The sequence below is a fragment of the Callospermophilus lateralis genome, chromosome 1, assembly GCF_048772815.1.
Source record: "Callospermophilus lateralis isolate mCalLat2 chromosome 1, mCalLat2.hap1, whole genome shotgun sequence".
NCBI classification, from domain to species: domain Eukaryota; kingdom Metazoa; phylum Chordata; class Mammalia; order Rodentia; family Sciuridae; genus Callospermophilus; species Callospermophilus lateralis.
Window position 1 is genome coordinate 218719089 of NC_135305.1, and position 71238 is coordinate 218790326.

The following is a 71238-nucleotide window of genomic DNA, read 5'->3' on the forward strand; positions in this document are numbered from 1 at the left end:
GTGCCCACCTCCCTTTTCCTTCTTGCTGCACCAGCCACACTGGACACACCGACTCTCTCCAAGGGCTACCACTGGAAATGTCCCTTCTGCACAGCCAGCTCCAGGGAGCCCACTTGGGTTTTCACAGAGGCCTGGAACAAAGAAGTCAGGAGAGGGGAGCAGGGGCTTGCTTCAAATTTCTAGCAGCTCAAGGGTTGAATTCTCTGTGCTCCTCACTGAGTCAGTCTTTGTGTTGTATTCTCACTCCAAACAATTCAGCTCCCCTGGGCACAGAGCAGAGGGCACAGTGGAAAAATTTCAGTCTATATTGTGTGTATGTAGGCAGCAAGAGGGTGAGATGCACTCATTTCCTCCAAGGAAAACATCTGTTTTCTTTGCTTTGATTTAAGTATACAAAGTGTCCTCTAAGGAATGTTTAATTTCTATGAGGGACTAATCAGAAGAATCATTCCTCTGTGAGGGGCCTGCCCCAAGCAATCTTTGAGGATTTAATAAATCTCTTGGTGTCCACAATGTTGAATTCATGATAATTAATGGTGTAGATAATTAAGGTAGATAGTGAGGTACATAAGTAGAGACTGAGGCCAAGGTGACTTCATCCCTATAGGTCTAACAGTTCTAAAAATTAGAAACATACAGTATATGTACATTATGCCAATACACCAGCAATGTAATTTTCAAAATGTTTCTTTAAGCTTTCACCATGTTCTTTATTTTCAAAAATTATTTAATTTGTTTTATATATTTTGTTTATCTTTTCAAGGGATAAGGAGTAAATAGCTACAAGTGTGAGAGTCTGTTTTTGTGGCGATGAAGATGTTCTAATTTGCCCTCACGATGCCCCCACATGTGTATGAATAGACTAGAAGCCATTGAGTTGTACACTTTCAGAGGGTGAATGACATGGCACATGAATTATATGGTAACAAAACTGTTGAGGAAAGTTTATCAAACTAATATCAGATATCAAAATATATATTATTGTGGTTCAGGGTGCAAGAGTGATATTGTACACAATGGATTGTAGGTTCTAGAAAGACATAGAGAAGAATGTTACTTTGTTTCTGTAAAGGGAATGACATCACTTGGGAGGTATTGAGGGCTGGCTGGTTGGTTTACAGTGCTGGGATGGAACCCAGGGCCTCCTGTGTTGTTATGCTTGAATTTGGGACCCCCAAAAGACCACCAGAGACCAAGATCGATGTAAGCAGCAAAGAGGTGTTTATTGCGAGCTAGCTCGGTCCTCCATGCACACACACAGCAAATGGTGATGCTGAGAGGCCAGAGCCCAGGGTTTGCAGTAGTTTTATGCACTCTTTGGGGAAGGCAGGGACTTCACATACATCATAGCATCTCTTAGCAAATCATCACACACCATGGGAAAATCATAAAACAACACTAAAACATGATTAGCACATTCACTGGCAGGAACAAGTTGGGTAGGGGTGATTGGCTAGTACAAGAGGGGGATTTGTTTGAACTGATTGGCTTAAGCCATGAGATCAAACACCATAAACTACTGGGAGGGTCATCCGGCATCCCAGGTATTTTCCCTGTCTCATGCTGATTGGTGGTTGCTAGGGAGTTGCTATGGGTCCTCACCTAGCCTGACTGAGTCAGGGACACCTGGCTCTCCTGTTATTTGTAGATAAACAACTCAGCAGAGTGGTTATGTGCCTAGGAGTGCTCTGTGGGTCTTTTCAAGGACAAGGGTCCCGCCCCCTTCCTTGGACAGTCTTTGCTCTGAGGTAGAGGCTGGTTGTTCACCTGCACACCAGGCAGGTGCTCTACCTCTTAGCTACACCCATGGCCCTGGGAGGTACTTTGTGACTCTGCTAAAGGAAGGAGTTTTACACTCCAGTGCCAGCTACCTGTAGAGTGCATCAGGAATTCACCCACCCTCCATGTTTGCAGGCAGCGGTGTAAGGAACATGCCTGCAAGAGGAAATCAGTTCTAAAGTTCATTTCCAAATTTTTTTCCTTCCTCATATTGAATCTCATAAAATCCTAGAAAACATTCCATCTTCCATAGAATATAGATAATACCATAAAAACAGGATAATATATTAGCTATTGTAATACATGTAATTAACATAGTTAATAATTATTAGATAATAAATTCCTTCATTATGTGGTACACTATATATTGATGTTTAAATATACTTAATTGTAATGTATAACATATATTATACTATAATATCCTACAAGATATTGTATTTAAAAGAAATACAAAATTCCATAAAGTAGCATCAGTATAATTGAACACAGGTACTCAAGTCCACAAAGCTCAAACTTTTTTTTTTCTTTTTAGTAGTTGCTCCAAAAAGCTCAAACTTTTCTTAAATTTCAATGCTACATTAATTCAACTTACTTTTTAAATTCTGTTTGTCTGTTTTTAGACTCAACTTTATCTTCATCTATTCAACAGATTTTCCTTGGGCCAGAGACTGTGCTCAGTTCTACGAACACAAATATAAAACAGAGAAAAAAATGTCTTGAAATTGACAGTGTAGATTTTAGAAACATAGCAGTAGTGATGCTAGACATAAAAACAGAGTGTGGGCCAGGCTTGGTGTTACACACCTGCAATCAGGAAAATGAAGCAGGAGGATTGCAAGTTTCAGGCCAGTGTGGGCAGCTTAGCAAAACCTTGTCTCAAAGTATACAGGAGACCCGAGTCCCCTGTGCTTCTCCTTTGCTAGCAAAGGAAAGGGGCTGAGGATGTGGCTCTGGGGTAAAGTACTGGGTTCAATCTCCAATATTCAAAAGTAAATAAAGAAATGAGTGTGGGCTGGGAATGGAGTGTTGGTGAGCCTGATTCTGGACCCTCAGGGAGGAATGCTTGTCCTGCTCACTGCAGCAGGGAAGTCCTAACACAGAACACTGTTTGGGGACAAAGTTCTGTCAGAACACTGGCAAGTGCCATTTCCTTGCTCCTTTGACAAGAAGTTATTCCCCTGTTGGTCCAAGATCAGCCTGAGTGGCAGTTTCTGAACTCTTGGTGTCTGGACTTCAGTAATATGACCTGTAGTGTATCACCTCTGGCCTGCTGTGACCGTTATATTGGCACATACCCACTGTAAAAGCTATTTTTGCTGTGCAATAAATCAGACGCAGTTCTCTGAAACTGTCTCCAGGGGGGTTTCTCTGCACCCCCAAAGGGCAGGCCCTTTATTACCGCTGCTGACCGGTGACGAGTCCTTGCTTCCCCAATGTTGAAGTATAACACCAGAGAAGCATGCCGAGGCAAGGTCAGAATGGAAAATAGAAGTTTATTAAAAGACAGCAGAAAAGACTTCTCCCGGAGGAAGAAGGGGACCCAAGAGATGGAATCCATTGAAGGGAGAATGTGTTCCCCTTTTGATAGTTTTTTCAGTGATGGAATGTAGGTGGGAAGGCCCGAAGGGTGGGACACAGGTGGGCCAAAGAAGTAATCTGGGCAGGAAGGACTTTTGAGTCAGCATCTTCAAGTTTGCTGGGAGCTGTTCATTAACAGTTCTTTGGGATGGGTTCTGGGCCTTGGGCTTTTCCCGGACTTCATTAACATTCCAAGAGTTGTTCAACTTTTCCCGGAATTCATTCTCAACATGGCCTCCATTTTGGATCTTACTCGATATTAGACCCAATTTACCTAACTACACTGACTACCTAACTTTAAATCTGGCTTCACCTTCAGCAATGGAGCTCAGTGATAGAGACTTGCCCAGCGTACACATGGTCCTTGGTTTCTTTCCCTAGCACTGAAAGAAAAGTAATTAAAAATGGAAATCGATATCTCAAGATGTCCAGCAATACATGTCTCAAAAGGAAAAATTCCCATTATCCCACCACTCTTTATTTCTCTCATATAAAGTGGAAATTCTTCTGGGGATAGAACATTCCTGAAGATAAATGTTCTGTGAGTTCATCTCTCAGGACACCCTCTCCTGGGGTCCTGCTTCAGCCCACTGGATTCAATGCAGTCTTTCCATTCCTAGAAGTGTTTGGAGTAAATGAAGTAATGATCGCCTGTCCAGGGGCCACCACTCTCATTCTGGTCATGAGGATCATGTCATGTTGTAAGGGTAAAAGAAATTGAAGTTAAAGTGTAAAAGACCGGGCATTGTAAAGTTTCTAAGCTGCAAGGCCTGAGTTAAAAAGTAAAGGACCAGGTATTGTTAAGTTCCTCTGCTACCCCCAAAACCTGAAATTCCTGTAGCTGTTAGGACAATACCTGAACTGCCTAGTAAATATTCCCACTGACCCTCTGGTTGTTCAATAACCTAGGACCCTGGGTAGCCTGGCACGTAGGCATTCAGGGCCCAAAACCAATCAGTTTGAATGTGTACCCCGCTGTAGAAATGACCAATCACCCCCGCCTGACCTGTTCCCGCTAATGAATGTGCTAATCATGTCTCAGAGTTGTTGTTCAATTTTCCCGCGCCTCATGATGATTTGTTCTGATGTATGCAAAGCCCCCGCCCTCCTCAAAAAGTGTACTTCAGCACTGCTTAACCTTGGCTCTGGGCTCTGGGCTGCTCTCCCTTCTTGAGTGAGCACGGAGCCTCAGCGCGCTGGATTGAATCCTCAATAAACCCCTTTTGCTATTGCATGAGTTGGTCACTTGGTGGTCTCTTCCTCCGATGTTCGCCAGACCCTTACAATGTAATGTCACAGATACCCCATATTATGGTAAAAGTAGTGAAAACTAATGACAGAAACAGAATGGGATTTCACCTTTTAAAAATCCTGTTCAGGTTATAATTTTATAAATCACATCAATATTTCTAAAAGATCCTTTTGGCAATGTGATCCCTGAGATAATCTTCTAATGTCCTGCAAGTGACAATGACAACTTTCCTTGAAGACAGTGGGGACTCTGAGGATACTCCAGGAATTTTAACAGTGCTCCACTTCACCTTTTCCTCTTCTCCCTCTCCCCCTCCCTAACCTGGGGCAGGGAACAAGATTACCTTGAGTTATTTGTGTTCCCCAGGAAGGAATTATCTCCCAAATTAACAAGTGAATCCCAACACACCATCAGGGGGCCCTGGGACCCCCTGTCAGGGCACACCTGAAAGGAAGCCTTTGAATAGCTTCTTAAAATCTCCCTAATGGACAGAATTGCTGCATCTGGGACAGGAGCCCCCTGTGTTTTCTCCTTTGCTAGCACAACAATAAAACTTCTTTTTCCTTTTTCTCAAAACCATGTCCTTGTTATTGAATTGGAATCCAGGACAAGGACCAAACTTTCACTTACAGATGATTAAGACTTCTAAGGGATTCATCAGCCAACCTGATAATACACTCCTGCAAATCCAGCTGCTCAGAAAGCTGAGGCAGGATTGCAAGGTCAAAGCCAGCCTGGTCAACTTAGTGAGAGGCACTGTCTCAAAATTTTAAAAATTTAAGAGGCCTAGGGATGCAGTTGCAGTTCAGTGATAGAGTGCATGTGGCAGGCCCTGGGTTCAATCTCCAGATGGTTAAAAAAAAAAAACAAGGAAAAAGGAACTTATTTACTGTTCAAATTGTTTTTCTTGCACAGTTATATTAATTCTTTTTACATCTGTGAAGCACATACAGATCACTATACACTTTGGCAGAGTTTGAATGTCCAACATTCAGGTATTGCCATGGTGATAGGATTCATAGGTGGATCTTTAAGAGGGGAAGAGGCTGATGAAGATTAAGGCCCTTATGAAGAAGCTCCAGAGAGTAGGGGTAGGGGGCAGTGGGGGAGAGAGAGGAGGGTGGAGCTATGGAACAGGCCAGTCAACAAATCATGTCCATGCCATTCATTGCCATGTGTAATGTCAAAGGAAATGCAATGTTCTTGGTGTCAAATAAGAAAGGACAACCAGAGATACTGTCAGTCACTAGTTACGTTCATTCCAACAGTGCACACTACACCGAAACCCACACAAATGTCTGTGCAGCCTGTTAGGTAAGAATAGGGTCTCAGGTCAGAGTTCTGGGCTTCAGTCCTGCTTTTGCCATTGATCCCTCTATCACTTTGGAAGGTTTGCTTTGTTCTGTATCCTGTGCCTGTGTGTGCATGCATGTTTGCTCTTAGAGCCTCACTTTCTGTAACAGAGGTCCCTTCACCTTCTGAATATAGCCCTCATTGCTCTAAAGTTTTTTTTTTTAATTTTCTCTCTCTCTCTCTCTCTCTCTCTCTCTCTCTCTCTCTCTCACACACACACAAGATTAAGGAGACAGTGTTATCTTTTCTTCTCCGAGTTAATTGCCCTCCAACATACTCAATATAGGAAGGAGATGCCTGCTGAGGATCTAGGAAGTGAATATCTCCCAATTAATAAATGAATCCTAACACAAGTGGAGTTACATTCCACTTGTGCTCTGGGGGCCCCCTATCAGAGCACAAGTGGAATGTAACCCTTGAAATTCCTTCAAAACTCCCCTATTCCTCCTGATCCAGAAAGTCACATTCTCCTGAAATCAGAATTGGCCTGACTACCACACACATCACAAGACCCTGTTGACAGATATTTGGATTGCATGGGAGAATTGTTTTGGTTATACATTTCATTTGTTTTACATCAGGGCCATAGACAGGGACATCAGAAGGTCCTACTGTTAGTGTCAACACAGATACAGCTGTCAGGAAGCTGAAAAGGAAATATTTTAAGCAAGCATAAAATGGAGTCAGGGCAGAACGAAACACCGTTACTTTGGTTCTATTTCATCTATTAGTGCATTACAGTTGAACATAATAGCTGGGTTCATTTTGACGTAATCACATGTGCAAGGAAGTTAACTTATTCCATATCAGTCCCTGGTACCTCCTTTTCCATCCCCTCCTCCATCCCCTTATTTCCCTTCCTCTGCTGGTTTATCTTCCACTCATTTACTTATTTATTTTTAAATGCTACTTTTTAAATCCTTCTTTTCACATGCAGAACTCACCCAATAGAACAGGGTGATCCTCCCTCAACTCAGCTGGTGTTGCATTAAAAAAAAGTTGGACAGCCTCTTTCTTCTCTGTGGTTAGAGGCTGAGGTCAAATTCCACCAGAGAATGGCAGGGAGACAGACCTGTCCTGAAGCCTTCCCAACTCATGTCTGTGAGAGGCACAGGTGTGCTCTAGTCCTGTTCAAGCGTCACTGAATTATAGATGGACAGTACCAGGCAAGTACTTATGGCTTCCTGAGCCCGAGGAGGAGACTGATTTCTTATCCTTGCTCATCAAATAAATTGTTCCTGAGATGTAGTCTCCAAGCCATTTGGCTCCGTTGGGGTAAAGAACAAATGGCAGAAAGGAACAAGGAATTCTGACTCTGTTTTCAAGAAGGCAGCTTTGGAACAAGAGAGAGCCAGGTGTGGTGTTACATATCTGTCATCCCAGCTACTTGGGAAGCTGATACAGAAGGATAACAAATTTGAGGCCAGTCTGGGCAACTTAGGGAGACCCTGTCTTATGACAAATAATAATAATAATAATAATAATAAAAGGTTGAGAGTGTAGCTCAGTGGTAGAGCACTTCCCTAGCATGTAATTCCCTAGGTTCAATCTCTAGTACTGAAAAAGAGAAAGAGAGAGAGAGAGAGAATCAGGATTGTGTTCAGTGAAAGGAAGTGAGACTTCTCATGATTCAGAGACCTGGGTAGTAGATAAGGAAAGCACGAGGTTTATACTGAGTTCTGAAGACATTCCTGGAGGGACTATCACTTAAGTGTTTATCCATAATAATTTCTCAACTCCATTAAAGATACACTAAGAGGAATAATTGTATTAACATAAATCAGAAGGCCATATAGATAAACAGAGTCATATACACTGGGACTGCAGACTCAGGATTTCTTGCTGCCCACCTTAGAATCTGCTCATATTTACAGCCTTACTACCAAAGGATAGCTCAGGCAGTGAGATTAGGTTATTCTGCTGACAATTCTCTGCAGGGACTTCTTGATGTCCTTGTTCCTCAGACTGTAGATGAAGGGGTTCAGCATGGGGGTGACCATGGTGTACATCACTGAGACCACCATACTCTTTCTGGAGGAAGTTGAGTCAGATGAACTGAGGTACACCCCAAGGCCTGTTCCGTAAAATAAGCAAACAACAGATAGGTGAGACCCACAGGTGGAGAAGGCTTTGCACTTCCCACCTGAGGATGGGACTCTTAGAACAGAGGAAACAATTTTACAGTAGGAGAAGAGGATCCCTGCGATAGGCAGAAAACCAGAGATGGTGCCAACGAGAAATATGACTATGTTGTTAGCAGAGGTATCAGAACAGGCAAGTTTGAACAACTGAGGCACATCGCAGAAGAAATGAGGGATTTCTACATCTTGGCAGAAGGTCAGTTGTGACACCATCAAGCTGTGTACCTGGGAGTCCACAAGACTGATGGAGAAGGACACCAGGGCCAACAGGCCACAGAGGCGGGGGTTCATGATGATTGGGTAATGTAAAGGGTGGCAAATGGCCACCAAGCGGTCATAGGCCATCACGGCCAGCAGCAGACTATCCAAACATCCAAAAAGGAAAAAACAGGACACCTGAGTTAGGCAACCTGTATAAGTGATGGATTTGCTGTGTGTCTGGAAGTTCACCAGCATCTTGGGAATTGTAGAGCTGCTAAAGCCAATGTCAGTCAAGGACAGGTTGGAGAGGAAGAAGTACATGGGGGTGTGAAGGTGGGGGTCAGAGCTGACGGCCAGGATGATGAGCAGGTTCCCAAGAACCGTGACCAGGTACATGGACAGGAACAGTCCAAAGAGGACAGGTTGCACCTCTGGATCATCTGAAAGGCCCAGGAGCAGAAATTCCAAGACACCTGTTAAATTCTGTGGTTCCACATAGCAGAGGCACCTTTTAGGGAAAATAAATAAATAAATAAAGGTTGGAATAAAGAAAACAAGCACATTGGGACCCATTACTGTGTGTCATGAATTAAAGCAATTCATAATGAAAGCATACACACTTGTGCTGGAGATATAACTCAGTTGGTAGGTGCTTGCCTCATATGCACAAGGCCCTGGGTTCAATCCCAAGCACCACAAAAAAAAAAAAAAGGATACACACTTGAGGATCATACACATTAGCACTATTTTTTAATTATGGCAAATACTTTCTCCTTTGGATTCTCTCTGTGGTTTTAGTTCCATTAATCTGCTGAATCTAAATCCATGTAAATCTGCTGGGAGCCATCAGCCAAGTAGGTATGACAATTTCCTTGCCAGCGTACCCCCATGTTTCTTTAGTGGAAGGACTCATGGAAATAGGACATTTTGCAGGACATTGCATGTAAGGTGACCTTGCTCAAGGACCAGGGCAGGATCCGTGTTTAGGGTGTTCCCCCTTTAGAATAGGGTGGTTTAGCATAATAGGAGATTAGGGTGTTCCCCCTTTAGAATAGGGCGTATCCTGCTGCTGAGTTCCTCTTGAGTTCTTAGGGTCAGACAGTATATTGGGGAGACAGAAGACCAGGAGTAGTGAATTTGGGCAGAGTGTGGATTTGGGCAGAGAACGTGGATTCCCCCAGAACGTGTTTGTAGACTGCCGGTGTGAAATCGGGAATAAAGAATTGCTGTTTGAATCTACAAGCTGTGTGGAGACTCGTGATTTGTGCCCAGCCAGAGACTGCGGCATAAATCCATTTTAGAAACTCTAGGAAGAAGAATCTATGGGAGCATGGATATCTAGAGATTAAGAAAAGTCCATAAGCATTCTAAAATATGAGTCTCCTCCATTGACTGGAACATAAATGTGTTAGCTTTCTCTTACTGAAACAAAATACCTGCGATATCCAGTGTAAAAATAAAAAAGATGTCTGTCACTTGGTCCTATTGCTTTGGGCCTGTGGTGGCCCAGTAAGGATGATGGGGGCACGTGGCAGAGGAGGCCTGCTCATCTTACAGTGGCCAGAAAGGAAAGAGAGAGGACGGGGCTGGGGTCCTGATGTTCCCTTCAGGGGGACGCCCCCAGTGACCTTACTTCCTCCCACTAGCCCCTCCTCTGAAAGGTTGCACTAACTCCCGACAGCACACAGGTTGGCCACCCAGCCCTTGACACATGGGACTCTGGGGGACATTTTGGATCCACTCTATAGCAGTAAATATTATCCTTCTCTTTTAAAGAAAAAAAATTGTTCTAATTAAGGAGTCCTCCCTCCCCCCCCCCCATACAAGGGATTAAGCCCAAAGGTGCATGCCAGGCAAGTACTCTACCTCTTAGCTACAGCCCCATCCCTATCCCTTCCTATTTTTTTTTTTTTTTAATTTCAAGACAGGGTCCGGCTAAATTGCCTAGACTGGCCTCAAACTTGGAATTCTTCTTCCTTAGCCTCCCAAGTAGCTGGGATCATAGGTGTCCACTACCATGCCCAGATAAATAATGCTTTAAATAGTCAAGTGTACTTTATTTTACTCAAATGCAGTTCCATAAATTCCTTTGTAGTGGACTGTTTATTTATAAGTACCCTTTCACGTCAGACATGGTGATGCACACCTGTAATTCTGGCTAACCTGGGAAGCCGAGGGAGGAACATTGTGCTCAAGGCCAGCCGGAGAATAGCAAGACACTGTTGCAAAATTCACATGGAAAGGGCTGGACATGTTGCTCAGTGGTGGAGTGCTTGCCTAGCACATATGAGGCCTAGCCTTATCCACCACGAAAAGAAATAAAGAAACAATAACAACAAGAAAAATATCCTTTAATAGCTGCATAACAAAGAACCTGGCTGGATATAGGCATAGACTTGTAATCCCAGTGATTTGGAAGACTAAGGCATAAGGACCACAAGTTTGAGTTCAGCTTGGGCAATTTAGTAAGACCCTCCCTTTCTCAAAATAAAAAAATTTAATTTTTTTTTAAAAAAAGAAAGGACTGGGGATATAGCTGAGTGGTAGAGCACTGAGGGGTTCAATCTCCATTACAGAAAGAAAGAAAGAAAGAAAGAAAGAAAGAAAGAAAGAAAGAAAGAAAGAAAGAAGGAAGGAAGGAAGGAAGGAAGGAAGGAAGGAAGGAAGGAAGGAAGGAAGGAAGGAAGGAAGGAAGAGACAGTTAGTGGGAGGGAGAAAGAAAGAGTGAAAGAGGAAGGAAGGGAGGAGAAAGAAGAAGGAAGGAAGGAAGGAAACCTGTTTCCTCCTATGGAGGCTGCAGGAGATGGGATCCCTAGAAGCTCATGCCATGGGCAGGAGCCCATCCTCACCACAGTGAAAGCCACAGGCAGCCTCTTTCCTTGAATGCTCCTGCATCATAGAAAAGGGAACTGGAGCTCTTCTGTCTGCCTATGCCAACTGTCCTGCCTGTGAGGAGGAATCAGGGCTCCCCACACTCCCTCCACCATCGCCGTCTGACCCTCCCCCACCACTCACTGGGCTGTGCTCTGTCCCTGTGTCTGCCCCCCCACACCCCCCTTGCACTCACTGGGCTGTGCTGTGTCCCTGTGTCTGCCCCCACCGCCCCCCTCGAACTCACTGGGCTGTGCTCTGTCCCTGTTGGGGCATGGTGAGGAATTGGGATCCACTGCTGTTCCCAGCTTGGTGAATGGTGAGGACCCAGGCTCCGTCCTCAGGGGCAGCAGGAAGGCAGAGTCAGTCTTGGATTGACTGATGCAAACAGAGGCTTTGAGAAGAAGAGACACAGATATCAGAGCCCACCAGACTGGCACCAGCATCCTGAACATCTCCAGGACACAGAGTCATTATTTGTACTTAGACAGAGTGCACAGAGCTCACGATTAGCATAATTGGTCCTCATTCTCCCAGTCTCTGAGGACTTGCTAATTTTAATGGAAAGAAAAAGAGGAGAGCTTGGGTCCTTCCTCCTCTAGGGAGAAAGCTGGCCTGCAACTTTGGCTTCTCTTAAAACAAAATGTGATTCTTTCTTCATTTAGTTTATGACTCTTGACCTTGATATCTGTAAGTCCATCGTTTTCATCAACCGCTGGAGGAAGAACTGGGTTTTCTATAAAGAATCTGAGGCAAATTCCATGTTCCCAGTTAAGATTTATGTCTCTTAAGAAAAAATTTCTCCATTCTGTTTGGTAGTCTTTGCTTGGGAGTTTTGGTTTATATGCATGGAATATTTATGGGGGCTTCTGCTTATTTACATAACAGCTCAAGTCCTAATTTTTCTTTTAAAAGTGTGATATTAGTATACTAGAAAATGGCTATTGATGAAAGAAATGAAAGCCACAAATAAATGGAACACTATTTCCTGTTCATAAAGTGGATGAATACAGTTAAAATGTCTACTAACCAAAGCAATCTACAGATTGAGTGCAATCCCAATCAAAATTCCCATAGCATTTTTTTAGAACAATTCCAATTTTTTTTTTGTACTGGGGATTGAATTCAGGAGCACTCCACCACTGAGCCCCATCCCCAGTCCTATTTTGTATTTTATTTAGAGACGGGGTCTCACTGAGTTGCTTAGCGCCTTGTTGCTTGAGGCTGGCTTTGAACTTGCAATCCTCCTGCCTCAGCCTCCCAAGCTGTTGGGATTATAGGCATGTGCCACCACCATGCCCGGCACAATTCTAAAATTTATTTGGAATGTGAAAGTCTCTTGATAGCCAAAGCAATCTTGAGAAAAATGAACAAAAGTGGCAGTATCACACTTCCTGATTTCCAGCTATATTATAAAGGCATGTAATCAAAAGAGAATGATACTGGCATGAAAACAGACACATTGACTCATGGGACTGAACAGAGAATGCAGAAATAAGCTCATGCATATGAAGGTAGCTAGTCTTCGACAAGGATACCAAGAACACCCCACAGGGAAGAAGGGCCTCTTGAAGGAATGGTGTCTGAAAACCTGGGCATCCACAGGCAAAGGAATGAAATTGGACTTACACAAAAATGAACTGGAATAGATTAAAGACTTAAAGGTAAGACCTGAAACCATAAAACCTTTGGTAGAAGACATACGGTTGAACTTCCTTGACATTAGTCTTGGCAATTTGGACTGGCCACCAAAATCAACTAAAGCAAAAATGTTTCAAGTGTGACTACATCAAACTAAAAGTCTTTGTGGTTTGAGTTTTTGTTCATTTTTTTTTCAGCAAAGGAAATAATCAACAAAACAAAAATGAGTCCAGATGATAGGAGAAAGTATTTGCAAACCACATGTCTGACAAGAGGTTAATATCCAAAATATGTAAAAGAAACTTATACAACCCCAAAGCAATAAATGAGTAAGTAAATAACTGAATTTAAGAATAAGCAAAGGTCCTGAATAGGCATTTTTCCAAAGACATACAAATAGCCAACAGGAATTTGAAAAGTTGCTTGACATCATTCAACATCGCGGGGCATGCAGATCAAAATCACAAAGAACTAGCCCCTCCCATCTGTTAGAATGCCTTTATGAATAAGACAGAAGATAACATGCCAATGAGGATGTGCAGAAAAGAAAACCCTTGCACACTGGTGGTCATGATGTAAATTGCTACAGCCATAGTGGAAAACCATGTGGAAGTGCCTCACAAATGTGAAACTAGAACAACGGTAGGAACCAGCAATCCCACTTTGGGATATATGTCCAAAATAAATAAAATGTGCATCTCAAAGAGGTCTCTGTACTCTCATGTCCTTGCAGCAGTGTTCACAAGAACCAAGATACGGAAAACACCTAGGTGTTTGTTGCTGGGTGAAAGGATAAACAAAATAAGGTGTGTATATACAATATTCAATATATTTTTCAGCCATAAACAAGAAAGAAATCTTGCTAAATGAAATAAACCAGACACAGAAGGAAACTCCTGCATGATCTCACTTAAATGTAGAATCCAAAAAAGTCAAACTCACAAAAATAGAGTAGAAAGGTGGTTGCTACCAGGTCAGGGTGGAAGAGGTTGGTAAAAAGGAATAAATATTTATTTATGAAATGAAAAAATTCTGGAGCTTGATGCATAGTGGTATCATTGTAGGTAACTATGTTTTGATTACTTGAAATTTACTGAGAGCTGCGGAGTTGGCGCAATGCTGCTCTTCTCTCTGGATCGTGTGATGGGTTGATCGTGGAGGAAGGCCAGTGCTGTGCAGTGGACACCCAGCTGGATACAGATTGTGTGCTGTGAGGATTAGCCAAAGCAATCTTGAGCAAAATGAGCTGGTGTAGTGGGAAGTTCGACCCTTGGGATGGAAGAACAGGGCATCAGGAAATGGAGCCCGCCTGCCAGGCAGGGAGTTGCTGTGTGGGGAGGAGAGCCACAGGGAAGGGTGCTGGGGTTAAAGTCCTGCTCATTCTCCTTTTACATCCACTAGGCAGATGACATTTCCTCACAGCCAATGAACATGCCACTGTTGGCACAACTTAGTACTGTAAATGTCCCTAAATATTTAACTGTTAATTGTAAACCTGTTACCAAAACTTGTTCTGAATTTCTCATAAAAATGAAGTCTAAAAAAAAAAAAACGAAAGAAATTTACTGAGAGATCTTAAGTGTCTTCACCACAATACACACAGTGATCACATGAGGTGATAGATATGTTAATTAATTTGATGTATAAGTATATCAAATTATCACATTGTCTACCTTGAATTTGCATAAGTTTTGTTAACTTTGCTTCAATAAGGCTGGAAAATCGATTTTATTCTTATCTATGATGTGTTACTTATAACTTGCTATTTCCCTTAATAACCAATGGTGTCACACAAGGCTGCAGTCACTCAAGAGTCGGCTGGAGAAGACCTGCTTCCAAACTCACTCCTGTGGCTGGTGGAGGACTCAATTTTGGGGGGCTGTTGGTGAAAGGCCGCCTCCACCATGCGACCAGCGCACTGGTTTCATTAATGAGGTTCTTGGCATAAAAGTTAGCTAGTGAGATCGTAATAAAACACACAGACTCAGTTACCTTTTTCTATGACCAGGTCCGAGACGGCTCCCCCTCTGGCTCTCACCTCAACCACCCGGTAGGGCAGCAAGGATTACTCAGGGCTAGCAGGAGAGAGACAGAGAGAGCACGCCAGGGAGTAGCCTTTTATTGGGGAACAAGAAATTTAGGGGAGAATTCCATCCAATGAAGATTGAGGGGGGCCGCACTCCAAGGTCAGGGTCAGTGATTGGCCCCCGGGGTCAGTGGTCAGTCACACCCCCACACAGACAGGCCCTCGCACCAGGAGAGGGCTGGGAAAGCTCCAACACAGATTAGCCAGAGCGCCTCAGACCCAAACCAGGAGTTGCCCAGTCACGTGTGAGAATGGCTCCCCACAGCCACCCTTAGTTCTTTGCTGCATAGACTTCTGCATGAAGCAGATCACATAGGGCAGTTGGTTTCCATCAGAAAGAACAGATAGGTGGGGTAAAAGTAGAAAACCAGAAAGAATCCAGTGTCTTTTTATACCCTAATCTCAAAAGTGACATCTGATCCCTTCTGTCACATAGCATTGGTTGGAAGTAAATCGCCAGGTCCAGACATGCTCAAAGAAATGGGTGTGCACAATGGCTTGCACACAGGAGGTCAGATCGGTTAGAAACATGTCAGAAGCGGCCCACTACACATGCTTGCCCCCTGTCAGGACACCTGGCTCCTCGCACACTAAGATTCTGGAGACCTTCCTCCACTGTCTGACACAGCCCCAGCCCACCACACCACCATGCTTTACCAGAAGCTCCCTGTAGCCGAACTGGCGTGGGAATAGAAATGGACTCTGATCTTGATATTTCTGAAGATGGCCTCATGCTGTTCCAGGCCATGCAGTCAGAAAGCCAACAGGGTTTCTTTTCCATCAACAGTGTCTATTCACTGACATCACAACAAGCCAACAATATTTAACAAATGTCTCCAGGGCTTTGGACTTTGGGTCATGTAAAAAAAATGTTCATCTTGTTGCAGAATAGGATGAATCTAAAGTTGAGTCTACAAACAGACAAAGAGAATAAAAAAATTGAACTAAATAGCATTCAAATTTAAGTAAAATTGGAAATTATTAAAATTGAGCATCTGTATTTAATAATATTGATTTTAATTTAACAATTTATGTATTTATTTTGATATAAGATCTTGTAGAATATTACAATATATATTATAGTACTATGAAATATGTTATATAACATTAATACGTAGTTTTTGGCAAATAATTATTTAATAATAAATTTTAAATATATTAATTACATCTTTTATAATAGCTAATATTACATTATCCTGTTTTATGATATTATCTATATTCTATGAAATATAGAATGTTTTCTAGGATATTATGAGATTCAATATGAGGAAGAAAATAAATTTGGAAATGAACTTTAGAATTTATTTCCTCTTGCAGGCATGTTGCTTACACCACTGCCTGAACATGGAGGGTGGGTGAATTCCCGATGCTGGCCCTCTGCAGGTAGCTGGCACTGGAGTGTAAACCTCCTTCCTTCAGCAGAGTCACAAGGTACCTCTCAGGGCCATGGGTGTAGCTAAGTGGCAGAGCACCTGCCTGATGTGCAGGAGGCCTTGGGTTCTATCCTAGCACTGCAAACCACTCAGCCAACCCTCAATACCTCCCAAGTGATGTCATTCCCATTAGAGAAACAAAGTAAAATCCTTCTCTGTCTTTCTAGAACCTACAATTCATTGTGTACAATATCACTCTTGCATCTTGAACCACAGTAATGTATCTTTTAATATCTGATATTAGTTTGATTAGCTTTGTTTAACAGCTTTATTGACATATAATTCACTTGCAATGTCATTCACCCTTTGATGATTTAATGTCTTCTAGCCTTTTCATACACATGTGAGACCCTATGAATTTTAGAACATCTTTATCACCTCAAAAACAGACTCTGACCCCTTTTAGCTATTTCCTCCTTATCCCTTAAAAAGATGAACAAAATGCATAAAACAAATTAAATACAATTTGAAATGAATAAAAAGCATAGAAAAATGTAAAGAAAAATTTTGAAAATTACATTGGTGGTGCATGTTGAGTGAGCATAAACCATACATTCCCAATTTTTAAAACTCTTACACCCATAGGAATAGAGTCCCCTTTGACTAGGACTCCATTTACAATCCCCTCACTATCTACCTTGACACTATTAATTATCATGAATTTAACATTGTGGAAACTAAGTGATTCATTAAACCTTCAAAGATTGTTTGGGGGAAGCCCCTCACAGAGGAATGATTCTTCTGATTAGGTCCTTGTAGAAATTAAACATTCCTTAGGGGACACTTGGTACATTTAGTGAAAGCAAAGAAAACTGATGTTTTCCTTGGAGGAAATGAGTCCATCTCACCCTCTTGCTGAAACATAGACTGAAAATTTTCCACTGTGTCTCTGCTCTGTTCCCAGAGGAGCTGAATTGTTTGGAGTGAGAATACAACACAAAGACTGACTCAGTGAGGAGCACAGAGAATTCAACCCTTGAGCTGCTAGAAATTTGGAGCAAGCCCCTGCTCCCCTCTCCTGACTTCTTTGTTCCAGGCCTCTGTGAAAACCCAAGTGGGCTCCCTGGAGCTGGCTGTGCAGAAGGGACATCTCCAGGGTAGCCCTTGGAGAGAGTCGGCGTGTCCAGTGTGGCTGGTGCAGCAAGAAGGAAAAGGGAAGGTGGGCACCGGGCTCTACTCCAGGACAGTGACCCTGGACAGCCCAGTGTAGTCAGTCCATGAAGGTGAAGGTCCTGCACGTGCAAGGTACTTTCACTCTCTGGAGGAGTCTGAAATGGCCATTCCTTGAAGGCAGTGCTTTCTGGCGAGTCTCCCGATCTCCTCCACTCCCTCCCTGAATGACAGGTCCCTATTAGATTTCCTCTTTCGATCATTTATTTGCTAACTGCTCACTGAAGATCCCTTCTGCATAAGGTATGGCTCTGATGTGACCGGTTGTTCTTTTGTAATCTACCTGTGCTGCTGTCAGACTGACTTAATGAGGTCACTGAATAGCCGCAGATTGTGCCTGGTTCGCTGTTTTTATCTGTTCACTTCAGTGGTGCGATGAAATATAATAACACAGCTACACCTGATGCTGGGTGCCCAGGTGTCTTCTGCTGGCATCTCAGGAGGACATGCTGACTGAGCAGTGTAGCATCTCACCATCTGGTAGGTCAATCCCGGGCTCTTCTCACCAGCTAGAAAGTCTCCTCTTTCTTTCCCTTGATGAGCAATGACCTGTCCTGCCTCTCTCAGCCCAAACATTCCTGTTTCATAGAAGCCTCTCCTCCCCACCTTCACTGAATAGATCGTGCTCAGTGATTTTTTTGTGTCTTGAATTAGTCAGGGTGCTGCAAAGGCATCACAGTTCTGATTCTTGATGATCTTTTATTCTTAAATCATAAATTGGCCTGTTTTACCATTATTGGGTTTATATACTGTTTGAATATTGGCAATCAGATCCATCCATTGTTTATTTTGGCCATTGAATTTAACATTGTGGAAACTAAGTGATTCATTAAACCTTCAAAGATTGTTTGGGGGAGGCCCAAACAATAGTATAAATAGTATAAATAGTTTTAAAATAGTATATCTCCACTCAAGATGATATAGGCACACATTTCCAAGTGTCCCTTGTACTTGACTTTTTTTTTTAAGTACTGGGGACTGAACTCAGGAGTACTGTACCAGTGAGCAACTTTATTTCATTATAACTTATGTTTCTTCACATATTCGTTGTGTTAGTTGTGGGGATTAAGCCCAGGGGCTTTCTACCACTCACCTATATCTCCAGCACATTTTAATTTTTACTTTGAGGCTGGGCCAAGGCTGGCCTGGAGCTTGCAGTGCCCCTGCCTCTGAATCCTGAGTAGCTGGGATTACAGGTGTGAGTCATAGTGCCTGGCTTTTGCTTTTCTCTGTAATGGTGGAGTGTTTAGGGTTCTTCCTCTTATCTATGTTAGTTTGTAGACTTCTTCCTCTTCCTGGACTGATTCACATGGCGGGCTTCTCTGAAAGAAGGAGCCATAGGGATCATCACTAATTATAAGAACTATGAGCATTTAAAACTGGAAACACAGATATTGCGTCTATTGATTAGAATTTCACCCTTAAGGACGTCCCCCATTAAGAGGGATATTGACAAGTAGTAGCCATGCCAACAGATTTATTGCAATGTTAAGAATGCTTCAGAAGTTCACACTTACGAAGTGCCTGTAGTGTGTCACAGGAACCACAGTGGAGGAATTCCATGCAGTATTACATTTAATTTCACTCTGTACACCTATGATATAGTGAATACTTATGACTCCTACTGTGAGATAAATGATGTAATGTAACAGAAGTAATTTTCTCATGTTTCCCCAGGTGGCACATTGCTGAACCAATACTGTATTAAATGAAATCTACGCAAGAATCCAATTAGTAAATCACAGCTACATGCTGCACTTTGTGTGTGTTATGTATCCACAATATGTATCACAGATGAGGAGATTAATAATAATTGTGTTAATATTAACAATGGCAGGGGCTGGGGATGTGGCTCAAGCGGTAGCACGCTCGCCTGGCATGTGTGCGGCCCAGGTTCAATCCTCAGCACCACATACAAACAAAGATGCTGTGTCTGCCAAAAACTGAAAAATAAATATTAAAAATTAAAAAACAAAACAAAACAATGGGAGAAATCCATTTTAAGGCCCTATAGAGCCTAAGGCAATTTAAAACCTCAAAAATACAGTAATATTAATAACTGTACGGTTAGGAAAAAAAAATTAGGTAGTGTGATTTAGCTGTCAGAAATTGATAAAGTGTCCAGTCAAAATTATAGGTTGAGTTCAAATTCCATATTTAATTCCTATTACAGCACTATTAGAATGCCTAATGAGGTAGATATCAAGAACACATCATGAAATATCTTCAAATACTTTCAACGAGTCATGAAAGAAGGAGTTAGTTGATGTCCATAGGTTCAGATAGAACAACCAAAACTAGAGAGTGGATGATAAAGGGAGAGGGCTCTCTGCTAAGTTGAGGAAGGCAGACTGACTTCACACACTTGGAAATAGAACTGGGTTGTCATTCTGCTGAGTGGGTCACTGTCGTCTGGAGGATTTAATGCAAGATGAGTGGCATCCACCCAAGGGTGAGATGGTAGAGAGATAACATGGGAGGGGCTAGTTGGATACTCTGTGAAGGTTGCATTTGCCTCTGTCCCCAGCAGATGCACCAGCTCTATGGAAGTGGAAACTGCACAAGTAAATCAGAATTCCTCCTCCTAGGCCTCTCAGAGGACCCAGACCTGCAGCCCCTCCTCTTTGGACTGTTCCTGTCCATGTACCTGGTCACAGTGCTTGGGAACCTGCTCATCATCCTGGCCGTCAGCTCTGACCCCCACCTCCACACACCCATGTACTTCTTCCTCTCCAACCTGTCCTTGGTTGACATGTGCTTCATCTCCACCACAGTCCCAAAGATGCTGGTGAACATTCAGGCACAGAACAAAGACATCTCCTACACAGAGTGCCTGGCACAGGCATATTTTTTAAATACATTTGCTGCAATGGATAATTTCCTACTGACCATGATGGCTTTTGACCGGTTTGTGGCCATCTGTCATCCATTGAACTACATAGTCACCATGAATCCACGGTTCTGTGTTCTTCTGGTTCTGCTGTCTTGGCTCATCATGTTCTGGGTGTCCCTGGTTCATATTCTACTGGTGAAGCGACTGACCTTCTCTGCTGGCACTGTTATCCCACATTTCTTCTGTGGACTGGCTCAGCTTTTCAAGGTGGCCACATCTGATACACTCATCAATAATATTTTTCTGTATGTGAGTACCACCGTGCTGGGGGTTTTTCCTATGACTGGGATCCTCTTCTCTTACTTTCAGATTGTCTCCTCCTTAATGAAGATGTCCTCTTCTGTGGCCAAGTATAAAGCATTTTCCACCTGTGGGTCCCACCTCTGTGTGGTCGCCCTATTCTATGGGACAGGCCTTGGGGTTTACCTCAGTTCTGCTGGGACCCATTCTTCCCAGAGAACCATGATCGCCTCAGTGATGTTCACTGTGGTCACCCCCATGCTGAACCCCTTCATCTACAGCCTGAGGAACAAGGATGTGAAGGGGGCCCTGGGGAGACTCCTCAGCAGAGCAGGTTTTGGCCCTTGATGGATGGATAACTGACCTCAGAATTAGTGAAAAATATAGTTCATAATTCAAATGTGAACTTGACTATCTAGGCTTATTTTTTTTCCTTGAGTGAATGATTAATTGCTTTCATTCCCTATGACTTTGCTTCTTTATATTTTTGTATGTATTTCACCCTATTTACTGCTTTAGTGATCCATTTCAATTTTCTTCCCTAAACATGGTCCATAAATTTTCTTACAGGAATTTCTGAGTTTTCCAATTTGACCTAGAATCTACATCAACGGGGCTGCAGTTGTGGCTCAGTGGTAGTATGCTTATGTAGCATGTGTGAGGTACTGGGTTTGATTCTCAACACTGCACATAAAAAATAAAATACAGATCCATCAACATCTAAAAAAAATAAGAACCCACATCAAGTGCTAACATGGGTTCCTCAAAACTTATGAATGTTCTTCACCTGAACATCAATGTATTCTTGTTTTCCCCAGCGGTGAAATGAAAATCATCAAAGTGCTTACCACGTCTGACCTGGGCTTGTTGATCTTCATGTTTGATTTTACTTATCCTGCAAAGAGTTCTTTGACATATTTTCTCTCATGCACATAATTTCTGAAGGGAGCAGACTCTCCATGGGTGCGTGAGAGCAAGTCTGCACTGAGCACACCCTTCTACCTCTGTTATCCTACTTTGGCTACAATGATTGAAATGTGAACTTGACATTCCAATTTCATGAATGTGGTGATACAATGCTTCATCTTGCTTCCCTCCTTGTGATCTTGCCCTGTTCCTTTCTTCCTTCCTTTCCTGTCTTCCTCCTTGGTTTTGGCTATCTTATGAATGAATCTTAACTATTTATCTTCTTTCTATGGTGGAATAATTTTTTTCCTCCAGGGTACATCATAAACTTCTCATCCACCCATGCACTGATGGACATCTGGATGATTTGAATGGTCCTGTGTGAATGGTCCTGCTCCTGTGGGCACTCACAATAGTGTTCAGAGCTTGAGGACAGGTGTGTGCTACATTGATGATGCTTGGGTAGATGACAGACTGCACACACAGGGGTGGTCCCATAACTTCAGGCTGTCTAGTGATGTCACACCCATGCTGATTTATGTAAGTGACTCTGTGATGTTTGCACAATGACAAAACTGCCCAACTGTGCACTTCTCAGGACATACCCTCGGTGCTCAAGCATGGGAGACTCTATGTTCAGTTTCTTGGATAAAATGTACATAGGAAGGAGATACAACTTAATGAGGAATCACCAAACTGCTTTTCATTGTAGCTGGCACGTTTCATGTCTAGTGTGGGAGGTTCAGGCCTCTTTACCTTGCTGCCAAAACTCATCATCTGCAATTTGATGTAAATTAAAGCTTTCTATTGGCTGTGAAGCAATCTCATGTTGCTTTGGATTTGCATTTCCCTGTAACTAATTGAGCATCTTTTTTAGGGGCTTGTTGGCAGTTGATGGATCTTTTGTGGGGAAATGTCTAAGGGAGTCAATGCTCATTTCGTAATTATGCAGGTTGTACCTTTGTTTCTCACCTGTAAGAGTTCATGACATGGTCTAGATACCACCCTTATCATATATGGTTTTAGCAACATTTCCCCCTTCTGTATGATTTTTCCCATGTCTTCACTTGGAAGCTTATTGTTATGATTAGCTAATCAGCTGTTCATCAAATCTATCTCGAATTTGGTGACTCTGACTGCTCACTCCCTAACTTCTACCCCACAGTTGACCTGGTCACCATCTTCTAAGTTCTGCTGTTAGATCCACCTCTAAGAGAGCTCTGGCTGTGCTTGTCTTCCTATGGCTGGCCCTGTCACCTACATCATGTCACACTGGCCCCTCCATAATGCATCAAATACCCAGATTGTTTTACTTTTCATGCACAGTGGTATTTCATTGCATATATACAGCATATTTATTTATTTACATGATAATAAACACTAATGGTGATTCCCTACATTAATTATTGTGAGTACTGCTGCCACGATGATAGATTTGTACATCTACTTTGACATTCCAGTTTCATGCACATTATACAGATGTGCAGTAATGGGATTACTGGATCTTATGGTAGCTGTATTTTAAATTTGAAGGAACCTGCAAATGTTTCCCATAATTATTACACTGATTTATGTTGCCCAATATTGCAGTCAGAGGTCCATTTTCTCCATATTCTCACAAACATGTTTTGTTCTGGTTTTTGAGATTAAACTTTCTAACTGGTGTGACCTGATGTCTCATTGTGGTTTTCTTTATGATTACCCAGATGATCTGTGATGCTGAGTCTTTCTTCATAAACCTGCTGAACATTTTTATCTTCTTTTGGAAAATGGCTAATATTACCACCCTGCAGACCCAGCCTTCATCACCATGGACAGAAACTCTATTCAAACCATAGAGCATTGTTTAAAGGGAAAGTTTTTGTTTTCGTGGTTTTTTCTTTTTTTTTTTTTTGTATCCATGATGCTTTACCATTGAGCCACATTTATATTTTATTTAGAGACAGGGTTTTGTTGAGTTGTTTAGGGCCTTGCTAAATTTTTGAGGCTGGCTTTGAACTCACGATCCTCCTGCCTCAGCCTCCCCAGGACCTGAGATTACAGGTGTGAGCCACCAAGTCCAGCAAAAATTAATGTTCAAGAATGCTTGGTTAGACTGGCCTGATGGTACATGTCTGTAATCACAGTGGCTTGGGAGGCTGAGGCAGGAGTATCACAAACTCAAAACCAGCTTCAGCAAGTCTTCAAGGACCTAAGCAAATTTGTGAGAGCCTGTCTCAAAATAAAAATAATAAGAGTAAAAAGAATTAAAAGGGTTGGGGATGTGGCTTAGTAGTTAAGCCTCCCAGGGTTCATTATCCACTGTAGAAAGAAGAAAGAAAAGGAGGGAGGGAAGGAGGGAGGGAGGGTTTTTGAATATGATTTTCCAAAACTTTATTAAGGATTTTTTTCATCTAGGTTCATCATAGATATTGGTCTGATGCTTTCTTTCCTTGATATGCCCTTGGTATTGGTATCAGGGTGATGCTGACTTCTTTATAGAATGAATTTGGCAGTGTTCCCACCCTTTGTATTTTACAGAATGATTTGAAGAGGATTTGTGTGTGTTGTTCCTTAGAGGTCTGGTAGAACTTGACTGAGAATCCAACTGATCCTCAGCTTTTCTTTTTTTTAGAAACTAGAACAAACATTTCTAAAATTTATTTGGAAGAGTGAAAATAGAGATTCCTAGCAATTAAAGCAGAAACTTTGCAACTGTTAGAGTATACACAGGCATGACACCCCAAAAAATGGCATAAGCACCAACCTCCTTAATAAATGGCCATTTTATTAATTGGGTTATTTGAGGGCTTTGATGTTTTTTGAGTTCTTTATATATTCTGAATATTAATCCTCCTTTGAAGGAGCAGCTGGCAAAGAACTTTTTACATTCTGTAGTGTCTCTCTTTACTGTGCAGAAGACTGCACAGTTTCCTTTGCTGTGCAGAAGATTTTTAGTTTGATGCCATCCCACTGATTATTTATTTAATTTTCATGTTTGGTTCTTGTTAGGGAATTTGGCACTTGTGCCAACATTCTGGCATTTTTCAATTTTTTTTTTTTTTTTTTTTTGCAGCCACGGGATTGAATTCGGGGTTGTTCTACCACTGAGCTACATGCCCAGGTGTTTCTACTTTTTATTTTGAGACAGAGTCTCACTATATTACCAACTCTTGCCTCCACCTCGTCAAGACTGTCCCTGAACTTGTGATCCCTCTGCCTCAGCTTCCAGAGCAGCTGGGATTACAGTGTGCTACTGTGCCTGGCTACACCTTCATTACTTACAGAGCATTCAAGTTCTACCCTTAATTCTATGAGTCCATCTCATAGGTGCTATTAGAGAAAAATCCTACTGAATATTCATGATATAATAAATAAATAAAATATATTTTGTCTCTCCAGATTTCTTGGAGATCTTTTTGTGCTCTGGACACCGAACAAGATTTGACTAAGGATGATTCTTAATCCTTAGGTTTGTTAAGAAACTGGAGATGGAGTAAAATGTTCCTGAAGGGAAGCTGGGTACTTTGGAGTCCACACCTGAGAGAATAATGGTTTTAGGAGGAAAAAAAAACAAAACAAAAACCCCTGCAGGGCTGGGTGACTACATGCCTGTAATCCCAGTTATCAGGAGGCTGAGGCAGGAAGATTCCAAATTCAAGGACAGTCTGGGCAAGTTATCGATATCTTATCTCAAAGTGAAATTAATAAAAAATAAAAAGGGCTGGGGACTGCCTCTGGGGTACCTGCCTAGGCACCAGGAAAGTGCACAAGTGAAAGCACTGGCCCCCTTGCCTCTTTGCCACACCACTTCCTGAGCAAACTAGGTCATAACAATGGAATTTCTGAAGATTGGGCTCTATTATCTTTGCTTCTCCAAATGGGGGAAAAAAGAGCATTGCACTGGGAGCCCAGAGAGGCAAGGATGTTTATGTCGTTTATGCTCCACTCTGCTTCTTTAGGTTGGCTCAGTGTTCAATAGCCAGCATCAGGGAAAAAGCTAAAAAGGAAAAAAATTCCAGTCAGGTTTAAGATGTGGGGCTGGGGTAGGTAAAGGGCATGGATGGTAAGCATGGCAGAACAGATCACTCCTCTCACCCCCAGGAGGGAACCTCTCCAGAAAGACAATCAAAACAGCAATTTATTTAATAAGAAGTTAGAGGATTAACCCCCCTTCCCCCATTTGCAGTTCAATGTTCACTTATCCCAGGCCACAGGGAAATGCCCCCCTGGGCCACCCAGGTGTTGCTCTGACCAGGTGTCCTTGCCCCTCTGGGCTCCCAGTGCAATGCTTTTTGGTCCCCCATTTGGAGAAGCAAAGATAATAGAAATTCCATTGTAATGACCTAGTTTGCTCAGGAAGCGGTGTGGCAAAGAGGCAAGGGGGGCCAATTCTTTCACTTATGCACTTTCCTGGTGCCTAGGCAGGGACCCCAGAGGCAGAAAAAAGGGAAATCAAATACACACTTTGGCTCTGAACAGGGCTTTCCCAGCCCTTCTGTCGTTTATGCTCAGCTCTGCATCTTTAGGTTGGCTCTCCTGTCTCCCCACCTTTCATCTCCTGGGCCTCCCCCTCATCGCTCCCTCTCCGCCCACGTGGATGCTTCCCCAGAGGATGTAGCACATCTGCAGAGCATCTCCCCCAGGCGAGCACTGAGCTAGATACGCACATCAAGAGGTGGGAGGAAGAGAAGTCCAGACCTGACCACATGGGCAATGTGAGAGCGCCCGTCTCATGCAGTCCAGTTTTCTAAAGTACAGTCGCTGCCTGGGGCGGTCAAGAAAGATCTGGGGACAATCTGTGAAAGGAAAGGCAGAAGTTTTTCAAATGAATAAGGAGAAAGAGGGCTCTCAGGGAAGAGAACAGGTAAGTACAAAGAATCAGATCCATGACACTGCACAGGAGGTTCCTGGGATTGTAAGATGCCGAGTATCTAATGCTAATTTTCAGTGAAGTTCATACAGTGGTCCTTAAATTTGACCAGCTAATATTTTGAGAGCATCCAAGACTCTCACTCCTCAAGTGGATCATCAGGGTTTTGATCACAATCATCACTGCACCCACCGACATTTCCAAGGTGCTCAAAGCTCCAGGAAGTTGGAGCCTGGGCCTCTCCCCTTTGTATTCTTGGTCTAACCTCTGCCTGACAGAGTGGGCACTTGCATAAGGGAGGAATAAGTTAAAATATGAAGAGACAGTAATTTAGATGTATTCAGGTATCTAAAGACTCTCACAGCCGAGAGAAACCATCTTCAGAGAGAGGAACCAGGACTGTGTAAATTAAACAGAAGTGCATTTCAGCTCAAGAAAACTTCCTCTTACATGTGAATGAAGTTCTAAAAGACCTTCTCTGAGTTTAGAAACTTCCTTCTGTGACAGATAGCTAATATTCACACAGAAATTAAGGTTTATTTTTTTAACGGAGCAAAATAAAAGGTAGAAGGCTTTCAATCATCAGTACTATAAAGATAAATAAATAAATAAACTTAAAAAAATGCCTTGACTTAAAAGAAATTTAAGAACTTCCACAAACATGCAGGGCACATTTAGAATGCACAGTGGAAGGTCTGATTTGACCTTTGGCATATGGAAGCATGCAGATGCCTTGGTCTTCATGGTGTAGGTAGAGGGAAAACAGGGATGAAAAATTTGCATAGTATTCTGTGAGTCCAACTTGAGACAGAAGAGTCTGTTTCATGACACTGGTCAATAGCATAAAGACTATAAGTTGCCATTACATTCTGCAACTCCCACTGATATCTATATCTATCTATCTCTCTCTCTCTCTCTCTCTCTCTCTCTCTCTCTCTCTCTCTCTCTCTCTCTCCATTTTCCTGGAACAAGAAATGACCAAAGCTGCAAGGCATAAATAAGGTACTGGTGAGGATGATGGCTCTTTCTCAGGAATTAAACAGCAGAGGAGGAATCTCCATGGGTCAGAGACAATGCAAAGGAGAATTCTGCACAGCATGGAACAGTTATTTAAAGACGAGTCATTGCAGGTGCTGGTGGTCAGAGCACAGAAAAGAGGGCAGTATTAGAGAGATGTTGGTCAGCTGAAGAACATAAAAATGCTTAGATAAACATCAGGCTCATGAGTGAATGATTTTTAAATGTATGGCACATTTCTGTTTTAACTATGCTTTCCTCTTTCTAGCCAATTTCCATGAGCTATATGGAACCAGAGAACCAAACAGCTACTTCAAAATTCATCCTTCTGGGACTGTGGGAAGATAAGGCCCTGCAGCCTCTCCTGTTTGGGCTGTTCCTGTCCATGTACCTGGTCACCATCCTGGGGAACCTGCTCATCGTCCTGGCTGTGAGCTCTGACTCCCACCTCCACACCCCCATGTACCTCTTCCTCTCCCACCTGTCCTTCGTGGACATCTGTTTCACCTCCACCACGGTCCCCAGGATGTTAGCGAATGCCCAGGCACAGAGCAAAGCCATCACCTACGAAGCCTGCATTACTCAGGTGTACTTTTTCATGATTTTTTCTGGGTTGGATAGTTTGCTACTGACTGTGATGGCTTATGACCGCTTCGTGGCCATCTGTCACCCGCTACGCTACACAGTCATCATGAACCCTCGCCTTTGTGGTCTTCTGCTTCTGCTTTCTTGGCTAATCTGCCTGACATATTCTTTGCTGCAGTGTTTAATGGTTTTGAGGGTATCTTTCTGCAAAGAAACAGAAGTCCCCCACTTCTTCTGTGAACTTGCTCAGATCCTCAAGCTGGCCTGCTCAGACACCCTTGCCAATGATGTCCTGCTGTATTGTGTAACTGGCCTTCTGGGCATTATTCCCCTGTCTGGGATTCTTTTTTCTTATGCTAGAATTATCTCCTCCATAGTGGGCATTTCATCTGCTGGAGGAAAGTACAAAGCCTTTTCCACCTGTGGGTCTCACCTCTCAGTGGTTTCCTTGTTCTATGGTGCAGGCCTTGGGGTCTACCTCACTTCTGGAACAGCCCATCCATCCAGAAAGGGTTCAATCGCCTCGGTGATGTACACCGTGGTTGCTCCCATGCTGAATCCCTTTATCTACAGCCTCAGGAACAGGGAACTGAAGGGAGCTCTGAGGAGACTTCTTCAGCCGAGGGGCTTGCTCTCAGAGAGATAATGCAAGTCAAAGATAAACAACAGAAATTCAGAGAGCTGATGACTGTTGTGTCTCTGCACCAGTTCCATCCCTCTATATTCTGAAGACAGAAAAAAAAAAAAAAAAAACACTACACTTGAAATACTAGAAGAAAATATTCTGGCACTGAAGAGAACTTGAAGCAGCACATCAAAAGGCTCAGCATCCATCAAGGACAATGAATGATGGGCAACCGATAACTATGTTTCATCTGAAAATAGACTAACTCAAGCACACAGATTCTTATAAGCACCAAGGCAAGAGAAAGAAAGCAAACTCAGCAAGAGAGAAGAGAGGACAAGACTAACAATACAAGTTATGAGGTTTTTGGTTTTATGTTTTGGTACAAGGGATGGGTTGAACCTAGGGGTGCTTTACCACTAAGCTACATCCCCAGCCCTTTTTATATTTTGAGACAGGGTTTAAGTTACTTAGGTCTCACTAAGTTGCTGAGACTGGCTTTGAACTTGCAACACTGCTGTCTCAGCCTCCTGAGCCACTGGGATTACAGGCATGTGCCACCGCAACTGGCTATGTTATGGTTGAGATATTAGGTGTCCCCAAAAGCTCATGTGTGAGACAATACAAGAAAGTTTAGAGGTGGAATGACTAGGATATGAATGTAACCTAATCAGTGTGCCCTTGGGGTTTAAATTTTGTTTGTGGTGAGGGGAGGTCTCTCTTTGCTTCCTGGTGCAATGTCCTGAGCCACTGTTCCCCATCACAGTCTTCTGTCATAATGCTCTGCCTCACCTTGGGCCCAGGGCAATGGAGTCGGTCATCTCAGGACTAAGACCTCTGAAGCCATGAGCCAAATAAACATTTCGTCTTCTAAAATTGCTCGTCAGGTCCTTTGGTCCCTGAAGTGAAAAGCTGACTAAAACAACATATATTTACACATTATTGGCTCATCTTCACCCTTCTCAGCTATGTTCTAGGTTCCAGCACCACGCCTGCTGGACCACACTCTTCCCTTGTCCCCGTCTAGAAAGTGTGTTACCTGGACTGTTCCAGACTGGTTGCTCTCCTTCATCATAAAGTTTACTTATTGAGTCTTGCTTTCATAGTTGCTCTTAGTACCAGAGGTGTAACTCAACGGTAGAGTACCTCCTCAGCATGTGGGAATCCCTGGGTTTGAACCCCAGCACCACAAAAAATAAAATAAGATAAAGGTGGTTGTCATTGACCTATACCGAGGACTTTCATAAGACGCTTTCTTAGGAAACTCATTGTAGCGTCTTCTTTAAGAGGAAGAAAACTCTGGACTTTGTTAGTGTGTATAAGCCAGTAGATCCGAAATACAGGAACAAAGCCACCATTCCTTGCAAGGCTACTGTAAATGCAAGAAGACCTGGAGGAACGCAAACTTCACAAATCAGCTCAGCACTTTGTTCAGGAACGAAGGTTCACACAGGCACAGGGGATATAGGGAAGAAATGATGCTATGGTGGGATTCACTTTCCTGGTGGAAAATGAGCCCCCAAACAAAAGAAAGGGCCTGGGCTTGTCTAGGTTACCCTGAGAGGTGGTCTAGGGAGCATGTCAATTTTCTTCGGGCACCCAGGAATTTGGAGATTGTTCTATCAACCAGTGAAGGGGTCAGTTTTAGTGCTTAGGAATTTAGGGTCTGTTTTTTGGAGCAAAATGGGAGGGAATCTAGGGTCAGTGGTCAGTTTCTGAGGATTTACCTTACTGGACCTGATAGAGGGCCTGGGGTCAGAGGTTGGTATCTGGAAAGGATTTGTTTATAGAAAGATTATGCTTCGGCCTCTTCCCAGAGATTGCCTTTCCAAGTTTGATGGACACCTCTTCCTCAGGGTTTGTTTTATCACCGGGGAAGAATGTATTGGGAAAGGATCAATGTTCTCAATGTATATATTTCCTTCTCACTTCCCTTTCCACATCTAATAGCTATGCATCCCCAGTGGTCACTTTTAGTCCCTTCTCACAACTTAGCTTTCAAATAAAACTGTCAACTTCTTGGGCCTAACTACCACCTTCCCATCCATTAACAGAACATAATGCTTAAGGGGGTTCCAGGTTCAAATCTCAATAAGTGCTAATGGCAAAATCTTGGGAAAGTTACTAAATTTCCCTGTGCCTCTATTCCCTAATCTGTAATGTGAATGAGAATGTTTTCTGAAATTTTTAACTGCATGAGAGAGCCCAGAACAGTGCCTGGCATGGGACTCAATATTAGTGACACAAGATTCACAAGGGCCATAGTGTCTATGTGGACTACATGACGGTTCAGGATGGAGAGGAGCCAGACAGAGGCCCATTTCTCCCTTTAATTCTCCTCTTTCAACTGCAATAGCTTACACTGCTACTAGGGGAGGGGACAAGGAAAAATCCCTTACCAGCAGAACAAAGTTGGGAAAACTAACTAGTAAGGGCAGATTAGGCTGTAGGTGGCACAGGGCTGAGTGCATGCATCCCACCTTGACTCATGGCACCAAGGAAGTCACATAGGAGAGGAGTGCCCTATCCTAGCCTCAGCCCTCTGAAGAGAGCACTGCTTGCTGGAGGTGAGATATGTGGAGAACAGCACAGAACTCTTGGAAACTGTGGATTGAACCAGGAAATGGCCCCCAATAAGAACTCTCCTCCAACAGGGTGCAGAGAGGACAAAGCTTCCTTTACACATGGTTCGGCTCCATGGGGAGATGCTCTTGAACTGAGGGCACAAAACTAAAACCCTCTTGGGTTGGCTTGAGAACTGCTGAATGCAGTGGGGAGCACTGGGTTGGACTGGGGCAGGGTCAATGTGAGTCCTAACTCTGCCATTTACCAGGATGTCTACCCTGTCAGCAGCCTGACTCTTCATTTGTAGATGATGTTGGAGTGAGTACAGAAAATGTGAAGTGTCTACAGATTCTCAACAAGTGGTGGGGACATATTTATGAACACAGTACTTTTTTACTAAGTAGTGCTCTGCCTTGGACCCTGTCACACCTCCAGCACATGTTTGAAGGTGAGATACCAACTGATTGCTCCAGAAGAAAAAAGACTTGATTCAGTCCATTTCCAACCTTCCAGCCACTCTAGGGAAGCCTTTGCCCTAGTGACCTGAGCTGAATTAGGTGGGCTCCAAAGGATGACTGTCCTTATGAGCCTGAAGTGGTATTGATAGTCCCCCATTTCTCCCTCAACTGCCTTCTATTGTTACTCTCTCCCAGGGCTTCTGAACCTGGGCACTGTTGAAGTTGGGGTCAGATATTGTGAACATGCATGTGCTGCAGGCTGTCCTGTGCATTGTAAGACATTTAGCAACTCTGTGTCCTCAAGTCATTAGATTCTAGTAGCAATCTCCCCCCTCTTTCCCTGTTAAGCCATGACCACCCCAAATGCCCCCTGGACATTGCCACAAGTCCTCTTGGGGCAAAATCTACCCTGGATGAGAACCACTGATCTATCATGAATTAGAAGAGTCAAGGAAAGGGAAAATTCAATGAGGGGAAGATCCTGGTTGTCCTAAGACCCAGAACAGAGTAGACCCAAGATACTGGCTTCTAGTCAAGCATCCTTGGGTACAGGAGGCCTCAGGTCTGGAGTAGAAGAAACACCGAACCACATTTGTTGAATAAGTTGATGAACATTTTTAGTTATTTCACACTCCAAGAACCTTGAAACAGGACCCTTGTCTGTTATAAATAAGTCCTGAGAATCTAAATAAAGTTCTAAATGAATTTTTGCTAAACTGGAGGTTTCTGTGTGCCCATGACCTTACTGTATTAACCTGTTTCACACTTCACCCTGGGAGGCAGTACCCCACCTCCGTTTTGGAAAAAAGGACAAAGTAGCAATCATTGGCCTGCCGATATCAGAACATCTCCACTGTCTGAGCAAAAGGCAAACCTTTCCTATGGATTTTGCCTCCAAGTATATTTTTGGGAAAGATATATGTCTTTCCGCTGACCTTTCTTCTTCTTGGAGGGGTTCTGCAAGAAGTTAAGTCTCAGGAGCCTACAAGATGCAATTCCTTCTAGGAGTTAAAGAACCAAGGGATATTTTAGCACAGACTTGGCTCAATTTCCAAAGCCTTCATTTAGGGATGCGGACCCACTATCCTTTTGTCCCATTTATGGCCAAATTTAACTCCACCCAGGACCATCACCTAACTTTACCATAAAACCTATTTCAAACCAGAAAAAAGACATAGAGATAGAAACACATAGGAGGGAAAGTCACGGTCTTCCAACTCTGAGTCAGACTTTTCCACTGAAAAAGAGGACTTCTGTCAATCAATCATATGAGATACCATCCACAGACAATTCCCTTCCTATGTCCAATGACCAGAAATTAAAAGGGGGGGGGCGGCTCTAATGTCTCTAAATAAATGAATGACAGTCTTCATGTAGAACCTGCATGGAAAGTCCATTTGGGGACCTTACAGTGCAGAAGCATGGGGGTCACCAATTAGAGCTTGTAGGGTCCACTCTGTCCCAGGAACAGACAAGAATCTAGAAAATTAGTCAGATTTATACATTTGAAGCTTTTTAGGAATTAAATTTAATCCCAGTGTCCGAGTGGCTTTATAAAGAATTTCAATCTCATATAAAATAAAGGGGCTTTCTCTGGACAACTCACTGATTCGCTTTTCAGAACTGCAAACCAAATTTCCTTCCATCTGTGCAGTTTTGTCCCTACCCCTAGAATTCTCTATGCAGAATTTCCACACATAGTTACCAAAGAAACTCTGGGCTCCAAATAGTGCTCTAGTTCTACATCTCCCATGAGAGAACATGGGGACTTCACTGTGAGCTCTTCCAGTTTACCACATGGATGGGAAGATAAAGGATGGGGGATAGTGGGAAAGGAAGCTAGTGGTTAGAAATCAGACTTTGATGCTTCATAGGAAAACATGGCTTGAGCTGTTCAATAATAAGACACCTGAGGACACTTCTGGGGGCTCCCTAACTTGATTGTGGGGATGGTTTCATTTAGGTCCAAACTTGCCAAGTTGAACACTATAAATATGCACTGTTTCCTATATGTCAACTGCATCTCAATAAAACTGTTCCCTCTCACTTGGACTTTTACAATAAAAGTACACGGACATTGTGGCAGATGCAAAATGAATCTCCATTTCTTCTCCATATCCACGTCCCTTCCACTCTGGGATCACCACCTGATTACACTGGCCCATACAGAGTAGGTGAACTTGTCGCAAACAGGGGCCTAAAAACCAGGGGAGCCTTGGGCAGTGTGTGCACAGGCCCCGCCTTGGACTGCTAGAGGATAAGCCAGGAGCGGAGACCAAGTAACGGTCCACTCAACCTGGTAACACCCTGACGATGCCAGTGCAAAAAATTCTTCAGCTGAGTGTGACCTAAATTGTCAACCAAACAGTGAAAAATCACACAAATGGTTGTTACTGGGGAATGAACTCGGGGCACTTTGCCTCTGAGCCACGAGCTACACATACAGTCTATTTTTTTTTTCCATGTTGAGACATGGTCTCCCTAAGTTGCCGAGAGGCTGGTCTTGAACCTGTGATCCTCCTACCTCCTGCCTCTGCCTCCCTACTCCCTGGGATTAAAGGTGTGTACCTTCTACTCTTGCCAAATAGTTGTTTTAAACTGCTGTTCTAGATGGCTTAATATGTGACAGAAGTTAACAGAAATAGGTCCCCTTCAATCCATCTCCCAAGAAAGAACAGTGGTTACCTTGCTAAACTGAAAATCTCATGAAATGCCAATGGATTCTCATCAATTTCCAATTAACATTTGTGACTAATATGCACTCATGTGCCACAAATGTGTGCTGACAGGAAGAACTGCCTGCGTGGCACATCATCACAGAGGTCCCGCAGGATCATATTGCCTGGTGTTCGAGTACCCCTGATGCTTACAATGATGAAATCACCTGCACCCAAGAACACATTTTCCTGAACAAATCCCCAATGTTAAGTGACACATGTATCGTTGGTGCATGCTGTATATGAACTATCCTGTCTTAACCCTCCAGCTTTATCTCCTACTCCAATGATCCTTTTATCTCAAGAACCTGATGAAGTCATTTTTTTCTGGGCCTCTGCATTCAGGATTGACATAACCACTAAATTCTGTTCCTAAATCTCTTAATAAGCCTCTCACTTAGCTTGTATCACCTTTTCTACATGCTGATTGTCCCCACTCAACATCTTCTTCTTGGGGTCTCCTGAATGGACTAGCCCTAATAGCTGTTATTGTTCACTTCTGCTCCCAGACCCTTACTTGGTTAAGGACAGGAACATGTCTTATTGATCTCTTTCTTCCCAACACCTAAGTGTAAGGAACACCATGAAACTCATGATGTATACATAGGTTTCCCACAGAGGAAAATATTTGAATTAATTGAAACTTCTTTAAATGTTACACAAGACAGAGACGGCCTTGCTGGAGTGGCTCCAGGAACTGAAAATGAGACAAGAAGATTGGGTTAATTAAAAGTCCCCTCCAGAGAGCAAGATCCCTTGTCCTGAGTGCTGGCAGGGAAGTGCAATGAGAAGCAAGAGCCCTGGGCCACTTTAGTAATGAATCCCACTGGAATTCATTACTTCTTCCTGCAGCTAACTTATGTGATAGAAAAATTGGGCACAGAGGGAACAGTTTTGCTGGATTCCCAAAGCTTCTAATTACAGAAATGGCACCAATTTACTCCAGGCTAAGTGTTCTCCCCTGTGGTATGGCCTCTGTGGTACGCATCCTTTTTTTCCAATCCTAGGCAAAAGCCAGCAAGCGATTGCTAATGTTACTAACGAGCTATGAAAACTTTTGACAAAGGCCCACTGAACATTCAGCACTGCCACTCGGGGATGTGCAACTGCCCTGGACCACATCCAAGGAACTGTGCGGAAGACTGCAAGTGCAGAGAAAGGGATCTGGGGCTACAGGTGGCCAAAGGAAGACCTGGAAGCCCTGTGGTCACGCAGCTGTCCATCAGGTCTTCTGAGCCCCACTGATGATCGCCTGACACAGGCATGAAAGTCAGGGAGAAACAAGTGCTCTGACTCAGCAACCATTTTTCAACTCTTGCAACATGAAAACCAAATAAATACAGTAATACAGGGCCTTATAGAGCCAACAGGAATTGCTATCAGAGCAGAAAGAAAGCACTATGTGATCCTCAGTAGACATTGCCAACCTGCTTCTTACTTTTACTTCCTGCCTGTTCTTGGAGACTGGGAGGCTGAGAGGCAATTGCCTCCAGAGGATTTCTGAGAAGACCATATTTCCTGAAAAAATCAAGCAACCAAACATGACTGTGTATTATGCACAGCACAGGGTTCGTGGGTTGAGCCCTCTCCTCTCTCCACACCCTTCCTCAACAGTACTGACCACCAGGTTGCTGTACATCTGAGTGTCCTCTTGCTCCAACAGTGCCATGCAGATGCATGTGAATGTGACCTGTGTGCACAGCAAGTGCCTATGAATACCTGGAAAAAGCAGAAAATAAATGTCATCCCTCAAATATCTGTGGGGGACTGCTTTCAGAATCCTCTGCAAATACCAAAATCCTCAGGTGCTCAAGTCCCTCATTCGAAATGGCCTCATATTTGCATAGAACATAGGCACACCCCTCCCATATATATACATTTTAAATATATTTTTTAGTTGTTGATGGACCTTTATGTGATGCTAGGAAATTGAACCCAGTGTCTCATATATATGAGGCAAATGCTCAAATTTTATTTCTAGATGGCTTTTAATATTAATTATGTAAATGCTACATAAACAGTAATTATACTGTATTCCTTAGGGAATGACAAGAAAAAAGAATCTGTACATGTTCAGTATGAACACAACCACAGTAAGGCTAACTACATAGTACAAGTCAGCAATTTTCCCCCCAGACATTTGCAACCTGTGGTGGCTTCTGAGGATACCACAGAGGTTCATTCCCAGTGTATGCAAGAATTTAATTACAAAGAATTTTTAATGTGGTTGATAAAAGTAGTTGTTTAACTAAAGGATGTAAACAAATAGGTCAACACAACAGGGCCTCCAAGTACGCCGTGTACTCCATCAAAGGAACTCTGGGGCCTTCCCAAGAAACACAGTCATTCACAGCATCAAAAGGACCGGGGAAATCTCCAACCAAGAAACAAGCTTAGACACACACTTGATAGACTCCCAAGACTTTGTACAAAGGAGAAAGTAAGTCAGCATGATGCACAAATCTTTCTGAGGCAAACTGCTGAAAACCCAAGGCCCATGTGTTTTGTTGGCCACTCTACTCTAAATCCCACAGCCTGTCCCCACACACAAATATTAAGCAGTGTTTGATGCATTCCCCTAGGAACTTGGGTGAGGAATGATACCTACGCAGGCAGAACAAGACTGTGAAGCCAAGCAGTAAGCTAAGGAAGCTCAAAAAAATGGCAATGTGGGAATGGGAGAAGGCAGAAGGCTGCAGGGACAGGGGATGTAGCTCAGTGGTAAGCCCTAGGTGGGAGGGGAGGGAGGGAGGGAGGGAGGGAAGGAGAGACGGAAAGGATTATGAGGCCTTCAAAGGAACCAAGCAAGAGCAGAAGAAATAAATCTGGCCTCGAAGTCAGAGTCCACCCCTGTGAGCCCACACCCTTTAAACATCTAGGAGTCATAGGCTGCATTAAATCAGCTGCTGCCACTTCTCCATGGTGAGGTGAGTTGATTGGCAGATCCTATACAAGGGAGTGAAAACAGTCCATAGCAACAAGATCTGTGTGTGCAGTTTGAGATCTTTGTTGGTTCTCCAGGCCCATTCTTAGCCTCCCCAGTGTGAAGCTTGGGCTCTCATGGGCTGGAATACCACTTTGTAATGATGTCACATGTATCTGGCTGCTGTCGGTACCTGAGACTTTATGTCTTAAGTATCTGAGACAGAGCTCTCAGAAAGCTGGTGAAAAAACGAAGAATAAGAAGTGGAAAGTGTGGGGGATTGTTAATTACCTAAGTTCTACAAGATAATACCTTAAGAAAAAACAGTTGAGTCATTTCATCTACAGTAAGGATCTTCTAATACATCTCTGTATTAGAAGTACTGGCCAATGCAATCAGACAAGCAAAACCAGAGACTAAGAATGGGTACACAAGTAAAGCTCTCAATTTGCTGCGTAGTATACTTGAAAAAACTCAGAAAAGCAATGATAAAACTAAAAAAAAATAATTCAGTGAAGCAGCAGGTTATAAAATTAAGACATAAAATCAGTAGTTTTCATATACACAAATTGAATAGAAGATGTAATGGCATAAAAAAATATTACTTCCAATGAACGATTAAATACCCAAGAGAAACTATATAATGTTTTAATTGGAGAGGACAAGAGGGGTTTTATGAAATGTTAATTCTTCTTTCTTGACTTGGTGGTTTTAAGGATGTGTTCTTGTGATAACTAAGGGAACTGTCCACTCGTTAACTAAGCACCTTTTTTAATGTTTATGACACATTTCAATAAAACCTCTTTTTAAACACTTCCTGTGTTGTAATCACCATACAAATTACCTCGATACTTACTAATACAACCTGGCAATTTCACATTCCTAGAGAAAGTAATGCTCCAAAAGGTATGCACAAGATATCGTGTAGCAGCATTATCCATAACATGGAAAGATGGAAACAACTAATTGTACCGTCAGCAGAACAGGAAATAAATTGATATAAAACAAAGGACCACTATCTCATAGTAAAATTGAAAGCATAGCTTTTTTCATCCTGAGTCACTGATAAACCACCTCCACTACCAATAATCTGGCCAGCACTGCACCTAACTTGAATTCTGCAATGGCCTTCCAGCTGGCTTTTGATGTGTACCTTGGTTGTGTCATCCTTCTGAAAATATAAACCAGATACTGATCACTCCTCTGTTCAAAACCCTCCACTTGACTACCTGCCACACTGAGAATAGAAGGAAAAGTTCTTCCAGTTCACTCACAAAACACTCCATGATCTGTTCCTAGGGTACAGCTCTGACCTCATCAATCGTGAGGCCCAAACTTGCTCCACTCATCCCACTGACACCTCTACTGTTGCAAGGCTGGCCCAAGCAGAGTTGTATGTCACTTCTGAACCGCCAAGAGTTCTCATCCCCAGATTACACTGTCACATGCCCCCAGCATACCTCTGCTCAAACGTCCCTTTAAGTGAAAAGCCTTCCTTATCCACCCAACAGCTCCACTCTTGTCATCACCATGCTTAATGCTTCCTCCTGCTATATTTGCCACACCTGATGCACAACATCCTTACTTATCAGATGTCCCAATCCCACCTAAAACGTAAGCACCAAGGGGGCAAGAATCCCCAGACCAACCCTGGGCATCTCAGACCAATGGCTGAGGTAAGAGGCAAGGACTCTAGAGCCAGACCCAGGGTTGAAATCCAAGCACTACTGCCTGCCAACAGGCTGGCTTCAAATAAGCAACCAAGAATCTTTTGTCTGAGATTTCCCCTGTGCAAAATGAAGATGCTGACAACACTTGCTTCCTTGGACTTTTGTGAAAACTAGCTGCAGTCCCTGACTTAGAATGGTTTGACTTTAGGACTTTTTGACTTTATGATGGGTTTATCAGGACGTACCTGAACAGTAAGCCAAGGAACATCTGTGGACTTCTATCAAAAAATAAGTCAAGAAAATAAATGTCTAAGTACATCAAATACTCAAAATATAATTTTAAAATCTGGTTTAAAGAATTCAAAAACCTTTATCCAATAATTCAAAATATACACATTATGCCCACATACAAAAGTAGAAGTTATCAAAACTCACCAAATATCAAGTGCATCTTCCCACCAAGAAATAAAGCAAACAAAAATAATATTCATAGCGCCATAAGCCAGTAATCAGTTTTATTTCTTCTCATGTAACAGGAGGTCTGGAATTAACAAACCCAGGGCTGGCACAGACACTCGGAGGCCACAGGGAAGCCCTGCTCACTGTGACTTTGCTGCAGCATCCTCCTTAGACTGGCTTTTGTCTTCACACCACAAATCGTTCAACACTAGGAGCTGAATCTCCTTGCAAGGTGAGACGTAGGGAGAAAAGAACCAAATGTGGAAAGAAGAATCTAGGTAAGAAGGACTACTTTTCAAGAGCTTTTTCTCAGAAACCCATACAGTGGCCTCTGCTTATTTGTCAATGGCCAGGGTCATGGGATGCAGACAGCACCAACTGCAAGAAAAATCTGTTTAAGAGACATTAAAAAATAGCACACCTTACGAATATGAGATTTGAATTCTTTTGATATGGAAGATGACAGTGGATGCAACTAGAAGTCTATGCCATTCTTGGCTGGACAGCAGGCCACAAACATACCAAAGGATCCATATAATGAAGACTTCATGCTTTGATCACAATGCATCTGAAATCAGATACCAGTAATAGGTGCTATAAAATACCTATGTCACCCAGTATGTAACACAATTCTAAATATGCCATTGGTCAAGAAAGTTATCCAAAAGGAAATTAGATATTTTAAGAATGAAGCTACAATAAAAATACTATATACAAACCTTTTGTGATGAGGCCTAATGGTTATTTAGAGGAGCATAACCTTAAAAATAAAGACTAGAAATTCATGAGCTAGGGCCTGTTTTCATGATGAAGGACTAAGAAGTGCAATCCTGCGTTCACTGGAGAATACCATCAAAGCTTCTCTCCCAGTGAGAATTCTCATTTGCACAAGTGAAGGGACACACAGGGATTATTAGCAATGTTAAGTTCTTATAACTTTGTTCCAAGAACCATGTTAATTAAAAAAAAAAAATTAAAAAGAAATTTCTTCTAGTTTGGTGCTGACGTTAAGTACAATTATTCTTAACCTCAGCGTACTGTTATTGTAGGACACACAATTCTTTGAAGTGGGGGGGGAGGGGGGCAGGGGCTCCTGGGCACTGTAAGATGCTTGGCACCATCCTAATGTCTTCCCACTACCTGTCAGTGGCTCCTCCTCCAGTAACAACCAAAAATGTCCCCTGGAGAACAAAACCCCTACCTGTTGAGGACCACTGCTGTGGACCAAGGCTCAGCAAAGCTTTTCTATAAATAGCAAGCATTTCAGGCTTTGAGGGCCACAGAGGGTCTCTGCACAAACTCTCCTCTTTAAATGGAACAACTATTCTTAGCTTATGAACAATACAAACACCGACAGCTGGTCAGTTTGCTCACCCCTTTTATGGACTTCCCACATTCCTCACCCCATAGATTTTTCTCTTCAGTGTGATTTATCTCATGAGGAATGGAGTGTGAGAATGAAAAGATTTCCCCCATCACTGCACTGACAAAAATTCTCCCTAATGTGTCCAAAAGGTTGAGAAAGTGTTGCTGAAATTATTTCTTTTTTTTTTTTGGTGGGGATAGAACCCAGGGCCTCATGCATGCTGGGCAAGCACTCTACCACAGGGCCGCAGTCCAGCCTGCTGAAGTATCTTGACATTAAATGCCAAGCTGGGCCTCTCCCCTAAGTTCTCACGTGTTTACAAACTAGATGTACACTGAAGGCTTTTCCACACCAGATACATCCCCCACGGTGTTGTTCTCCCAACTGATGAGAAACAACTTGTCTTCTCACAGGCTTCACACCAACTGGATTTCTCCACGTTCCATGAACTCTTTTGTGCTCTGTAAGGTGAGAGCTTCTCCCTCACATCTGAAGGTTCCTTTCTGGTCCGAGTGTTCCCGTCGCCTACTGGAATGCTCACTGGAGCCTCTTCCACACTGAGGCCGGGAAGAGCTTCTCTCCCCGGTGCGTCTTCACATGGCTCCTGAGGGATGAGTGGTCGCTGAAGGCCTTCCCGCAGGCAAGGCACTCGTAGGGCTTCTCCCCAGTGTGAATCCTCCTGTGCACGTTGAGGTTGGAGCCTATGCTGAAGGCCTTCCCGCAATGGTCGCACTCGTAGGGCTTCTCTCCCGTGTGGCTCCTCATGTGGGTCTTCAGGGTGGACTGGTTCCTGAAGGCTTTCCCGCACTGCCGACACTCTACACGCTTCTTTACCAGATGGATGCTCATGTGCCTCCTCCGTGACAGATAATCACCAAAGATCTTCCCGCAGGCTGCGCATTCATAGCGTCTCTCTTGAGTGTGGATCTTCCTGTGTGCGGTGAGGTTGGAGCTGGCGCTGAAGGCTTTCCCACAGAGATCGCACCCGTAGGGCTTCTCTCCTGTGTGAGAATTCATGTGTGTCTTCAGGATGGACTGGTTTCGGAAGGCCTTCCCACACTGGCGACATTCCACTGGTTTCTTCACAATATGGATTCTCATGTGTTTCCTCCGTGACAAGAGGTCACCAAAGGATTTCCCACATTCTTTGCATTCGTAGGTTTTCTCCACCATATGGTTTTTCTTGTGCAAATTAAAGTTAGACTTCCAGCGGAAGGCTTTGCCACACTGTGTGCACTCGTAGGGCTTCTCCCCAGTGTGATTCCTAACGTGTTCCTTCAGGTGTGAGGGGTGCTGGAAAGCTTTCCCACAGTCCTGACACTCATAGGGCCGCTCCCCAGTGTGTGTTCGCTTGTGCGCAATGAGGTGGCAGCTCCTGCCGTAGGCCTTGCCACACTCATCACACTTGTAGGGTCTCTCGCCAGTGTGGACCCTCATGTGGATCTTCAGGGCCGAGAGGGTGCGGAAGGCGTTCCCACACTGACTACAGTCGAAGGGCTTCTCTTTGAGGTGTGTCCGTGCGTGGCTCCTGAGGGCAGAGGGGTCGTTGAAGGCCTTCCCACAGTCGCTGCAGCCATAGGGCTTCTCCCCAGTGTGGATCCTCCTGTGCCGGGTGAGGGAGGCGCTCGTGGTGAAGGCCTTCTGGCACTGCTGGCACTCGTGCATCTTCCTCCCATCATACACGTTCACGTGCTGAGTGAGAGGCGTCCTGCTCTTGAAGGCTGCCCCGCAATGGTGGCGATGGTAGGGCCTCTTGCCGGGGTGTCTCCCCATTGGCTGAGTAAGATGAGCACCCATGCTGAAGACTTCAAACAAGTGGGCGTATTCAGTGGACTTCTCCCCAAGATGAGCTCTTCCCTGTTGGTTAAGAGAGGAGAGCTGACTAGGTCATTTTCCACAAACACTGCATTCTTCTTCCTCTTTTTTCTTTTGGTGCCGGGGATCGAACCCATGGCTTCATGCATACTAAACTCGTGCTCTACCACTGAGCTATACCCCAGCCCCTTTCAGCCTAAACATTCAAAGACAGATGCTCACCACTGGGACGAAGATGCCATAATCCGCAGTGCAAATGTGCTGTTCCTGTCTCACTGGAACTCTATCCAAGAGGAAAGGCAAATGCTATACCATAAGGCTCCATGTGTGCTACTCTTACAAAGCTTTTTTGCAGCTTGTCAACTCTTTAAAACCAAATTAAGCTAAACATGGCAATACACATCTGTAATCTCAGCTAGCTACTCTAGAGGCTGAGGCAGCGGTACCCCAAGTTTGAGGTCTGCCTTGACAACTCAGTGAGACTCTGTCTCCAAATAAAATGTAAAAAGGGTTGGGATGTAGTTCAGTGATAACAGCACTTGCCCAGCATACGCAAGATGCTAGGATCAATCCCCAGCAATACAAACAAACAAACAAACCCTCACACACAAAAACCAATTTGAGCTCAAATACTCAACATCTACGATAAGTTATGGATTTTATATTTTGGGTTTTTTTTTTTTTTGGTTCTAGGAATTAAACTCAAGGGTACTTTACCTCTGAACTACATCCTTAGCTCTTCTTATTTTTTATTTTGAGACTGGGCCTTGCTAAATTGCTAAGGTTGGCCTCAAATTTGCCATCTCCTGCCTCAGCCTCCAAAGTTGTGGGGATTACAGGTGTGTGCCACTGTGCCCAGCAAGTTATAAAAAATATTTATTCATCAAAATTCTTGAGTAAGTCTGAGGCTAAATTTAGGATTTTTCTCCAAATTAAAAAAAAAAAAATTGCATCTGTATTAAGTACATATACATTTTTCTTGTCATTATTCCTTAAATAACACAGAAAAATAAATATTTAAGTATCATTTTTTCTACATTGGTTATTAAAGACAATCTAGAGATAATTTAAAGCATACGGGAAGATGTGTGTAGTTCCATGCAAATACTATGTCATTTTACATAAAGGACTTGAGTATCCGCAGATTTTGGTCTCCATAGGAAACCTGGAACTGTTCCACAGGTCTCGTTCTTAAGCAGCTTTGCCAACTCCAGCTGCCCTAGGCTTCTCTAATGGGGAGGATCCAGAATTATCTCAGGTAAATCTTACCATTGTCACACCACTGGATGTTTCCTTCCCAAAAATATCTTCAATGAGGATTGACCACTTGGTCTTAGATGGAGTCTCCCAATCTGAAATAAAATTAGCAAAATACTAACTTGATGAAAAAATAAAATGACGGTGACAAAACAGGCAGACTTTGCAAATACTACCTGTACACAAGAAAAAGCGATGCAAAAGGGAAGAACACACAATACCGAAATAATTGTTGAAAATGTGGCTACGTGAGCTGTTTAGAAATGATGGCAGGATAAATTTAAGTCAGTTCAGATAAATATTCAAATAGTGCATGATCAGGAAGGCCAAGCATAAAAGAATGGGACAGACAGACAACACAGAAACATTAAATTAAACAGGGCAAGCTGGCCATGGTGGCGCACACCTGTAATCTCAGCAACTTGGGAGGCCGAGGCATGAGGACTGCAAGTTCAAAGAGAGCCTTAAGCAATTTGGCAAGGCCCTAAGCAACTTAGTGAGACCTTGTCTCAGTCGTAAAGCACCCCTAGATTTAATCCCTAGCACCTCAATAAACAAAGAGGCATAGAGAACCAAGGACTTGTGCAAGAATGAATGGCCAGGAAAATAAAGACAGCATTTTCTAATTTCCTCAGGTGACATTACCTAATAGGCCTCCCTGCTAAAGTATGGAAGTCATCTGTCCCCCAAAGGCTTATGTGCTAGAGGCCTGGTCCTCAGTGTGGTCATATAAAGGTGGTGGAACTCTGAAGATATAGTAGGGCCTGCTCAGATGGAGAGATACTGTTCTCCTGGGTAAATTAGTTCTGATAAAAGTGGGCTGTTAGGAGATCGGCCCTTCCTCAGTATCTTGCTTTCTGTCTTACCATAGGATCTTTCCTTCTAAAATACACTCCCTCTGAGATGCCATCTGCTAAACTGTGACACAGTATAATGTGCATGTGTTGGGGGCGGAGGAATGACACTTTCCAGGATGATGAGTCTCCAGTACTATGAACTAACGAGACCTCTTTTCTTTACATATTACCCAGCCTTGGACATTTTTCTAGAAACAGGAAATGGCCCACGCACTCCCTCACTCCAGTCGCTGCCTAGAGCGGACAGTCTAAAGCACTCCTATTTGCCCTCATGCTTGCTCACCTGAACAGGTGCCGTGCTGACTGCCCCTCTCCTCTGTCCTCGGCTCTTCTTCTTGCTCCAAGTGTGAGATGAGGCTGGGTTTGCCAACCTGATACCCTACTCACAGGGAAAGACATGTTGAGGGAGGACTGTGCAGAGGACAACCCTTCCATTAGACTGCGGCCAACATTTTGATCTTCAGGGTTCTGAAGGTGGAGTCTGACTTAAGAGTAACAAAATGATGGTGCCTCATTTCTAAGAACACAATGAATCTTTAAAAACAAAAACAAATGAAACCACATCCACACATTTTCTCTCCAAAAGAATGGGGATTTCTTATCTCAGGAGCCCATGTCCAAGCTCAGAACACAAAAGTGGGTGTCTCCAAAATCAATGCAACAATCAGGGTTCAAAATCTCTGGGAGACACCATGCGGGTGGGCACTGGTTCTGCTCATTCAGTCGTGTTTCAAACCCCTGCCTAGTTTCTGAGTCACTGAAAATACTTGAACAAAAACATCTGGTTCTGGTAAGAATGAATTCTGAATGCGGCCAGGGTTACCTAGTGAAGTGAGGTTGCTATAGTTCTCCAGCATCACATCCTTGTACAGCTTTCTCTGAGAAGAATCCAGCAGGGGCCACTCTTTCTCAGTGAAGTCCACAGCTACATCCTGGAAAGTCACGGATTCCTGAAACACCACACACACCTGGGGTAAGAAGCCTGTCAGAGTTCACAGGAAGATGGAGGAGGCTGAAGACTGGACTTCCAGCTGGTGTGCTCTCAAACATCGTCTCTTCCCCATGAGGTGATCTTATTCTATCTCTCTGCTACAATTCTGCGAGACACCGAGTCTCCAGTACTGTGAACTAATGAGACCTCTTCACACACTACCCAGCCCCAGCTATATCTAGGACTGAGCATGGGTAGGTCTGAGTACTCTGCAAGCAGGAGAGAAATTCTTGCTACATAAATCACTTCCTGTGACTTCCCCGATACTAGGACAAGAGTTTGCCCTTCCCTGGCTATTTCTGGGGTCCTGGTCAGGCATCTTCCAGAGTAAGGAGGATCTGAAAAAATTCAATGTGCAACAATGAAGGTATTCTAGAAAACACCTCTACCCCTCAGGGCCCCGAGACCTTGTATACCTGAGAAGAAACACTGGGTGGTGTAGGAGGCTCCAGACCATGGGAAGCAAACAGGTCTAAATTCTGGGGACAGGAATGGTGTTTTGAAGACAGAGGAAATTCTGACTCTTGGAGAAAAGCAGGGCTCTGGGTGGACACAGCTACAGGAGAAAAGAAGCTCCATGAGAATCCCATGTCTCCCACTATCCACCCAAACAACACACCACAGACACCCACCCCATTTGTGAACCACAGCAGCCCTGCACCTCTCAGAGACAGAGAGGGGTGCCAGGCCTACCTACCAGTAGGAAGCAACACACGGGCCGAGTATTTCATAGCCCCAATGCCTGGGACCAGAAGTGTTTCACATTGGTGGTGGGAGGAGGAGGGTGTTAGAATGTTTGCACATACATAATGAGGCATCTTGAGATGGGGACCAAATCCAAACACAAAATTCGTTTATGTTTCATAAACATACAAGGACCCTGAAGGTAATCTCATAGAATACTTTTAGTGTGTCTGAATGCCCCCACCCCAGTACTGGGCATTAAGCCAAAACCTCTACCACTGAGCTGCATCCCCAGCCCTCTTTATTTTAAGACAGGGTCTTATCAAGTGGTCCAGGCTGGCCTCAAACTTGGAATTCCCAGGCTCCAGAGTTGGGATTACTAGAATACATGACCACACCCAGCTGGTATGCCCGAGTTTTAAGTGGAGTTTTCGCACTTGTGGCATCGTGCTAGTAGTCGAAAAGATTCAGATTTTGGAGTACTCTGAATGTTTTACTCAGGGATGCTCAATTTGTACAAAGTTTCAATTTCTGAGTGAAGAACTGAAATGCTGAGAGATGGAGCTATTACTTTGCTCCAATTTTATCAAAATAACAAATGGATAGTACATGATCCCCCGCCCACTGTCCCCTCTTCACACACCAACCAAATATCCACTCTCCCCTCTCCCCAATCCCCGAAAACCCTAAATCAGACACAGTCAGTGGATGGCTCCCATCATTCTTCAACTCGCTCGTCCTCCCCTGGCAGCCCTCCATGTGGGTGCATATCCCCTTTATCTCAATGGAGCTGCAGGAGACACTTACATTCCATACCCAAGGGCATGAGTTGACCCAAGAACTTACCAAATGTGGGAGACAGGCCAAGAGCTGCCATCCTGTGAGAAGGAGTCAACTTCCTGGACAGCAGGGCACTGGAGTCCTGTGGAAGTCCTGCAGGAAGCTACTCTCTGGATTCCACGGCTCTCTACAGGCTGGTCTCTGTGGCAATGAGAGGGAAGCAGGAGGTCAGAGGCCGCTGTCTCTCATGCTCACTGAGGACAATTTTGAATTTTGTTTTTAGCATTTTCTCTCTGAGCAGCAAGTTGCCCAATCCTTGGCCTCTACCTCACGTAGGTCAAACTTCTGGGCCATGTGGTAGAAGCTCCCTGATTGGCCTCAAGTGGGAAGCCATATCCTCTGTCCCCAACTGATGTGTCACCAGGTACAACTGCTCAACCCCTCACTCACTGAATCCTCCAGCCTCAGGCTATTGATCTTCCTTTCACCATGGAGGCTGGCCTCACTCAGGATGGCTCTCTGTCTAAGAGGATGCTCCCCTTAGGACACAAGTGCCTCTCTCCAACGCCCTCTGCACCCACACCGGCACACACAGCCATGGATTACGACCTTCACCACTGAAATCAGCCTCACCTCTTCTGGGATGGTACAGAGTTCGCTTGGCATGCACAAGGGCCCTGGGTTCAAACCCCAGCAAACAGACAAAACAAAACCAAAAAACCAAAACAAAACCAAAAAAGAACAAGAAAGAAAAAAGAAACTTGATTCTCTGCACAAAATGCCTTGCATATCTTTCTTATCCTATTACCTCTCCCCTCAGAGAAGACTGCAGGCACCTATGCTTCTCACTGCCCCACAAGCCACCACATCACCTCAACCACTTCTTTGTCCAAATTCTTTTCTTTCTGCCTTCTACCCGTCTCCAGCAAGAAAAGCTTGGTGATTCCAGCCATCTGTCTCCTCCTCCCTGAAGGCACCTGAAAAGACCAGTGTGCACACAAAGTCTCTCTGTTGGGTAAAAACTGAGTTGCAAACCCCAAAAGGACACCTATACTAAATAAGCGAACTAGGCCATCCCACCTTCCAGTCTCCCAGAGACCAAGAAAGTCTCACCAGTGTTTCTGAATTAGAAATCTTCCTCACCATTACTCTTACTTTCAGCAAATAATCTTGGCGTTCACTCCACAGCAATCATATACAGAAAAAAACATACCCTGGCAAAGAACTGGATAATGAAGATTAAAAATCAGTTTTCTGTATGCTACATAAAGAAAATTCACATACATTCTTTTAGCACACATAAAGTAACTAGAAATTAATCAAGTAAAAGCTGTGTATAACCTTGACAATAACACAGAGGAAGAACTCATGAAATTCGAGGACTGGAGTCTCTGAATTATCAACCAAATATCCACTCTCCCCTGTGAAGAGAATGGCTACCAAGTGGCTAAGACACAGCCATCTGGCCGAGGCCAGGACCTGGAGCCCTGTCATCTACACTTTCCACGTGGGGCAAGGTGCTCAGGTGGCTCAGGCTTAGAGAGTGATCCCCATCAAACTCAGGCCTGTGGGACCCTTTCACTGTCAGAACAGAAATTCTGGGCCATTTCTCACCTCAATGACTGTACCACTTTCACGGCTTATCAGTGCTGAACGAGAGTCACCAAGAATCGGTGGCCCCGAATATAGAGGCACAGCAGGAAGACTGGCTGGATGTGGAGCACAGGCATATAGGAAGAAGCGTAAGTCTATGAACTCAGAAGTTTTCTACGAGACACACAAAACAATGAAAATCAGAACGACATCATAGGGGTGAGAATGGAGATTACTTTTGCAGAGTCAATGAGTCGTTTAACTTCTCCCTCAGCTCTTCATGATGCAGTAAAAGCAGCTCTACTATACCATTTCCACAAATCTTACTCTACCCTTAAGAGGACCAGGGACAGGACTCGGGGGGCTACAAGGTGCCAGGGCACATAATTCAAGACAGTGCTTTCAGCTTCACGTGAACCCAGAGTTGGCACCAAGGGTGAGTGCCTTCTTGAATCAACACCCCAGGAACCTCCCATGTCCCACTGAGGCCCAGCCACACTTCTCACAATGACAGATCTGCCTCTTCCATCTAGTTACAGCCTAAGGTTAATTTTGCTCTTTCAGATGATTCCAATGTGAGTTTTCTTTTGTGGCTACAATTCTTCCAATATAACTTTATCTCTATATTCAACTTTATAATGCTGCACCAGGACATTCAGAATTAACATATGCAACCACTACAGGCACAAATTATTTTACTAATGTTTGCCCTTGCCACAACTATTTCTACCAGTGTTATCCATGCAAGCAAACATACACAAAGCAACAAATATAGTGAGAACATCATACAACTATTGTTTTCTCAGTTCAGAAGTATGCTGCACTAGGAACTCAACATATCTATGTATACTCCACCATCTTTAAGCTTTCAACCAACTAGATAAAATGTTGCAGGAGCTAAAAAGGTAGGGTCAGATTTGTTTCCAACAGGTAACATAGGTACTCTAACCAAACCTTCCACTCAACCTGTTTTAAAAAAGCAACAGTTAGGTGTGGTGGCCAGGCCTGTAATCCCAGGGGTTCTGGAGGCTGAGGCAGGAGGATTGATTGCCAAGTGCAAAGCCAACCTCAGCAACTTAGGGAGACCCTGTCTCAAAATAAAAATAAATAAATAGGGGCTGGGGATGTGGCTCTGTGGATAAGTGCCCTGAGTTCAATCACTGGTGCCAAAAACAAAGCAATACAAAATATAGACATTTACTATCTTCAAAACTACTCAATGGCTAACAACAAATAAACATACAGCAATTTTAAAAATTGTAATTTAGGGGCTGAGGATGTAACTCAAAGTAAAATACTTGCCTAGTGCACATAAGGTCCTGGGCTCAAGCCCCAACACTGTAAACAAACAAATAAGTAAGGTAATTTTTCTAAAAGAGCAAATTCAATTGTTGAAATAAAAGCAAAATAGAAAACCACCACCACCATCATCTCCATGACCACAACAAACTACCCTAAATGAAGAACTCTGGATTATGCACAACCAAAGAAATGGATTTTGACCCAAAGTGTGGTCTGCAGGCCAGGGCACAAACATGGCTCGGGGTAATGTAATAATTCTGATACCAGATCATATGCCAGTCCAACTAAGACTTGGTGGAGTGGGCCTAAGAATTGGTGCTTTAACAAGCTCTACAGGTGACACTATGCATGCTTAAGTAACATCGGGGCAGCACAGAAAGATGAAGAGTATGAAGACGGTTAGGAGCCAAGCTCAGTGGCTCATGCCTATAATCCCAACTACTCCAGAAGCTGAGACAGGAGGATTGCAAGTTGAAGATCAGTCTAGGCAACTAAGTGAGACCCTGCCTCAAAATTTTTTAAAAAATTTAAAAAGGAGTGGGGATGTCGCTCAGTGTTAGAGCACCCAATGCCTAGTGCCCAATTAATAAATATCCTTTGAAAATGCCAATATTCTCAAAATTTAAATATAAATTCAAATTTAAAGCCCAGTTTGTGGAATTTGGCAGACTTATTTTCAAATTTAAGCTATGATGTTCCTAAAAATAATTGCTAAAAGTTAAGCACTTCACCTGTAAGTTATTTAGAAATTGCTAAATCATGGATGTGTACTTGCAGCAATATGGAAAAAAAGGTTATCTATGAAAATACTTAAGCATGTGAGTCTATTCACTAATAATTACCAAAATTAACAAATACATTTTTGTATTTTCAGGTACAGGCCTGTAATCCCAGGGGTTTGGGAGGCTGAGGCAGGAGGATCCCGAGTTCACAGCCACCCTCGGCAATGGTGAGGTGCTAAGCAATTCAGCGAGACCCGGTCTCTAAATAAAATACAAACTAGGGCTGTGGATGTGGCTCAGTGGTTGAGTACCCTTGAGTTCAATCACCAGTGCCACCCCTAAAAACAAACAAACATATTTTTGAGAAAGCATATATAAGCAGTAAAATTCATAAAGAAAATCCTGGAGGAGTTGGGTGCACTAAGCTATTCAGGAGGCTGAGTTGGGATGATCACAAGTTGGAAGCCGCCTGGGCGACTTGGAGGCCCTGTCTCAAGAATAAAATTAACCACCAGAAAGGGGTGAGCAAGTACCTCAGTGGCAGAGCTCTTGACTAGCACAGTAAAAAGAAGAAGAAAAAAAGAAAGTAACTAAGAAAGCCATGGGGAAGATGAGGATGCGGTATAGAAGCACTCAGTTCTGAGCTTAAATAACCTCTTTCTCGGCCTAGTTTGAGGATTCGCGTTCAATTTCAATTCTCAAACTTTCCAATTCCAAGTTTGTGTGTGTGTTTTCACACTTTTTCTTTCTTCTTCGGGGCTGCGGGTGGGGTATATGCCCTGCTTTTTAATGTGCAAGTATTTGAAAGTAAAAGGTTAATCAACACAACATAAGATGGCAGAATGCAATGCAACATCTTAGTAACCACTGCTAGTATTAATAGACTTAACTCTTCTCGAAAAGTTTAAAAACCGGATGTGAGACGGAATTTTAAAGCTACCTGTAGGCCACTGACACAAGAATGACAACTAAAATAGGTGCACCGGAGACTTAATACATACAAGGTACTATTCAAGTTAAATGCAAACAACATCGAAAAGCAGCGTGCCCGTAAGAACAGAAGCAAACCCGACGGTCTGTCGCCGCCCCCACCTCCAGGTCCTAACCAGGTCCCCGGCACCTCCGCCGTCACTCAAAGGCTGTGGACTTCCGCTCCAGCACCCGCAGCCTCTCACCCCGCCGACCGCTCCCCCTAAGAGGCACTCCTCGCGTGCCTGCCCGGCCTCCCGCCCCCTCATTCCTGCCCCTGGTCCCCCGCTTCCGGGGCCTCTCGGGTCCTGAGGAACGCGGGGGACGGAAGGATTAGTGATGAAAACCGGGCTTACAGGGCTGGGGTACAATCGAGGGAGCGGAGGTCTCGGAAGCCGCCGCCGGAGACTAAGTTCATATGACAGGTTCCATATGCTGTAAGGAAGTCGAGGGTCCCCAACAGGTCGAAGGGAGAAGCCGCAGACCTCTCCTTTGCCCATGTGTCTTACAGTAATCGCCTCTCGAGAGTAATGGCTTCCGCTTCACTTCCGCCTTCCAAATCTCGCGGTACCTCATTGGCCGCTTCTAGCCAGGAAGCGCGGACAGAGGGGGATTCTGGGAAATGTAGTTCACAAGCTTTAACGGACTTGGCGGAGCTGCCCAAGTGTTGTCTCACCCTCTAGCAGCTTTCCCAAGTTGTAGTTGTCTGGCTGCTCCAGGGCTCAGACCTCAGCCACCTTCTCGTCCTGTAATCATTTACTCTATGGAAGCAGTGAATCTCACTGTTTTAACTGTTCATACTGTCCACAACTCTAAATTGCATACTGCCTGAGATATATGCCACTTGCATATTTTATAGATCTGTTAAAATGCAGCAAACCAATTTCCTTCAAAACTTTCTCAATCTCAAATAGTACATACTCTTTTCCACAGTACTGGGGATTGAACCCAGGAATACTCTACCTCTGAGCTACACGTGTGTGTTTGTGTATGTGGTGTTGGGGAGTGAATCCAGGGCTTCATGCATGCTAAGCAAATGCTCTACTACTGAACTGTATCCCCAGCCCAGCATCTTGATTCAGCAAGTCTGGGGTAGGGTCAAAGAGTCTGCATTCCAGGTGGTGCTGATGCGGCCTGCCCAGCAACTTCACTTTATTAGTACATTGAAATTTGCAAGTATCTAGCACATGGCAATGATCATAAAATCACTGCTCAGAAATTCTCCAAAAACCTGAAACAAAACCAATAAGTAGGCTTGAGAGAAGACATTTATTCAGTGTCTTTTGGGAATTGCAATCCTGGAGACCCAGGATCCAGTAGCATCTGGATTGTATTCTTATTACCAAACCCAGGTTTGGAAACTCATGCCATGGTGTTACCATTGTTTACCGGTGACAAGTCCTTGCTTCCCCAATGCTGAAGTATAACACCAGAGAACCACTCCGAGGCAAGTGTAGAGTGGAAAGGAGAAGCTTCATTAAAGGACAGCAGAAAAGACTTCTCCCGGAGGAAGAAGGGGACCCAAGAGGTGGAATCCGTGGAAGGGCGATGTCTCCCCTCTTCATAGCCAAGGTCTTCTTTCAGCTTTCCCAAATTTCTGTCAGCTTCCTGTCCTTTGTTCTGTTATCTTGTAGTGATAGAATGTAGGTGGGGAGACCCAAAAGGTGAGGGGCAGAAGGGCCTGCAGAGTAATCTGGGCAGGAATGCCCCCCCCCCACCAGATCACTTATAGATTCTAAACTCACTGAGGAAATGTGATATATTGGATAGAATGGGGATTTTGGAAAGGATTGAGTATTATTGCTCACATGTGGAAGCTAGAGAGAATCAAAAGGAATAAAAAAAGGAGGTCTCACAAAAATATAAGGTAGAGTAGTAGAGAGAGGGGAACTGGGGAGGCAGGAGGAGGGACAGGGAAAGCACTGGGGAAGGAAATTGACCAAATTATTCTATGAATATAGCACAGTGAATCCCACTTTTATGCATAAGTAATAATGCACCAATTTGAAAATACATTAATAGAAGGGAGACCAGTAAGGAGAAGAAAGGAGGTTGGGAGGAAGGAGAGAAAGGGGAAATACTGGGGAATGAAGTGGAGCAAATCTGTGTTATGTGCATGTATAAATATGTCACAGCGAAACCCACTGCTGTATATAATTATAATGTTTTAATAAAAACACTAAAAGAGGGGCTAGGGATATAGCTCAGTTGCTAGAGTGCTTGCCTCACATGCACAAGGGCCTGGGTTTGATCCCCAGCACCACCAAAAAAAAAAAAAAAAAAAAAAACACTAAAAGATAAAAAAGAAGGTAAACTTTGGGCAGTTTGGACCCAGAACTTTATTAAACCAAACAGTTCCGCAACTTTGAGCACATTCATTGGACTCTCTATGCCTCTGTTTTCCCATCTGTGACATAGGAACTAAAACTATTTCAATTAAAAATTTAAAATGATATTTTCAAAAAGATACATTAAAGAAATCACTATGTTCCAGGCGTGCTGATGCATGCCTGTAATCACAGTGGCTTGGGAGCTGAGACAGGAGGATCCTGAATTCAAAGCCAGCCTCAGCAACAGCAAGGCCCTAAGCAACTCAGTGAGGCCCTGTCTCTAAATAAAATACAAAATAGGGCTGGGGATGTGCCAGTAGTTGAGTGCCCCTGAGTTCAATCTCTGGTACACTATGTAAAGTCCAGGAAAGAATAGGGTGCAAGAGAGAGAAGCCAGGCACCAGGCCTAGTCTTACCTCTGAAAGGGACTAGGAGAGGCAACTGAGGGGCCAATGTGAGCTTTTGGTATTTACTGGCTCAAGAGTAAAGGGTGAGAGTTAAGGACTTCCCTCTTTGGCCTGGGTCCATAAAGGGATGGGAAGTATGGAAGTACATCCAGGTTTCCCATTATCTGGAGCACCCAGGAAAAGCTTGTGTAACTTCAAGGTTCCCATTAAAGCAGACTTTAATGCAAAAACATGCCCAGAGACAAAAAAGGTAATTGCATAAAGATAAAACATCCAGTGCACCAGGAAGGTATGAAATTATGAATTTGCACTCAGTTAACGGTCCTTTGAATGAATTGAAAGCAAAATAGAAACTTAAAAACCACATTCTGTGGCTTTAACATGTATTCCTCCATGATTTATACAAAAAGGAGACCAACAAACAACAAAATCAGCAAAAATCCACAAGATTTTAACATGATTAAAAACTTGATCTATTGGACATATATAGAAAAAAATGCAATCAATAATTATAGAACACACAGTTATGTTTTAGCACAAATGGTACATTTACTAAATTTGACCACAAATTCCATGTAAGACAAATATTTAATTTCAAACTGTTGAAATTATATAAAGAATATGACCACAATGTAACTGGGCTACAAATGAACCCCAAAACATAATAAGAGGTCTCCCATATTAAGAAGTGCATATCTAATTGGGCACAGTACTACACACTGGTAATTCCAGATGCTTGACAGGCTGATGCATGAGGGTCCAAGGTTACAGACCAGCCTGGGCAACTTAGTGAGACCAACTCAAAATAAAGAAATAAAAGGGTTTGGGACATAGCTCAGTGGTAAAGCATCCTTGGGTCCAATCCTCAATACCAGGAGAGAACAAAAAAAAAACAAAAAAAAAGAAAGAAAAGAAAAAAATGCATTTCTGCTGAATTTCTACATAGCACATGTATTATGTAAAACTCTCAATGGACTTTGCTTAAATTCATTTATAGGTATGGATTCTGGAAGTACTGAGGACAAAACAAAGAGGATCTCCACCCTCAAAGGAAACAGGGTGCAGTAAGAACTGATTTAATTAATAATTAACGTGGTGGGTTGGTGGTGACATCAGTGATAGAGAACTTTCCCAGCATGAACAGTCATGGGGTTGATCCCCAGTAAGAGAGAAACAAAACAAAACAAACAAAAAACAACCAGGGATTAATGTGGAAGTATTCACTACAAGTTGATTATGTGTGCTGCCCACCTGATGCTCATTTTGCTGGTACGTCAGACAGTCAAAATTCTGTGTATGCAAATGTTTTGAATTACCATATACATCCCAATATAGTTGACATATTCCCCAAATCACTATTTACTTGCAGGGTATTACTTTGCCCATTTTATGGATGCAGAAACTGAACTCAAAGTAAGTTAGTTGGTATGTGAAATGGAGGGAAACACACAAAAGCAGGGTCAATACAACGCTGTTTGTCTTGAAAGTCCACTTTGCTCAGAGAATTGCACCAAGATAGAGTCAGGCCTCCTACGGTGGCCCAAGCCTGTAATTCCATCACCTCAAGAAATTGAGGCTGGAGAATCACAGGTTTGAGGGCAGCATAGGCAATTTAGTGACACTCTCGTCTCAAAGTAAAAAATAAAAAGGGACAAGGATATAGCTTGGTGGTAGAGCCCACCTGGGGTCAATCTCTAATACTGAAAAAATAAAAGAAAAAGACAAGTCAGGATTTCTGGTGCACCAATATTTCATCCTCTTTGACTCATTCTAGAAGTTCATACTGAGGGCAGTTGAGAGAATCACAAAAGGAAAATATTCCTTAAATGAGTTTTCTCAAGGCGCCCTTCACATCCTTGTTGCTCAGGCTGTAGATGAAAGGGTTCAGCTTGGGGGTGACCACAGTGTACATCACTGAGGCCACTGCAGTCTTCCTGGGAGAATCATTCAAGCAGCATAGCATGGGGGGTACAGTGTGAACTTTGGGTGGTTTGTATCCAGAAGTCTCCTGTGCAAAATTTGGGGACATTACTTACCCTCTCCATGTCTCTGCTTCCCCATTTATAACACAGGAGCTAAAAATCCTTTAATTAAAATTAAAACTATATTCAAACAAAGGAACATAAAATAAATCACTATATATAAACAAGGGCTCCAGAAGCTGAGTCAGGCACTAGAACGGATCTTACCAATGAAGGGGTCGGGGAGACACAGATGTGAGCTGTGGGTGTCTGCAGAGTCAGGAGTGAAGGCCGAGAATAAAGGGCTTTACTATTTGTTCTGGTAGTGCAAAGGGATGGCCTTAGAAATGAGGGAGAATGGGAAATAAACTAACTGCTAGTAAGAACTACACCCAGGCTTCCCCTCATCTGGAGAACTCAGAAAAGCCTTGTGTAACTGCACTGTGTTCCTGTCAAAGAGAGCAGACCTTAATGCAAACCAAGCTCAGAGATAACTAAAGTGATTTCATAAACATGAGAAATCTGATGCACTAGGAAGAGGTGAAATTTTGAATCTGCAGTCACTTAAGAGTCATCTGATGAAATCACAAGCATAAGCAGACAAATCAATGTCACACTGAGTGAATTTACCACCCATCTCATCATGATTGTACAACAAGGAGACCAGCAGAATCAGAAAGTTTTACCCAGATTTGAACATGATTACCAAGTTGGACTGATTGGACATGCAGAGAACGATGCTTTCAATAACTGTAGAATACACTTTTTTTTTTTTTGTGGTACTGTGGCTTGAACCCAGGGCCCTATGCATGCAAGGCAAGCACTCTACCAACTGAGCTATATCCCCAGCCCAAATTCACATATTTTGTAACCTCAGCTACTTGGGAGTCTGAAGCAAGAGGATTTCGAATTCAAGGTCAGCCTCAGTAATTTAGGGAGAATCTGTCCCCCAAAATAAATAAATAAATAAAAATAAAAAGTTCTGGGAGTGGAGCTCAGTGGTAGAGCACCCCTGCTTTCAGTCCCAGGAATCACTCACACACACACACACACACACACACACACACCCATCAAAGAATGCACATTTATTTCATCACTACAGTTGGAACATGTAATTGTTTGACAACAGTGAGAATTAAGGCCATTTTTTTAAATTCAAAGAATTAAAATTATAGGGAGAATACGTTCTACAACCACAATGCAACAAGGTGAAAATAAGTCCCAGTGGCATGACTAGGAACCCTCCATGTGTTTGGATATGGGAAATGCATTTCTACATAATATACCTATTATATAAGAAAGAGCCATGGATTGTTTTCAAATGCAGTTATCTCTAGACATTCTGGTGGAAAGAAGGTCAAAATCAAGAGGAAGTTGGCAATAACTGGAAGGGAGAGGTATGAAGTGAGAAGTGATGAAGTGTAAGTGAGGCTTACATTTGCAGGGCCTGGGTTCATTCCCCAGAACCACATTTGTCAATAAAGTTACATTAACAATTAATGTAGAACCAAGAACACGTCTACCATGATTTTACTAATACAAGATTGTTGATAAAATAACTACTTGTTTAATATTACTTGCTCAATGCAGCCAATTTTTTGTATACAGTTTAGAACTTCTCAATGCCCTTAAAGTGGTTTTTGTGGGTGTGAAGCAAATGGTGAGAATTTGAATTGGTCCCTTTATTATAGTATTGAAATTAAATCTACTTAATTTATTAAGTCATGTCCATGCCCTGATTTTATATATATATATATATATATATATATATATATATATATATCCATAAACATTGTGATACTTGAAAAAAATTCACATATTTCTATGAGACAGATATATTCCCTAAATGATTACTAAGTGTGTGACATTTGTCTGAGCTTATGATAGATGTAGAAATGGAACCAAGAGTTGAAATTAGTTGATCTGTGACATGGAGCAAAACATATTAACTGCTAGTAAGAACCACAGTTCTTAGGATTCCATACAAAGACACTTTCTTGAAAGCTTGTGTTTCACCATTTGTTTGCAAGGAAAACTGAATTAAGAAAGATTCAAGATTTCCTGCCTGTTGTATTGGTCTCCTTTTCATTGCTGTGACTAAAATATGTGAGAAGAAGAACATAGAAGAGAAAAAGTTTATTTTGGCTTCATGGTGTCAGATGTCCAGTCCATGGTTGGCCCACTTCATTAATGGGCCCTAGAGATGAGGAAATCATGGCAGAAGTGTGTGGCATACAAAAGCTCTTTAGCTTATGAAAGGCAGGAAGCAGAGAGACAGAGAGAACTAGGAACCAGAGAGAAAATAGAGTCTCTAAGGGCATCTCCTAAGTGTTCTACTTCCTCTAGCTATTAGCACTTGCCTAGTTGCCATCCACTAATACATTGAAATTATTAATTCCCAATAAGGATTAACCCACTGATTTATTATCTAACCATTTCACCTCTGAATATGCCTGAATTGCTACATGAGCTTTTATAGGAACATCTCATATTTAAACCATGATAGAGACCCAATATTTCATTCTCTTTGCCTGTAGAGACCCACACTCAGGAAACTTAACAGGGTTACAACAATAAAAATGTCCCCATGGTGAGTTTTCTCAAGGCACCCTTCATGTCCTTGTTCCTCAGGCTGTAAATGAAGGGGTTCAGCATGGAGGTGACCACAGTGTACATCACCGAGGCCATGGCACTCATTCTGGGAGAATCAGTAACAGCAGAACTAAGATAAACTCCAATACAAGTTCCATAGAACAAGGAAACCACTGACAGGTGAGACCCACAGGTAGAAAAAGCTTTATACTTTCTATCAGTTGATGGGATTCTGAAGATGGAAGAGACAATTTGAGCATAAGAGAAAATTATCCCGGAAAGAGGAGCAATACCCAAGAAGATGGTTGCTAAAAATTCAACAATGTTATTGATGAGAGCGTCCGAACAGGCCATCCTGATGATCTGAGTTAGTTCACAGAAGAAGTGGGGGATCTGCAGATGTTTGCAGAAAGACAGACGCAGCAACATCAGAGCGTGCACCAGGGCATCCACAGTGCTGATGAGCAGACAGATTAGAACCAGCAGGGCACAGAGGCGGGGGTTCATGATGACCATGTAATGCAAGGGGTGGCAGATGGCCACATAGCGATCATAGGCCATCACAGTCAGCAGTAAATTGTCCATACATACAAAAACCATGAAAAAATATGCCTGAGTGAGGCAGCCTGCATAGGAGATGGCTTTGCTTTCTGTCTGGATGTTCAGCAGCATCTTAGGGACCACAGTGGAGGTGCTACAGATGTCAGCCAAGGCCAGGTTGGAGAGGAAGAAGTACATGGGGGTGTGGAGGTGGGAGTCAGAGCTGAAGGCCAGGATGATGAGCAGGTTCCCAAGCACTGTGACCAGGTACATGGACAGTAGCAGGCCAAAGAGGAGGGGCTGCAGCTCTGGGTCCTCTGAGAGGCCCAGGAGGAGGAATTCTGCTGCAAGTGTTTGGTTTTCTGGTTTCATAGTTTTGAGGAGTCTGCTGCAAGATAGGGACATAGTGACAACACAGCACAGAGAGATCAGTGCTGAACACAGTCCTTCAATCTACAATGTGAATTCTAGTAATATTTAGAAAGTTCTCTTCAGGTTGTCCTACCCATTTCTTTCTTTAGCCCTTGCATTTTGAATAAATTCTATGTATTATCATACATAAAATTAAATGTGAGAATTTGTCCAATAATAAAATACAAAACAGACATGTGCTGAATGCAGACTTTAAATCTAGCCTGAAACTATAGTAGTTTCCTAATAAAGCACCAAACGGGTGAAATCAATCATTTTTCATGGAATTCTAAGTTGTACTTTACACTGATCTAATCTCAGATGTTGCTGAAAATTACGATCTCACGAACTCTACTGCCTTACTTTGACAAATGACATTACCTGTATATTTCTTTAAATATTTCATATCGTACAATTACATCAAGTAATTCCAACGGCATCTATGTAATTTCAATTGCGTGCTCTAGACCTAGAACGGTTGCTCTTCTTTTTTCAGATTTTGATTTGACATTTGTCATATATTTCTCCAGAAAGGGATATTTTCACAAAGCTGAATGAGTCTGTATTTTGTTTCATACAGACATGTCACATCCAAAGTGAAAATTCCCATCTCCCTTGACCCCCTTTTGTGGTGTTATAGGGACTGACACAGGTTTGCTGTATCACGACCCACATCCAGTCCTGTTGATTTTATATTTTGAGACAGAGCCTCATTAGGTTGCCCAACTCGGCCTCCAGTGTGTGATCCTCCTGCCTCAGCTTCCTCTGTAAGGGAATTACAGGTGTGGCCCACTGTACTCAGCTCCCATCTGGTATTTAAAACTAGCATAGCTTACTACTTTTGATGAGCTGATTAATTTTCTTTTATAATCACATCTTTCTCTCATTCCTTTGACTGTTGCCAAACTTGGAGACCATGGAGTAGATCATGTCTGCAGACAAACACAGCTCAGGAATATTAGGAGAATGCTGAATCCTGGAGGAGGCAAGGCTGGGGCAAGCCTTCAGTACTCACCAGCTCTGTTGCTCTACCTCAGCATCCTCAGAGGCTGATCTTTGTATGCAAAGAGGGCAGAGGACTGGGTGGTTCTTTAAGCGGTTATTATAAATATATGCACATGAATCCTCCATAACAAGCCTTAAGGGTCAGAGATATATGACGGTGAGAATCACAGAGCTCTCAACACCCAGCCTCCCAGCTGCCCTCCCCAGGGAAGGCACTGAATTGGCTATTCTCCAGAAAGACAAAGACTGTGGCCCTCAGACTTAGTGCACACATCAATTACTGAAAGGCCCTGTTAGAACACACATCCTGGTCCTTCCCTAGACTTTCAGACTTCCTAGGCTTGGCCTGTGGTCCTAGGAGTTCTGTTCTACCAAGTCTCTAGGTGATGCTGCTGCTGGCCCAGGAACTCCACTTGGAGAACCCCCCAGTGCAGTGCACTGATAGTGAAGAGCCCAATGGATGGCAGTTCTTCTAATATCATTGCCCAGAAGTTCCTAGTGTGAGCAAAGTGAGAAAAAACAACCATCAGGCCAGAGTCAAGGGCATTTGTTGTAGGACCTTTAGGTATTACAATAGCCAGAGACCCAGGGGACAGGAGCAACTGTAATGTGTTGTGACAGAAGGGGAGGAGGACAGAATTTAAAAGTGAGAAAATCACAACTGTCCATTGTTGTTCTCCACAAATTGGGATTGGTGGAATCAGAAAGCCAACTGATAGGTCTGAACGTCTATTGGCTGACACCAGAGTAAGCGAGGGTAAAAGTGCTGTAGCTGCTATGGCTTGGCCCAGTCCCAAATATTCAGTGGAGCAGATGCAAGGGCCCTCCACCCTGGAATCCTTCCCAGCTCCCTTTAAAGGGCTCTGAGACAAGGTGCAGTCACTCTGCAATCTAAGTCCACACATGTGCAATTCCAAATGTAGAGTTCCCTGCTGTGTGACCACCGTGGTTTGTCATTCAGTACTGGTTGGGGTAGGATGGCATGGTGGGGGCAATGGGGACTTTGAACAGTTTGGATCCAACATTTACTAACCCATACAGCTGTGCAACTTTCAGGACATTACTCAACTTCTATATGACTCTGCTCCTTCACCTGTAATAGGAGAACTCAAAACAGATCAACTAACAATTAAAAGCTGTGTTTTATGGCTTTTTTATTTGCTCTTTTTTAGATACATGAGAGTAGCATGTATTTTGAGATATTATACATACACAGAGTGTAACTTATTCTAATGGGAAATATTTTTTAAAAGGCATTAAGAAAATAAATAGTTGGTCATTGTGGTACATGCAGGGGGAATCACAAGTTCAAAGTCAGCCTCAGCAACTTAGTGAGGTCCTAAGCAACTTAGATGTTGTCTTGAATAAATGAATAAATCAATAAATAAGTAAATGAATCCGGGCTGAGGATGTAGAAGAGTGGTGGTTAGTAACCCCCCCCCCCACCGCCGCCCCCCACCACCACCGGTGTCAATCCCTGCTACCAAAATAAGAAGAAAAAAAACAGTGTAGAGACAAGGAGAAGGGAGGTAAATTGATAGTAAACTGAGCTCTTGTATCTGGGTTGCATGATAAATAAATGACTTTTTTCAGATTTGTATGTTTGTATAAATTCCAGCAGAAATGAGGACAAAAGGAAGAAGAAAATCAAGAGAAGAAGTGAAGACTTGATTTAATGAATATTTAGTATAGTGGGCTGAGACACAGACCACACACAAATAGTACATTTCTGATTATGTGGAGGCAAGTTAACTGTGCACCCCAAGTTCACTACTGTGGTGCTGTAGTTGGAAGAATGACTGTGGAATTTGTGCTGAAGCAGACACATTGCTGTTTATATTTATTAATTTGAATTGTCTCAGACATTTCAGATATTCCTCAAATCACCATTAAGTGGGTAATATTTTTTTGTAAGAATTTTATAAGTATAAAAATGAAAATTAGGGCTGGGGAGATAGCTAATTTGGGAAAGTGCTTGCCTTGCACGCACAAGGGCCTGGGTTCAATACCCAGAGCCATCAAAATAATAATAAAAAGAAAAAAGAAAAGAAAAAAGGAGCATTTAAAAATGAAAATCAGATTTGAGTTAGTTGGTAAGTAACAGAATAATTATAGGAGACTCTGGTTCAATACCAAGCTACTTGTGTTAAAAGCCCGCCCTTAAATCCTTGGCTCTGAGAACTGAACACGGAGGGAGTCAGGAATCCTGCCGCACCCAGGGCTCAGTGCTCTTGTGAGCAGCTGGGTGGCTTCTTCACCAGAAGATTCAGAACAGGCACAGCCACAGTGGGAACAGGACTCTTTACTGGAGCCTCTTGCTGGGGCAGAAGGAGACAGCACTGCCCAAGAGTGTGCACTGCCCCCAACAGGAAGGGCGCTGGCTTCCCAGCTGGGGAGGCTGGTGGGGCAGGAGGTGGGAGTGCAGGGGCCTCAGCTGCCTGTCGGGGGGTGGGGGGGTTCCTCCCCAGGGAGCACCCCCACTTCCAGGGAGGGCAGAGTCTGCATCCTGTGCCTGAGGTCACCTCCCCCATGCCCCTCCACACCCTGCAGGAGCTTCTCTGCCCTGGGGTGAGGATGAGCAGCAGCAGCTGTCAGAGGACTCCCAGGTGTGGGTGAAGGGAAGCAGCAGCCATGACAGCCCGTCCTCAGGGTCCTGGAGTTTGCTGCTTCTGTGGCTCCTCAACTGCTCCACCCTCATGTGGTTTATGCTTCCAGAGTCCCTGGGAAGGGGTCCTGACTCAGGGTGCCCCTGGCATGGGAGTGAGTTGGAGTGACAAGACTGGGAAGGCACCACCATGACCCTGAGCAGCTAACCAGCCACGGCTACCAGGGAGTCCTTGGAGAGCACTTGCCCTTTTTGGTCACTGAGAGGCCTGAGGGTCTCATCCCCCACAGCTGTTCTACTCTCTAATCTCAAGAGGTACTATTTTTCTGGAAGAACTGACTCACTTTGACTCAGTCTAGGAGCTCACAGGCGAGGCAGGTGACAGATTCATGAAATGGAACATGTCCCCAAGGTGAGTTTTCTCAAGGCTCCCTTCATGTCCTTGTTCCTGAGGCTGTAGATGAAGGGGTTCAGCATGGGGGTCACCAGCGCATACATCACAGAGGCCACTGTAGCCTTCCTGGGAGAATCAGTAACTGCAGAACTAAGGTAAACCCCAAAAGCAGTCCCATAGAACAAGGAAACCACCGACAGGTGAGACCCACAGGTAGAAAAGGCTTTGTACCTTCCACCAGTGGACGGGATTCTCAGGATAGAGGAGACAATTCGAGTATATGAAAAAATTATGCCAGACACAGGACCAATACCCAACAGCATGGTTGATGAATAAACCACAATGTTATTGATGAGGGTATTAGAACAGGCCATCTTGAGGATCTGAGTCAGATCACAGAAGAAGTGGGGGATCTCCGGGTGTTTGCAGAAAGACAGACACAGCAACAGCAGAGTGTGCCCCCGGGCATCCACAGTGCTGATGAGCAGACAGATCAAGACCAACAGGACACAGAGGCGGAGGTTCATGATGACAGTGTAATGCAAGGGGTGGCAGATGGCCACATAGCGATCATAGGCCATGACAGTCAGCAGTAAATTGTCCATGCATACAAAAACCACGAAAAAGCATAGCTGAGTGAGGCAGCCTGCATAGGAGATGGCTTTGCTTTCTGTCTGGATGTTCAGCAGCATCTTAGGGACCACAGTGGAGGTGCTACAGATGTCAGCCAAGGACAGGTTGGAGAGGAAGAAGTACATGGGGGTGTGGAGGTGGGAGTCAGAGCTGACAGCCAGGATGATGAGCAGGTTCCCAAGAATTGTGACCAGGTACATGGACAGGAACAGTCCAAAGAGGATGGGCTGCAGCTCTGGGTCCTCTGAGAGTCCCAGGAGGAGGAATTCTGCTGCAGGTGTTTGGTTTTCTGACTCCATGTGGTTGAGAGATTTGCTGAGAGTAGAGACATGGATACCAATGGAGCACACCAGTTACTACTTGGTGGAAAGGAGTCTTTGGTAATCACTTAAAGTCATGGGTAGTATGTAAACCATGATTCTCTTCAGGTTCTCTTACTTATTCTTTCCTTCACCTATTAATTCAAGAGTAAGTTTATATATTGCAATTAATAAGATTAAATGACTGCTTTTTTATAATTGTAAAAACAGCCCTGAAATGAAAATGTGCTATTTTATTTATTGGAAATTTCAGGCCTAAATGCTCTCACGAAATCTAGTATTAAATTGTCATCAATTATTAAGACAGTTTCAAAGCTGGTTTGGTGACATCTTTTCCTAAATCATCTTAAACCTGTTGTTAATGTCATACTCTGTCTCTGCTCATCAATGCTAGTCTTGGGTGTTGCTGAAAATCACCATCTCAGATCTTTTCCTGCCTCCTTATGAGAAATGACATCATCTACCCATTCCTTGAAAGATATCAGAGTGTTCATTCATCTCAAGCCATTCATTGGGATCTATTTAATTTGAAGGGATTTCTTTAGCCACTAAAATCCTTGAACTGATTTTTGTTTGTTTTTCGGGTGTGATGATTTGTGATTTGATCCTAGAATGAGGGATATTTCTAAAAGCACTGAATGAGTCCCCACATTGTATCATTTGTACAAATATCACAGCTCTAGTGAAAATGACTATCTGGTCTTGAAAAGAAAAGTAGGTTGCTGTTTTTTGAAAAGCTGGTTCATTTATTCATTTCTTCAGTTCAAATCTCAGTGTGATTTTGGTGTGCATTTTCTGGTGGCTAAATACGGTGAACATTTTTTCTTGTACAGTTGGCCATTTGCATTTCCCATTTTGAGAAGTGGGTGTTCAATTCGTTTGACCACTTACCGATTGGGTTATTATTATTTTTTTTAAATTTGAATTGTTTTTGCTTTGAATTCTAGTTCATCTGGGATCACAGCCCTCTTTCAGAGTACAAGCTGGGCACAACTTTCTCCCAGTCTGAGAGTTGCCTCTTCACTGTGTTTTATCCCTGCTGTACAGGACCTTTTTGATTTAATGTCATCCTGTTTATTGATTCCTTCTTTATCCTGATCTATGGGGTTATTCGGGAAGTCTTTTCAAACAACTAAAAGTAGAAGTACCTACCCTATTTTTTTCTCCTCATATTTGTATGTTCTGGTTTTATAGCAAAAAAAGGCAGACATAAAGAATAAAAAGAGCAATAAGTGCTGGTTAGGATGTAGGAAATAAAAGAAACTTTTATACACTGCTGATGGGGATGTAAATTAGTCCAGCCACTAAGGCAATCAGGAAGGAGGTTTTCCTAAAAAATGTAAAAATGCATCCACCATATGATCTAGGTATAAATAGCCTACCTTGGTATTGGTCAAAAAGGACTAAAGTCATTATAGTTTTGAGATACACAAATGCCCGTATTTATTGCTGCACAATTCACAATAGCCAATTTGGAAATCAGCCTAGTGACCATTCTGGGATAAAGAAAAGGTGGTGTATAATTGATATAATTGGAGAGCATGATATTGAGCAAATTACGTGAGACTCAGAGAACAAAGTATCACATATATATATATATATATATATATATATATATATATATATATACTCACTGATGTGGAAGCTAGAAGGGAAAAAAGGGGACTCCTAAAATTGGAAGGGAAACAAGAAGAACAGAGGAAGAAGATTTGGGAGAGGTCAAGGGGATGTGGGGGGATAGGATTCAGGAATGAGATTAATCAAATAGTGTCTTTATGCAAGCATGACCACAATCAGTCTACCGTTCCGTGTAATCAATATGCACCAATTGTGTAGATTTTCAGACTAATTTTAAAATTTAAGTATTTATCTGAGAATGTGCATGTGGAGGAATCCCAAGGGAAGTGGTGGAGGGCCTGCAGGAGTCCTGAGAGAACAAGGGAGACTGCCAAGCATGTTCTTCTCTCTGCCTGTACCCTGGTCAGGGTAGGGAAGAGGACAGCTGGAGTAGGCATTGCTGATGCTCGGGCCACTTTAAAGGATCAGAGACCATAGGATGCATTACAAAGTGAGAGAAGAAGAACGTTCCTCTACACAGGACAGGGAAATGAAATGGAGCCAAGTTCAGCTGAGTGATTTGAAGGACTAAGCATTGCAGATGTTAATCAGGAGAAGTGCCAGGGACGTGGTGTAGAGTCTGGAAATATTAGCTCTAATTATTGCTGCTGTTACTTTATTAACAATGGTAAAATTGTTGTAAGAAGAGGAAGTTGTCTTGCTGTAACACAGGAGAGAAAAGTTTCAGCTCTGTTTAAAACCTTCCCTTTCCCCTGATATACTGACACCCGGGCTTCATTGACACTCACTAAGGGCTCTTTAAACATAATGATGCTTATATATTTCCAGAAACAAAAAAAATGCAATGGGAAAGTCTTCATACATTTTCTGTTAAAATGTTAAAGATTTTCTCAGAAAATTAAAAACAGAAATAATAAATATGGTCTCAGTGGCATGTATGCCAGCTACTCATGAAGCCAAGGCAGAAATATTTCTAGAGCCCAGGAGCTCAGGATCAATGGGGTACCATAGGAAGACCCCCATTGAAAACTAAATCATGATTAAAAGAGTGTTAATTGTCATCCTGTAATTACAGTTCTGGGTTTGCTTATCCACAAACAATTGGAAGCAGAGTATTAGATGTGTACCTCACATTTACTGTAGTGGACTTCCTTCACCACTAGGGGGAGAACTAGAGCTGTGGAGCGAGGCCCAGGAAGGAAAATGGGTTTTCTTTACAGGCAGCTTTGAGGAATACAGAGGAGAGCTATTTTCTGTCTCAAATCTCCACCTTCCGGGAATCAGGGGCACACAAAGCTTTTATAAGACCGATAAAAGGGGGATAAAAGGCAACTGACATGCATATGTAGACTGTGGCAGGCTGCGTTCAACAGAAAGGAGCGTAGATTGGATTGTGCCAGCCCTGGTCAGGTCCAACTCTCTCTGCTCAGCTTCCAATCTCAGTGTGAAGACGTTGAGGAGCTAATTTATCAGCAGCATTATTCACAGGACCAGCCAGCGTCCAGGTACAGAGGAGTGAAGGCAACCAACATGGCATGTGGGTAGAGCAGAGTAGCCGCTGCCCTCACCAGAAGGACGTTTCCCACAACAGGCTGAGCCTGGAGGACCCCGTGCTCGGTGACGGGAGCAGCCACAGAAAGGCAGAGGCTGGCCTGCACTTCCATGGGGCACCCGTACTGACATTCACAGAGAGGGGGACAGGAGCGGGGCTGTGAGGGCTGGGGGCCGAGAGCGAGGAGTTAGTGTGGATGGTAAGAGAATGAGGTTTGTAAGAGGAAAAGTGTCTTGAGGATGGACATTAATGATGTTTCCAAAACATCAAGAGCATGACTCAGGCCTTAAAAGTGTCAACTTAAAGTGGTTGTGACCATAGAACTTTTATGTGTATTTTACCACGATTTAAAAATCAATTCGTAAAAAACATTGAGGGAACACTTTCTGAGAAGCTTCATTTATATCCCTCTCCTAGATGGAGATTTGTGAAACCACCCACCCCCCATGTCTCCCTCTTCATGCACGGAAAAGCCCTTCTCAGGGAAGAGTCTCCCACTCACCCTGGATCCTCTCTCTCCCTCAGCCAGGAAACTGCGGAGAGGACAACCGTTGGCACCATCGAGGGAGATGCGGGTCTTTCCTCGGCCTGTTTTTGGTTAGAATCACACAAGTGTCCAGCTTAGAATGAGGGGGCCAATGGGTCTCCGGGAGGAGTGCACGCAAGGACAGGACTTTCTCACTCACCACCCTGGTCCCCTCCTCACTCCAGCACCTGGAAGAAGGATCTTTGATGGTACAGAGATTCACGTAAGAACTGGATGCTCCTTTTATGGTCTACACATGTTTTCAGAAATAAAGGACAGGAACGATGTGTAATGAGCCCCTAAGGGTTAGAGATTACAAAAAGAAAAACAACAATAAAACTTATGGATTATCACAAAGTCCTCAGCACCCAGCCTCCCAGAGCCACACACAGGGGACACAAAAGAGACAAAGAATGATGAGGTGGGTATTCTCCAGAAAGAAGAAGGTTGTTACACCACTGTGGCCCCACAACTGGCGTGCAGCTTAATCCCCAAAGGGCTTAACACACATATTTGAGGTCTATTGGAGAATCTGGCAATGACTAGATCTTCAGAGAGATTCTAGAAATTTCCTTCTGTCCCGATTCCAGGGGATGCTGATTCTGTTGGTCCAGGAACTCCACACTGAGAGCCAGGAGTGGAGAACATGGACATTTGAAAGTCTTTCCCACATGGCAATGAACGTAAAATTGCTGCTAAGTAGTTCCTGGTGTCAAGAAATCTAAAAACAAATTCATAATCAGCTTCAGATAAAAGGAATTCATTCTATTTCTTTTAAGAAATTGCATTAGCTTGGGGCTGGGGATGTGGTTCAAGCGGTAGCGCGCTCGCCTGGCATGCATGCGGCCCGAGTTCGATCATTAGCACCACATACAAACAAAGATGTTGTGTCCACCGAAAACTAAAAATATAAATAAATAAATATTAAAATTCTAAAAAAAAAAGAAAAGAAATTGCAATAGCTGGAGACCCAGAATCTGTCACTGGAAGAGGACTGAGCAGTTCCTGGAGAGGAGGCCTGGACTCAGGATGCATGGGGTCATTGACACACATGATGGTGTAAGGGACCAGCGAAACGTCGGAGGAAGAGACCACCAAGAGACTGTCTCATGCAACAGCAAAGGGTTTATTTGGGGACCAGCATGCTGGGGCTCAGAGCTCACTAGAGCAAAAAGAGATAGAGCAAAGAGCCCTGAGAACAGCTTAAGCAGAACTTATATACTTTCCTTGGAGAGGGCAGGGAGGGAAGTTACATTCTGCCGTTTGGCAGTTGGGGACAGCACATTCTGGGAACAAGATTAGCAAACAGTTCGCAGTTGGGGACAGCACATTTTGGGAACAAGATTAGCAATCAGTTCTTAAGATTTCAACAGTGTTTTGTTAAGCATACAGAAAAACGGAGTGACAAGTACCTATTTTATTAACCTTTCAATGGAAAAGAATTTTAGCTCATGTCAGTCAGAGACATGGAGATTCATTTAGGAAAGCAGATGCACATACCAGGTATCAGGAAAGCTCGGTCCTATAGGTAGGACCTAATAGGAGACAGAGTATTAACCTGTCCAATACCTGGAGACAGGGTATTAACAAGAAACGGATGGAGGACAAGACAGAGACCAGTCTTGTCCTTGTTTACAATAGATCCCATTACCATGAGAGCCTCAGGCACTAGGGACATCACCATGACAACTCCTGTCACTGAGGACTTACCACCATGACAACTCTTGCCATAGGTTCACATTTTAACATGATTAACGGAAATAAAATGGATAGTATTCTAATTATGTTTTCTAAAGGAACCAGTGGTGGGGGAGGGATTGGAAAATATTTAGATCAGGTATCTTAAGACAACCAATTGGAGAAAATGGAGTGAGGTCTTCAATCAGGTCTGCATAGGCAAGAGAACACCCCACAGTTCAGGATATGTGACGCTAATTTCCAGACATTGGAGTCTTGAGCCTCTCTCTGGGTCCACTGCGTTCTGCCTAATGGAGTGCCATCTTTACCTTCAATAAACCTGTACTCTGTTACTTCTTGGTGTCTTGCTCAGTTCTTTGTTCCTGACACCAAGGTCCTGAACTTCAACTGGAAATCCCAATGGCAACAGTTCCTATTCCTGATGCTGATTCAATAACCAGGACAAGGTTTTTAGAAAAAAAGAGGAAGAAAGAAATTTGACTGCTTTGCTAGCAAAGGAGATCTGCAAGAGCCTCCTCACATCACAGAGGCTGCCATTGCACCTGCTGGGGACAGAGGGCTTTAGAGGGGATGCAGGGTTCCTCTCCAGATATTATTCTGTATAGTGCGTAAGGTGATGAACAATGCACGGATTAACCCTGGGTGAATACGGGGTACCTTTCAGGATTACAGATTTCCCTAAAATTTGAGAAAGAATGGTCTGAGAAAGAGACTCACTCGGGTGTGACTAGTCTAGAGAGACCTGTGGATCTTTACAATGACAGGCCTGTCCTTCCTTTGATCTGCTTTCTACCTGATGTTCTTTTTTAATGTTTTATATTCTACTAAATGTCTAGGAGTAAGTGGTATGTGTTCTGAAGAAAAGGGACAGGAAAAGACAAAATTTCCACCTGGACAAGTTGTTGGGAACACACTATGACAGGTGGAGGCCAGTG

General features: G+C 43.3%; 6 protein-coding genes across 6 annotated transcripts; 2 read left to right on the forward strand and 4 right to left on the reverse strand.

The window, feature by feature from the left end:
* Nucleotides 1–7869: 7869 nt before the first annotated feature.
* LOC143401270 (olfactory receptor 7E178-like) lies at nucleotides 7870–14722 on the reverse strand. The gene is made up of 3 exons (XM_076858493.2): nucleotides 14662–14722; nucleotides 11320–11569; nucleotides 7870–8812 (listed from the first exon to the last, which is right to left on the reverse strand). The coding sequence occupies exons 1-3, from the start codon at nucleotides 14720–14722 to the stop codon at nucleotides 7870–7872; spliced, it is 1254 nt and encodes a 417-aa protein (XP_076714608.2).
* Nucleotides 14723–20035: 5313 nt separating this feature from the next.
* LOC143401277 (olfactory receptor 7D4-like) lies at nucleotides 20036–20986 on the forward strand. The gene has a single exon (XM_076858507.2). The coding sequence runs from the start codon at nucleotides 20036–20038 to the stop codon at nucleotides 20984–20986; it is 951 nt and encodes a 316-aa protein (XP_076714622.2).
* Nucleotides 20987–27699: 6713 nt separating this feature from the next.
* LOC143401283 (olfactory receptor 7D4-like) lies at nucleotides 27700–29107 on the forward strand. The gene is made up of 2 exons (XM_076858521.2): nucleotides 27700–28641; nucleotides 29075–29107. Exons 1-2 carry the CDS (start codon nucleotides 27700–27702, stop codon nucleotides 29105–29107), a joined length of 975 nt encoding a protein of 324 aa, XP_076714636.2.
* A 10256-nt stretch (nucleotides 29108–39363) lies between these two features.
* LOC143410946 (uncharacterized) lies at nucleotides 39364–50948 on the reverse strand. The gene is given in 8 exon segments (XM_077105888.1): nucleotides 39364–41359; nucleotides 41361–42638; nucleotides 43866–43948; nucleotides 44994–45089; nucleotides 45534–45660; nucleotides 46118–46257; nucleotides 47232–47366; nucleotides 50919–50948. Coding segments are annotated over 7 exon segments (1917 nt in total). The 5' UTR covers nucleotides 47263–47366; nucleotides 50919–50948; the 3' UTR covers nucleotides 39364–41197.
* Nucleotides 50949–59014: 8066 nt separating this feature from the next.
* On the reverse strand, nucleotides 59015–59953 carry LOC143410953 (olfactory receptor 7A10-like). Its single transcript, XM_076871777.2, has one exon. The coding sequence runs from the start codon at nucleotides 59951–59953 to the stop codon at nucleotides 59015–59017; it is 939 nt and encodes a 312-aa protein (XP_076727892.2).
* Nucleotides 59954–63989: 4036 nt separating this feature from the next.
* On the reverse strand, nucleotides 63990–64928 carry LOC143401289 (olfactory receptor 7G3-like). Its single transcript, XM_076858533.2, has one exon. It carries the CDS (start codon nucleotides 64926–64928, stop codon nucleotides 63990–63992), a length of 939 nt encoding a protein of 312 aa, XP_076714648.2.
* Between the last annotated feature and the right edge of the window lie 6310 nt (nucleotides 64929–71238).

Excerpts from the sequence above, each read along its gene's own strand:
- LOC143401289 (XM_076858533.2), bottom strand. The coding sequence starts at position 64,928 with ATGGAGTCAGAAAACCAAACACCTGCAGCAGAATTCCTCCTCCTGGGA.
- LOC143401283 (XM_076858521.2), top strand. The coding sequence starts at position 27,700 with ATGGAACCAGAGAACCAAACAGCTACTTCAAAATTCATCCTTCTGGGA. Across the intron at positions 28,642-29,074 it reads GGGGCTTGCTCTCAGAGAGA|GAGACAGGGTTTAAGTTACT; the intron begins TAATGCAAGTCA and ends TTTTTATATTTT.
- LOC143401277 (XM_076858507.2), top strand. The coding sequence starts at position 20,036 with ATGCACCAGCTCTATGGAAGTGGAAACTGCACAAGTAAATCAGAATTC.
- LOC143401270 (XM_076858493.2), bottom strand. The coding sequence starts at position 14,722 with ATGGTGGAGGCGGCCTTTCACCAACAGCCCCCCAAAATTGAGTCCTCC. Across the intron at positions 11,570-14,661 it reads GTCCTCCACCAGCCACAGGA|CCTCTGTTTGCATCAGTCAA; the intron begins GTGAGTTTGGAA and ends TTCTTCTCAAAG. Across the intron at positions 8,813-11,319 it reads CAGGGACAGAGCACAGCCCA|GTGCCTCTGCTATGTGGAAC; the intron begins GTGAGTGGTGGG and ends TTTCCCTAAAAG.
- LOC143410953 (XM_076871777.2), bottom strand. The coding sequence starts at position 59,953 with ATGAAACCAGAAAACCAAACACTTGCAGCAGAATTCCTCCTCCTGGGC.